At 39.0% G+C, this 72,089-nt stretch overlaps 1 protein-coding gene across 2 annotated transcripts; it reads right to left on the reverse strand.

Moving 5' to 3' along the window:
• Positions 1 to 35,449: 35,449 nt before the first annotated feature.
• Positions 35,450 to 55,193, reverse strand: LOC115520529 (guanylate-binding protein 6-like). Of its 2 annotated transcripts, XM_030324977.1 has the most exons (12): positions 55,056 to 55,193; positions 47,868 to 47,996; positions 46,959 to 47,175; positions 45,603 to 45,730; positions 43,892 to 44,001; positions 43,494 to 43,690; positions 41,390 to 41,635; positions 39,984 to 40,264; positions 39,069 to 39,281; positions 37,233 to 37,335; positions 36,718 to 36,911; positions 35,450 to 35,724 (listed from the first exon to the last, which is right to left on the reverse strand). In XM_030324977.1, exons 2-12 carry the CDS (start codon positions 47,886 to 47,888, stop codon positions 35,497 to 35,499), a joined length of 1,938 nt encoding a protein of 645 aa, XP_030180837.1. In that variant the 5' UTR covers positions 47,889 to 47,996; positions 55,056 to 55,193; the 3' UTR covers positions 35,450 to 35,496. The 2 variants fall into 2 exon arrangements, with proteins under 2 accessions (XP_030180837.1, XP_030180838.1); XM_030324978.1 differs by lacking the exon at positions 47,868 to 47,996.
• Positions 55,194 to 72,089: the final 16,896 nt, after the last annotated feature.

The following is a 72,089-nucleotide window of genomic DNA, read 5'->3' on the forward strand; positions in this document are numbered from 1 at the left end:
TACAGTTTTTTTAGATTCTATATTGTTTATTTCTGCTCTGATCTTTATTATTTCTCTTCTTCTGCTGGGTTTGGGGTGTCCTTGCTGCTCTGCTTCTATTTCCTTTAGGTGTGCTGTTAGATTTTGTATCTGGGATTTTTCTTGTTTCTTGAGATAGGCCTGGATTGCAATGTATTTTCCTCTCAGGACTGCCTTTGCTGCATCCCAAAACATTTGGATTGTTGTATTTTCATTTTCGTTTGTTTCCATATATTTTTAAATTTCTTCTCTAATTGCCTGATTGACCCACTCATTCTTTAGTAGGGTGTTCTTTAACTTCCATTCTTTTGGAGGTTTTCTAGACGTTTTCCTGTGGTTGATTTCAAGCTTCATAGCATTGTGGTCTGAAAGTATGCATGGTATGATTTCAATTCTTGTATACTTATGAAGGGCTGTTTTGTGACCCAGTATGTGATCTATCTTGGAGAATGTTCCATGTGCACTCGAGAAGAAAGTATATTCTGTTGCTTTGGGGTGCAGACTTCTAAATATATCTGTCAAGTCCATCTGATCCAATGTCTCATTCAGGGCCCTTGTTTCTTGATTGACTGTGTGTCTAGATGATCTGTCCATTTCTGTAAGTGGAGTGTTAAAGTCCCCTGCAATTACCACATTCTTATCAATAAGGTTGCTTATGTTTGTGAGTAATTGTTTTATATATCTGGGGGCTCTTGTATTCGGCACATAGACATTTATAATTGTTAGCGCTTCCTGATGGATAGACCCTGTGATTATTATATAATACCCTTCTTCATCTCTTGTTACAGCCTTTAATTTAAAGTCTAGTTTGTCTGATATAAGTATGGCTACTCCAGCTTTCTTTCGACTTCCAGTCATGATAAATAGTTCTCCATCCCCTCACTCTCAATCTGAAGGTGTCCTCAGGTCTAAAATGAGTCTCTTGTAGACCGCAAATAGATGGGTCTTGTTTTTTTATCCATTCTGATACCCTATGTCTTTTGGTTGGCACATTTAGTCCATTTACATTCAGTGTTATTATAAAACTTTTTTTTTTCAACGTTTATTTATTTTTGGGACAGAGAGAGACAGAGCATGAACGGGCGAGGGGCAGAGAGAGAGGGAGACACAGAATCAGAAACGGGCTCCAGGCTCTGAGCCATCAGCCCAGAGCCTGACGTGGGGCTCGAACTCACGGACCGCGAGATCGTGACCTGGCTGAAGTCGGACGCTTAACCGACTGCGCCACCCAGGCGCCCCTCAGTGTTATTATAGAAAGATATGGGTTTAGAGTCATTGTGATGTCTGTATGTTTTATGCTTGTAGTGATGTCTCTGGTACTTTGTCTCACAGGATCCCCCTTAGGATCTCGTGTAGGGCTGGTTTAGTGGTGACGAATTCCTTCAGTTTTTGTTTGTTTGGGAAGACCTTTATCTCTCCTTCTGTTCTAAATGACAGACTTACTGGATAAAGGATTCTCGGCTGCATATTTTTTCTGTTCATCACATTGAAGATCTCCTGCCATTCCTTTCTGGCCTGCCAAGTTTCAGTAGAGAGATCAGTCACGAGTCTTATAGGTCTCCCTCTATATGTTAGAGCACATTTATCCCTCGCTCCTTTCAGAATTTTCTCTTTATCCTTGTATTTTGCCAGTTTCACTATGATATGTCGTGCAGAAGATTGATTCAAGTTACGTCTGAAGGGAGTTCTCTGTGCCTCTTGGATTTCAATGCCTTTTTCCTTCCCCAGATCAGGGAAGTTCTCAGCTATTATTTCTTCAAGTACCCCTTCAGCACCTTTCCCTCTCTCTTCCTCCTCTGGAATATGAATTATGGATAGATTATTTCTCTTTAGTGAATCACTTAGTTGTCTAATTTTCCCCTCATACTCCTGGATTTTTTTCTCTTTTTCTCAGCTTCTTCTTTTTCCATAATTTTATCTTGTAGTTCACCTATTCTCTCCTCTGCCTCTTCAATCCGAGCCATGGTCATCTCCATTTTATTTTGCAGCTCATTAATGGTATTTTCTAGCTCCTCCTGGCTGTTCCTTAGTCCCTTGATCTTTGTAGCAACAGATTCTCTACTGTCCTTTATACTGTTTTCAAGCCCAGCGATTAATTTTATGACTATTATTCTAAATTCACTTTCTGTTATATTGTTTAAATCATTTTTGATCAGTTCGTTAGCTGTCGTTATTTCCTGGACTTTTTTTTTTGAGGGGAATTCTTCCGTTTTGTCATTTTGGATAGTCCCTGGAGTGGTGCAGAACTGCGGGGCACTTCCCCTGTGCTGTCTTGAATAACTTGCGTTGGTGGGCAGGGCCACAGTCAGACCTGATGCCTGCCCCCAGCCCACCGCTGGGGCCACAGACAGACTGGTGTGCACCTTCTCTTCCCCTCTCCTATGGTCGGGATTCACTGTGGGGTGGCGTGGCCCATCTGGGCTACTTGCACACTGCCAGACTTGTGGTGCTGGGGATCTGGCGTATTATCTGGGGTGGATTGGCAAGGTACACGGGGGCGGGAGGGGCAGGCTTAGCTCGCTTTTCCTTCGGAGATCCGCTTCAGGAGGGGCCCTGTGGCACCGGGAGGGAGTCAGACCCGCCGGAGGTTTGGCTCCGCAGAAGCACAGTGTTGGGTGTTTGCACGGTGCAAGCAAGTTCCCTGGCAGGAACTGGTTCCCTTTGGGATTTTGGCTGGGGGATGGGCGAGCACCTTTGTTCCCCACCAAGCTGCGCCCTGTCATCCGGGGCTCAACAACTCTCCCTCCCGTTGTCCTCCAGCCTTCCCGTTCTCCGAGCAGAGCTGTTAGCTTATAACCTTCCAGATGTCAAGTCCCGCTTGCTGTCAGAACACACTCTGTCCAGCCCCTCTGCTTTTGCAAGCCAGACTCGGGGGCTCTGCTTAGCTGGCGGGCCACCCCTCCGCCCCGGCTCCCTCCTGCCAGTACTGTGGAGTGCACACCGCCTTGCCGCCCTTCCTACCCTCTTCCCTGGGCCTCTCGTCTGCGCTTGGCTCCGGAGACTCCATTCTGCTAGTCTTCTGGCGTTTTTCTGGGTTATTTAGGCAGGTGTAGGTGGAATCTAAGTGATCAGTAGGACGCGGTGAGCCCAGCATCCTCCTGTGCCACCATCTTCCTAATCATCTCAAGAATCTGAATTTTAGATGAGCCATTAAGTCATTCATATTTACCACAAAAGTGTTCAAATTATATTTGTTAACTGTGACATAAAGGAGGCAACAGTTTTTCCTTTCTTTTCCTTTCCTTTCCTTTCCTTTCCCCTTTACCTTTCCATATGTGTATGTGTGTGTGTATACACACACACACTATCCTTGAAAAGTTTTAAACACATGTATTAAGGGGCATTTCCAGCAGTGTAGATTAACAACAATCTACTAACATATATATTTACCACCACCAATGAGATTATACATACTGGAAGGAAAGTAAACTAGCAAACTATTAAAAAAATTTTTTTAACATTTATTCATTTTTGAAGACAGAGAAAGACAGAGCTTGAGTCAGGGAGGTGCAGAGAGAGAGGGAGACACAGAATCTGAAGCAGGCTCCAGGCTCTGAGCCGTCAGCACAGAGGCCGACACGGGGCTCGAACTCATGAACTGCAAGATCATGCCCTGAGCTGAAGTCAGACACTCAACTGACTGAGCCACCCAGGTGCCCCACTAGCAAACTATTTTGATTTCACAGACTGGATCTTGGGATCAAGAGTGAAGATGCTCATTCCAATTGGTCTCACTTGCAAGGCACGAAATCTGTTCTTTGGGGAATGGGGTTCGGGCAAGGTGAGAACAAGAGTCTGAGCTATACCTTAGATACCTATGATCACCATCAATGATGTGGTTCTTTGGGGAATGGAGTTAGGGTAAGGTGAGGGCAAGAGTCTGGGCTATATCTTAGATACCTATGATCACCATCAATGATGTGGCCTAAAACAAATATGTTTACTTAGGGGTAGAAGGAGGTATAAGGCACATAAACTTTATGAGCGCCACAACACTCCACCCCAGTAGGCCATCTAGGGGAAAACAGAGCCGTTACACTGAGTCCCACCCAACTGGGCCAACTCGCTCTTCAAGAACACAAGTCTCACCTCCTACTTAGTTTATGGACTATAAAGCGCTACATAGTCTGACTTCTAGGGGAAAACAAAGTAATTTCAGTCCTACTTAAATCTGTTAGCAGGTCCACCTATTGAATTTTCTTTCTTTTTTTTTCTCTTTTACAGTTCTTTTCTTTTTCTTGAATAAAGAGAAAAAATTCATTTTTACTTTCAATTTTTATTAAAAATATTTTTAATTTTTTTACTAGATTTTTTGCTTTTGTGTAAATTTTTTCAAATTCTATTTTACTTCCATCATTTTATTTTAGTCTACTTCAGTGTATTCACCTTTTCAAATTTTCAAACGATTTCCTTTCTTTTTCTTTTTTCTCTTTTTCGTTTCTTTTCTTTCTCTTGAATGCAGAAAGAAAAACTTCATTTTCACTTCCAATTTCTATTAGAAATATTTTTCTTTAATTTTTTTACTATATTTTTTGCTTTCGTGTAAATTTTTTCAAATTCTATTTTACTTCCATCATTTTATTGTAGTCTACTACAGTGTATTCACTTTTTCAAATTTTCAAACGATTTTCTTTTTCTCTCTCTCTCTCTTTTTCATTCCTTTTCTTTTTCATGAATACAGAAAGAGGAAAAATTCATTTTTATTTTTACTTTTTATTAAAAATATTTTTCCTTAATTTTTTTCTACTATATTCTTTACTTTTGTGTATATTTTCTCAAATTGTATTTTATTCCCATCATCTTATTTTAGTCTACTTCAATGTATTCTTTTTCAAATTCTCAAACGATTTCCTTTTTTTTCCTTCCTCCCCCCCTTTTTTTCCCTAATCTGTCAAACCACTTTCAACACCCAGACCAAGACACACCTAGGATCTAGCACCATTTATTCGATTTGTGTGTGTGTGTAATTTTTTAATTTTAATATTTTTTTCATTTTAATTTTTTTTAATTTTAATTTTTCTACTTCATTAATTCCTGTTCTCTCTTCAAAATGACAAAATGAGAATAGAAACCCCAGAACTAGACCCACAAACGTATGGCCAACTAATCTTTGACAAAGCAGGAAAGAACATCCAATGGAAAAAAAACAGTCTCTTTAACAAATGGTGCTGGGAGAACTGGACAGCAACATGCAGAAGGTTGAAACTAGACCACTTTCTCACACCATTCACAAAAATAAACTCAAAATGGATAAAGGACCTGAATGTGAGACAGGAAACCATCAAAACCCTAGAGGAGAAAGCAGGAAAAGACCTCTCTGACCTCAGCCGTAGCAATTTCTTACTTGACACATCCCCAAAGGCAAGGGAATTAAAAGCAAAAATGAACTACTGGGACCTTATCAAGATAAAAAGCTTCTGCACAGCAAAGGAAACAACCAACAAAACTAAAAGGCAACCAACAGAATGGGAAAAGATATTTGCAAATGACATATCGGACAAAGGACTAGTATCCAAAATCTATAAAGAGCTCACCAAACTCCACACCCAAAAAACAAATAACCCAGTGAAGAAATGGGCAGAAAACATGAATAGACACTTCTCTAAAGAAGACATCTGGATGGCCAACAGGCACATGAAAAGATGCTCAACGTCGCTCCTCATCAGGGAAATACAAATCAAAACCACACTCAGATATCACCTCACGCCAGTCAGAGTGGCCAAAATGAACAAATCAGGAGACTATAGATGCTGGAGAGGATGTGGAGAAATGGGAACCCTCTTGCACTGTTGGTGGGAATGCAAATTGGTGCAGCCACTCTGGAAAACAGTGTGGAGGTTCCTCAGAAAATTAAAAATAGACCTACCCTATGACCCAGCAGTAACACTGCTAGGAATTGACCCAAGGGATACAGGAGTACTGATGCATAGGGGCACTTGTACCCCAATGTTTATAGCAGCACTCTCAACAATAGTCAAATTATGGAAAGAGCCTAAATGTCCATCAACTGATGAATGGATAAAGAAATTGTGGTTTATATACACAATGGAGTACTACGTGGCAATGAGAAAGAATGAAATATGACCCTTTGTAGCAACGTGGATGGAACTGGAGAGTGTGATGCTAAGTGAAATAAGCCATACAGAGAGGGACAGATACCATATGTTTTCACTCTTATGTGGATCCTGAGAAACTTGGCGGAAACCCATGGGGGAGGGGAAGGAAAAAAAAAAGAGGTTAGAGTGGGAGAGAGCCAAAGCAATAAGAGACTCTTAAAAACTGAGAACAAACTGAGGGTTGATGGGGGGTGGGAGGGAGGGGAGGGTTGGTGATGGGTATTGAGGAGGGCACCTTTTGGGATGAGCACTGGGTGTTGTATGGAAACCAATTTGACAATAAATTTCATATATTGAAAAAAAAAATGCAGATTCTTATCCAAAGTGTCAGGAATACGGGCTAAGAAAATGACCAGCCTGTCAATAGAGTTTGAGGCTCAATGGAACTTTCAGAGAAACTGTGGGAGAACTCACCAATTCCCCCTGTCTCCTGACTTCCTGTTGGCCCGATTCATATTTAGTAAGTGATAAGGTCTAAAGTTTATCCTTCCCTTCTTCATGGATGTAAAATTCTGGTTCTGGTGTCAATTTCAGGACAAAATCTAATAGTTTATTTTCTATTAATATAAGTGACCTAAAAGGCAGTGTAGGGCAGGGTTACTTTGAAATCAGACTAATGCAGAGAAATGAGCTGCTTTTTCTGGTGACCAATAAAGTCTATGTTGTCCCGAAACCAAGAGTTCTAGGAACAACTGAATGTTTTTGTGAACTTTGCAAACTGAATTTCTTGCCCATCCTGTAAACCCCATTCCAGATAAATTAAAATTATTCATTGCATGCAGATGAACTTGGAAAAGTTGGTTAGAATAATTTAATTTGTAGTATGTACTTTTTGATTCTATTTTTTAAATATACTTAAAAAGCAATAAAGATAGATAAAACCCTAGAAGAATATGTATGCTAAAATTAACATGATTTCTAGGACATTGAAGAGATTGAAGTTTATTTTCATAGTTTTGTGTGCTTTATAAATTTATCTTCAATGAATGTCCATTATTTTTATCACAGAAGTACCTACGTATAATAATAAAATATCTTCCATTTTGAAAAATTATGTCGTTGCAAGTATTATTTTCTGAGTAATTTCCATGTATCATGTATTACAAATCAATCAGTCATATATTTTTTAGAGAAGTATGTAATAAACACTGACTACATCCCAAATCTCACACATTAGCGCTCAACTGGGCACATTGAAGTTATTTATATTAAACTGGGTCAGACAGGAAAAGTCACCTGGAGCAAGGGATTGTAGTGGCCTCCATGGTTTAGATAGAACCTGGGTATTTGATACACTTGCAAAGACAAAAGAAAAGATGTTTTATCCTAGCAAGCCAAGAAGGAGGCAAAACTTCATAACAATAGCAGTTCCAGACTGGAACAAGTTATTCTTTTATCCATGTGATAATTGAAATCGCACAGTTTCTGTATTATTCTTTTTTTAACTTTATGATAAATCTTGGATATTATCTCATAATCATTAAATAGTGTTTCTCTTTTTATTTTAGCGACTGAGGAGTGTTCTGTTCTACCCATGTCCCATAATTTACATTACCAGTACCTGATAGACGGACTTCAGAGTTCTTTTCATCTTCTGCCATTACAATAGTGCTGCCACAAACATCCTAGTACCTCTGTCATTTTCCACTAGGGCAGATTTTCTATGAGATAGAGTCCTTAAAAATGAATGGGTAAGGGGCACTAAGGAATCTACTCCTGAAATCAGTGTTGCACTATATGCTAACTAATTTGAATGTAAATTAAAATAAATAAAAACACTGAATTACACATTTTAAAAAAATGAACTTGCTGGGTCAGAGGTTTTGTGCATTTAAAATTTTGATACATACTTGTACCAGTTTATGCCATTGCTAACAAATATGAGAGATCGCCTGTTTCCCCAAACCCTTGACAACCTGATGTCCCAATGAATGTGTTATTTATTGCTGCTTTTAGAAGTAAAACAGATAACTTATAGTTTTAATTTGCACATCTCCTCATGACCCTTACATCTTTATTTTCTTCTACTATTTTTGCCCAGTTTTTCATGGAGTTGTTCTTTTTCTCACTGTTATCTGAGGGGCTCCCTTTTAGCATGAAGAAATTATCTCCTTGTCTGATATAAATTGCGATTTTTTTTCCATCTTGCCGTTTGTCTTTTTGTTTGGCTTATATATTTTAATGAATAATTTCATTATTTTTATGTAGGTGGATTTATTAATTTTTTATTTTATGTCTTTCATGTGACATCTTAAAAGGGACTCCTGATTATAGTACTGTTTTTTTAAGTTCAGATATATTATCTAAGTTTTTAGTTGAATTTTCATGTTTCACTTTGATCCTTCTGAAATATATTTTGTAAAAGGAATATGGGAAGCTCTAACTTTATATTTTTTTCATAGTCCAAATACCATTTACTGAAAAATCCATATTCTTTCACTAATGTAAAACACCAAATTCATCATATACTGTATTTCAGTATGAATTTGAGTCTATTTTTAAGCTTTCAAGTCTGTTCTATTGATGCTTAATGTTTATTTATTTTTGAGAGAGAGAGAGAGAGACAGAGTGTGAGCAGGGGAGGGACACAGAATCTGAAGCAGGCTCCAGGCTCCAAGCTGTCAGCACAGAGCCCAACACAGGGCTCAGTATCACTCAGAGATCATGAACCTGAGCTTAACTGACTGAGCCACTCAGGCGCCCCTATTGATGTTTAAAATTAAGTACCAATGTGGTAATTGTTGGGATGTTTTACTGTATGATTATAGTGAGTGCTCCCCACCCCCATTTTTTCCCCAGAATTTCATTGGATATTCTTGCTTTAAGTTTTTTTTTCTTTGTGTGTGTGTGTGTGTGTGTGTGTGTGTGTGTGTGTGTGTGTTTAAGTAGGCTTCACACTCAGCACTAAGCCCAATGTGGGGCTTGAACTCACGACCATGAGATCAAGACCTGAGCTGAGATCAAGAGTCAGACACTTAACCCACTGAGCCGCTCAGGCACACAGCTTGCTTTTAGTTTTTATATGTCTGCCTTAAAACAAGTTTTTCTGCTTCCCAAAGTATCTTTCTGCCAGATTTATCTGAATCATATTAAATATATACATTGACTGTAAGGATTGACATTTTAATTTCTAACCCTCTTTTACAAATTTTTGTCTCTTTCAGTAACATTTTAATACTTCTTTATATGAACGCCTTATACTTGTTGATTTTATTCTACAGCACTTTGTTTTGATGATATTGCAAAGTTGGCCTTTCTTTCATTACATTTTATGACTTGTTTCCCATTTATGTAAGTTAATTATTTCAAAAAACATGCAATTTGTTTTCTGTATTACAGGTTCTGATATTCTTTAGAAATTACTTTTTATTTTTAAAACTTGTGTTGAATGAAAGAGGCATAATATATGGTGTCAAAAGTGAGCCATAGCATTATGCTGGGAAAGCAAAAAGAAGACTCATTGTATAATTTCCTTAACAGGAATTCCAAGTTTATGGCCTGAGAATTCCCTTCCCTATTCCAAATAGCCTCCTGCTCCCACAGTGCCAGCTGCACCACGAACTGTGTAACTCTGGGCTTCCATTGTCTTGAATTGTTTCAGTGTCTTCTCTTTTAGTTGATTTATTTCTTTATTTACTCCTCAGATTTCATTTTAAATCCTACATTAAGCAGTTCTTCTTGGACTTATCAAAGAAGAAAAAGAATTCACTTCTGAAAACCCCTAATTATCAGGAGCATGGGTTTTGTATTTACCAGAGTCAACAACTAAGCGTGTACGTCTATTTCTTTACCACCTCAGAGTATTCTTTGATGAGTTTGTCTAATGTTTCCATACGTTTGGACCTAGATACTTAGAGTATCTGTGGTGTGACCCTTCCGAAGTTACCCTCAGCACCATCTCACGGCAGGTAGGGAGAGGTTGACCCAAGGCCAGTCCTGAGAACTAGCCTTATAATGTGTTCCAGTCCAATGATACCCTTTGAGAGGTAATGTAGATTCAGTGCTAATTAATTCTCAGTTCCGACTGAGGTACATCTCACATCTGAAAAATAATGGAATGCTGACCCTGTATGAAAAACTGGTTATCAAGCTTCCTGTTGAGCCAAAAAAGGATTTTTCCCTCCGTGCTATAATAGGATGACCCAGGCACAAATCTAGAAACAAATGCAGTAAATTTTCGAGCTGTCAGCATCTCAAATTTCATATCAGGTGAAATTTGATTCTTTCAATATTGGATGGATCTATTTTAGATCTCTTTGATGATTGTTAGCAAGAATGATATTCATGGTTTTCTAAAGATTATAGATAGAGAAGGCTAAGGCTCTATTTAACTGGGACAAAATGAGACCATCTTATAATACACCCCTACTCATTCTTCCTTTTTCCAAACCATGCTTTTTCTATGTTTCAGTGAGTCAGGATCATTCTAGAAAATCCCAGTTTGAAGATCAACTGGGCACAGGAGTCCCCAGTGCCATTCCTTAAGTTCAAACATTCACTAGAAGGGCAGGGAACTCAGAAAAGTTACATGCTCAAAGTGACAGTTTATTACAGCAAAAGGCTATGAATTGAAACCAGCAAAAGCAAAGAGTGCATAGACTAGAGTCCAAGACAGAAACAGGCACAGATTTCTAATTGTCGTCTCACAGTAGCATTGTATAGACAGTATGCAATTCTCCCAGAAACATGCGAAAACCCAAGCCTTGGTGTTTAGTATTTTTATTGTTGTGAGGGACAGTCATGTGTAGACCTGGGGAGCTCATGTAGCTGCTCTCAGTTACTCAGACTGAAGCCCCTTCAGAAGTCAAACTGATTCAGTGTAGCCTAGGACCCTTATCATAAATCACATTGTCAGCATAAGTTATCTGGTGGTTTATATGGGAGCCCAACATACATACAAAACATTTTAATCAGGCAGAATATTCCAAGGGCTTTCATTTATTTTCTTCCAGGAGCCAGATAATGGCTACACCTTTCTTTGGAATGTGAGGGTCTCCCAGACCTACTGAGTTAACCTTCACTAGACAGGCTATAAGAATGAAGGCAATGTCGGGGCACCTGGGTAGCTCAGTCGGTTAGGTGTCCAACTTCGGCTTAGGTCATGATCTCACAGTTAGTGGGTTTGAGCCCTGCGTTGGGCTCTGTGCAGACATCTCAGAGCCTGGAGCCTGCTTCAGATTCTGTGTCTCCCTCTGTCTCTACCCTATCCCACTCATTCTCTCTTTCTCTCTCTCAAAAATAAAGAAACATTAAAAAAAAATTTTTTTTTAATGAAAGCAATGTCATGGGAAAGGTAAAATGAAGAATTTGATCATCTTATTGGAAGGATATGTCAATGTTTTATTATTGGCTTTTTGAAGTATAAATATTATTCTTTCTCTGAAATATCTGACTATCCAGGTATTAGTAAAATATGTAGTATATGTTTTTAAAATTAGGTCATTTGGGGTGTCTAGGTGGCTCAGTCAGTTAGGCCACCGACTTCAGCCCAGGTCATGATCTCACAGTTCATGAGTTCCAGCCCCGCATCGGCCTCTGTGCTGACAGCTTGGACCCTGGAGCCTGCTTCCGGTTCTGTGTCTCCCTCTCTCTACACCTCCCCTGCTCATGCTCTGTCTCTCAAAAAATAAATAAATGTTAAAAAAATTTTTTTAAATAAAATAAAATTAGGTCATTTTAGGGGCACCTGGGGTGCTCACTCACTTGAGCATCCAACTCTTGATTTCAGCTCAGGTCATGATCCCAAGGTTGTGGGATCAAGCCCTGTATCACATCCGTGCTGAGCATGGAGCCTGCTTAAGCTTCTTTCTCTCCTTCTGCCTCTCCCCTGCTTGTGTGTTCTCTCTCTCTCTCTCTCAAATTAACAAAATTAAAATTAAATTAGGTAATTTTATTTCATTGTGATGTTGTAGTTAATAACTTCTAATCTGATTAGCTATTTTTCTTGACATATAACAGGGGGAACATTTGATAGGGAAAAGAAATAGTAAACCTTGGGAAGTTATAGCACTGATTATAATCTGGACTTTTTTTTCATGGCATAAATTGGTCCAAAATCATTTGGTCCAATGTTGGGTGTACTGAGATCATTATTAAAAATGTTTAAACTTTTGGATGTAATGGAAGCCAAAAATATACTTTTGCTAATTTCAGTTTATTTAGAATAATGTAAAATAAGGAGAAATGACTCATCTCACCTAATACTATAAAAACAAAAGACCAAAAATGACCTCATTTACAGTGTTTTCCATGAGTCAATTTCATGCTTCATAGAAGTCAGTGACAGGTTAATCTCAAAAGTCCGAGATTAGGACTAAAATTTTTGTGAATGTTCCTGGCATAACTGAAGTTTTTCTGTAGGTTATTTAAATAGGTTACTTCACTGAGACCCTATACTTAGGATTCCTACTTCCAACCCTAGCACTCTTGTATGCTCCAACAGGCAGTTCTCATTGATCCCAAGGTTACAGTCTAGATGCCTTTTCCTCTAGGATGCTCGTTCTAGCCTGGACCCTAGTGGGACAGGAGTTGGGGAGAAGTGAATAGGTTTTTTTAAATTATAGTTTTTGTTGGTTGGCTTTATTTTAGAGAGAGAGAGAGAGCACACATATGCATGAGCAGGGAAGGGGCAGAAGGAGAGAGAGAGAGAGAGATTGAGATCTCAGGCAGGCTCCAAGCTCAGCATGGATCCTTACACAAGGCTCGATCCCACAACCCTGGGATCATGACCCGAGCCCAAAATCAAGAGCTGGACACTCAACTGACTGAATCACCCAGGCGCTCCTAAATGATAGTTTTATAAGCCTCATAAAAAGGCCGTGGGTCTTGCACCTGACTTCTTATTCCTTCTGAAGATGCTTAAATCACAACTAATTCAAGTAATTTCAACAGCAGTTAAATATGTTCTAAGAGGAACATTAACGTTACAATTTGTCAATCTCGTCTATATTGAGGTAAAACCGTTTGAGAACCCTGCCTTAGGATCAACATAGGAAGAGTGTTCTTAGGTGTTGATGCCACTTCTATATTCACATTTTCTTCCCATCAGACCCAGTAAACTGTTTCTATTTTTCTTAATTTTTTAAAAAGTTTATTTATTTATTTTGAGAGAGAGAGAGAGAGTTGGGGAGGGGCAGAGAGAGAGAATCCCAAGCAGTCTCCACACTGTCAGTGTGAAACCTGATGCAGGGCTCAAACCCATGAACCATGAGATCATGACCTGAGCCAAAATCAAGAGTTGGACACTGAACCAACTGAGCCACCCAACACACTCCTCTTAATATGTTTTTTTTAACATTTATTTATTTTTAAGAGAGAGAAACAGAGTACAAGTGGAGGAGGGGCAGAGAGAGAGGGAGACACAGAATCCGAAACAGGCTCCAGGCTCTGAGCTGTCAGCACAGAGCCCAAAGCGAGGTTCAAACTCATGAACCGTGAGATCGTGACCTGAGCCAAAGTTGGAAGTTTAACCTACTGAGCCACCCAGGTGCCCCTCTCAATATGTTTTGTATGCATGGTGGCATCCTTTTTATCCCAAATTTTACTCATGGGCTTGGTAATATTCAGATATGCCAACCTGCAACACAAGCAGCAACACCAAGGCACAGTGCCCTAATCAGAATTTTCATGAAGGTTAGCTAACACCACATTTTGATAACAGTGGGCCGAGATATAAGCATCATGGTTATTTTTTTTCTGTTAATGAAGTTGAGAAGAGTTTATTGAGTGCCTACTATGTTTCACATCTGTTCTTGTTGGTGGAAATCTAGCAGATGAAAAGCCAGATAAGCATTCTTATCCTACAGGTTTATATCTTAATATAAGAAGACAATAAATAAGTAAAGATATAGATGAACAAAATATTTAATATTGTGTTCAGGAATGAAAAAAAAGGTGGTATAAAAAGAGGAGGAGCAAGATAAAAAAAAGTGAGATAAAAAGAGGAATACAGTATTTAATATTGCATTCAGGAATGAAACAAAAAAGGTGAGATTAAAAAGAGATAGGATAGTCAAGGAAGACCTCTTGGAGAACTACATTTGTGGAGAGCCTTGAAGAGAAGAAGCAGCAGGAAGCATTGCAGGCATAGGAGCAGGGTTTATCAGTTCTTTTATTGAGAACCTGATAACTTTCAAAAGAAAAATTCAGGTGTTGTATGATTTATGAGCCTGAATTTCAGAAGAGTATTAAGGCAGGAAATATCAATGTGAGAGGTATCACAATAAAACTGGCATTAAAAGTCCTAGGATTAGGAGCGTCTGGGTGGCTCAGTCAGTTAAGCATCTGACTTTTGATCTGAGCTCAGGTCATGATCTCTAGGTTTATGAGTTCAAGCCCCACATCGAGCTCTGTGCTGATGGTGTGGAGCCTGCTTGGGATTCTGTCTCTCCTCCTCTCTAACCCTCCCTAACTTGTGTGTGCATTCCCTCTGTCTCTCAAACTAAATAAATAAACTAAAAAAATGTTTTTTAAAAAGTCCTAGGATTAGATGAGATCACTTCAAAGAGGATATAAACAGAGGAGAATAAAGATCCTGGGGTCAAGTCCCAGAAGAGTTTATAATTTAGATGCCTAGAAGAAAATTTAGAGCCTGGTAAAGAGACTGAAAAGAAAATGGGAAGAAACCCTGAAGAATGTGGTACCACAGAAGCCAAGAAAGGAAAAGTAGTTGAGAGTAGCAGGGGTAAGTCACCTATGAAATATGATGCCAAGCAGAGGACCAGGATGGATGCAAAGAAACATCCATTTAGGGGCGCCTGGGTGGCGCAGTCGGTTAAGCGTCCGACTTCAGCCAGGTCACGATCTCGCGGTCTGTGAGTTCGAGCCCCGCGTCGGGCTCTGGGCTGATGGCTCAGAGCCTGGAGCCTGTTTCCGATTCTGTGTCTCCCTCTCTCTCTGCCCCTCCCCCGTTCATGCTCTGTCTCTCTCTGTCCCAAAAATAAATAAACGTTGAAAAAAAAAGAATTTAAAAAAAAAAAAAAAAAGAAACATCCATTTAATCAAAATGGAGGTCATTGGTAAATATAACAAGAGCAGTATCATAGAGTGTTGGGGTTTAAAACCAGAGACCAGCCAACTGAAATAACTAGTGGGGGAAAAAAGTGAAAAGAGGAAATTGAGACAATATACTTTTGCCTCAAAGAGGGGTAAAAAGAAAAAAAGGGGGATGGTAGTCATTCTATCTGGGGACAGAAGCAGCTAAGGTTGCAATTTTGCTGGTGAGAATTAGAATGAAAAGATTTGTTAAATAAGCAATTTAGAGTCTCTTACCTTAGGATTTCACCATCAAGGATTTTCCAAGGAGTTCATCGAGCAGGATTATCCAACATGACACAGTCCTACAATAAACACAGCCACCACAGGCTGAGAAATCTTGTAAAGAATCTTTTCGGCTCTCTAGTTCACGGCAAACAGGTACTCAGTCTTCTTTTCCATCAGACACAGGGGAGTCCAAATAGTGGATTTAGATATCACGGTAACCTGCACACTCAGAACAACCTCTCAGGAGAAATAAAATCACACATCCATTTTATGTCTCAAGGTTATGTACACCAAAGCATATTTTATGTATTCAAAGCAGATGTACACCAGCTGAGGTCTGGTGGGACTTCTCTACTTTTCTATGGCACAAAACATAGGCTAGTTGGTAAACAGCAGACCACTTCCTCCATCTTTCGCCAATTCTCTGATGATGTCAGTGTTGAAATGCAGGGTATTATCAGTCTCCATTGATTGTTTTCCATAATAAAAATAAAATTGAAGCCATACTTATTATGTATTGAGTATCTACTCTGTGCTAAGGTCTACGATGTATTCCTTCCATACCTGACCTCACTGATATTTACAAGAACTTTGCAACTTAGGACATATTATACTCACTTTGCAAATGTAGATGAAGTTCAGGAAAGGCTGAGTGCCTTCCCCAAAGGTAGAGTGAATAAGTGGTAAACCCAGAATTTGAAAACTGGATGATCTGTTTCACTATGTCATTCTTTGCAGCCAATTCACTGGCAGAATAATCCTTTAAAACATTAATTACCCCATGTACTCTTTGATCCGTAAACTACAGGGACTTTCTGTTGATTCTTCTATACCAACAGCACGCTCTCTAGTCAATAGTGTGACTATAAGGGCTCTATTTATTTCTGCATAGTCAGCTCTCGTCCCACAAATTCAGTAGTTCCAGATTGGGTTCTTGCCTTGCATGGCTAGTCCCTCATCAGGAGCCCCAGTTCACTTCATATTTTGTAAAAGTATTGTTTTCATTGTTTTATATCTGATACTAGACTTTAAACTTGGTAAGTGTATTCACTTTTGCCTTCCTAAATTTTATTCTAGGTGTAATGATATTCTATTTAAAAAAATTAATTTAGAAATTACACATATAAAGAACAGTAACTGAATTATATTCTTACAGTAGATAGTTTACAAAAAGTAGGCATGCCCTTCTACCATAACCAAAGTCAAGCACTGGGTTATTACCAAAAACTCCAAAAAGCCTAGTCGTGGCACCTCCCAAATTTCAACTCCTTCCCTTCTCCCACAAGGAAACTGGTAGGCAGAGTTTGATAATGATCTCTGCCTTTTAGTATTCAGACGCTTGCATAATCCTTTCCTGAGTGTGGGCTTAACTTAGTTACCTTTAATTCTATCCTAACAAACAGAATATAACAAAAGTGACGGAGTGTCACTTCCATGATTAGGTTACAAAGAACTGATTCTCGTATCACTAGTACTCTGTGTCTCGTCTTTTTGACTTGCTCATTTTGATGAAGCAAATTGCCCAGGTGGAGAGGCCCAAATGTCAAGGAATTGAGACTAGTCTCCAAGCATCAGCCAGTGTGGATCTGAGGCCTTCAGTCCAACAACACACGGTGAGATGAATTTTACCAACAACCACATGAAATGAGCTTGGGGTGGTAATCCTTCCCCAGTTGAGACTTGAAATGACTACAGTTCCAGTCACACCCTGACTGTAGCTTGTTCTCACCTTGAAGCAGAGGACCAGACTAAGCCATGCCTAGATTCCTGGCCTATAGAAACTCTGAAATGACAAATGATGTTTTGGGAGTGTGTAGTGTGTAGTCATAGATAACTAATACAGAAACTGATCTGACTTCTATCACCATAGATTACTATTGTCCGTTTTTATTTTTACATCAATGGAATTTTACAGGATGATTTGTTTTATGTTGGCTTCTTCACCATTATGATTTATAATTTGTTCAAGTTGTTAGTTTTTTGTCATAATTTATTCATGTGTTTTACTGTATAGTATTCCATTTGATGAGTATACTGCAGTTGTGTATCCATTCTATTGATGATGAGAACTTGGGGTGGTGTTTATGGCACTCAGCACATGCATGAGGATTTTAGTTGGGCATACGTCTAAGACTGAAATTAGTTGATCCTGTGGTGTTCATTTCGTGGTAGATAAAATCCAACAGTTTTTCAATATGAATGTCCCAATTTATACTCTCACCAGCAATGTATATAATTTCCGGTACTCCATATTCTCACCATTATGTAGAAATGCCAGGGTTTAGGGGCACCTGCCTGGCCCAGTCTGTTAAGCATCCAACTCTCAATTCGGCTCAGGTCATAATCTCATGGTTCATGACATTGAGCACCATGTTCAGCTCCGTGCTGGCAGTGCAGAGCCTGCTTGGGATTCTTTCTCTCCCTCTCTTTCTGCCCCTCCTCCACGTGTGTGCTTTCTGTCTCTCAAAGTAAGTAAATGAACTTAAAAAAAAATTTAATTGAATCATAAACTATGTACTTTCTAGTACATAGTGCTGTCTCTCAAAGTAAGTAAATGAACTTAAAAAATTTTAATTGAATCATAAACTATGTACTTTCTAGTATCTAGTGTATTTTTTCAGTACTATGTGAGGTTAGTCTATCTTTTGTGTGTAACTGCAGATCATTTGTTCTCATTGCCATATAGTATTACATTCTATAACCACCATATGTATTGATACAAGTGTTCATGGACATTTGAGCATCGTCTAGTTTTTTGACTAGTATAAACAAAACTTTGTGAACATTCTTTACATATCTTCTCATTCATTTATGTGCACATCCTCTTGGGTATATACAAAAAGGATTGCTGTAAAGACATACCTACCACATTAGCAGATACTGTCAAACATTTTCATAGTTGTGTTAATTCCTGTTTGCACTGGCAGTGAAGAGCATTGTGTGTGCTCTGTAGCCTTATCGATCCTTCTCTTTCATTTGGCAGATGTGTATTGGTAACACATTGTGATTTTAATGCCTCTTATAATTTGAGCATCTTTTCGTATGTTTATTGGCTGTCTGATATCCTTGTTATTTCATTATAAAAATGATGTCATTTAATGTGTACCTGTTTTTAATATTTCTTTTTTCACACAATAATTGTTTTGAGACCTGGTGTGTTAGTAAATGTATTCTTGAACAGTTGCTTAAATAGATATGCATATACTTTTGGATTTGATTGAAATCCACTTGAAGACTTTTAGGTTGTTTTCATTTTTTTAACACTTCTTTTTTACTTTATTTTTTAAATGTTTATTTGTGAGAGAGAGAGCATAGGGGAGGGGCAGAGAGAGAGAGGGATACAGACGATCCAAAGCAGGCTCTGCACAAGAGCCCAGTGCAGGGCTCAAACCCACCAACCATGAGATCATGACCTGAGCCTAAGTCCCATGCTTAAACCAACTGACCCCCCCCACCAGGCGCCCCATTTTTTTTTAACATTTCTTAGAACATCCCTACTTTGGGGCAGCACTCAATCTGTAGCTTATCCTCCAGTGCTAAGAGCCCATCTCATGCATGGTAGCCAGTCTCTAGGTCATTCTGTCTTGACATATGAGACATAGTAAAGAACTTAGAAGAGTCCAATAGTATGTGGCATAGGCTTCCATTCCCTTCCCTAGGAATTCACTTTCAGAGCTGTTTTTTTGTTTGCTAGTTCATGGTGGACTTCTTCACTCTACTAAGATCATTTATTGGAAGAAATACCCATTTATGTAATTCAAACATTCTGTCTTTAATTACACAGACTCTCAAAAGGGAAGGCATATCAAAGAGTCATTCCCTTTATTTTCCTGTAATGTTCATGTGGTTTCAAGGGCTAGCTAGCTAAGACCGTGCTGGGTCATTGTCTGATTCTTTGCAGTGTATTTTTTTGCTATACTGGGGGGAGCCGACTTCTTACCTTTTAGATGGTAATTCAGTCAGAGATTAGAGCTGTTTATAGCACATCCTATAACCCCGCTGCTAAATGCAAGACTATCCATAAAGCTCATGTGAATGTAGTAGATGCTACTGAAGATGAGGAAGGACATCTTTTTTCCTTAAGATTGTTTGCTCATCACATCTTTGAAGGGAACTGTGCCATGTGCATTTCACTCACTGAAGCCCAGCCCCTTTCTATCTTGCTGGCTCTGTTTTCCTCTGCCTATTCTATTCTTTTGTTTACTCTCTATCTTGCTTTTAGGAACAATTAAAATTTAACACCATTTTTTATTCCTTAGATTTCACATCCTTGTATTCGCCCCCTTTGCTCCAGTAGGCGTGTCTATGAATTTTTACAAATACGCACATTTGCCTATCAAGGGGGTCAGGTGTTAAAATAATAACTCTTTGTGTTGTCTTTTTATGTTACCCCAGGATCTACTCTGCTATAAGAAAGAAGGAGGCTGTGTGTGGAAAACTCAGAGTTCAAACAGTGCCCAGATACCATTGCTTTGGAAACTCTATAGCAAAATATATCACAGAAACAGCCGTGCAGCTTCAATTGAATATGCATTTTGAATTGCAGCACTCTGGGGTTTTAGTGGAGTTCTGGGCCAAGCAGCAGTTGCATAGTCCATGATTTTTTTCTGGCCAGTGAAATGCAGGTGGTGCCTAGTGGAAGAATGTGGTGTCTTAAGAGTGTTCAAAAACATATTAGGGACGGTGGTTTAACTGAACATTTCTAATACGTTTTACTGTGGATTTAGATTATCACAAATAGGCTCTTGTTTTGCTCATACAGGAAGGCACCTGATTTCCTGGAAATAAGTCTATTATAAAAGTAGCTCTTCATTACTTTCGGTTGCAATCTAAACTCTGTTCATAGGAAATGCCATTGTACAATGAGAAAGAATCAAACCTAGCCATTTGCAGCAACGTGGATGGAACTGGAGGGTATTATGCTAAGTGAAATAAGTCAGGCAGAGAAAGACAGATACCATATGTTTTCACTCATGTGTGGATCCTGAGAAACTTAACAGAAGACCAGGGGGGAGGGGAAGGGGGAAAAAAAGTTACAGAGAGGGAAGGAGACAAACCATAAGAGACTCTTAAATACTGAGAACAAACTGAGGGTTGATGGTGGGTGAGGGGAGGGGAAAGTGGGTGATGGGCATTGAGGAGGGCACCTGCTGGGATGAGCACTGGCTGTTGTATGGAAACCAATTTGACAATAAATTATATATATGTATGTGTGTGTATATATACACACACACATATATACATTTATTTATTTATTTATTTATTTATTTATTTATTTATTTATTTGAATTCCATTGCAAAGGGCCTTGGATGACCAAAGAGATTATTTTTGTGGGTAGAAAACCTTTATATTAGATCATTTAAAAACCCAATTACTGCACCTTAAATGTACACAATGTTTTATGTCCATTATATCTTACTAAGGCTGAGAAACAAAGTAACGATTGGAATTGTGCCCAGTTTGGAGGGATCAAGGGGGAAAATGTTACATTTTAAGAGTTCCAACACCTCTTGTTGCTTTTAAAGCAAGCGTATGCCACTTAGCATTTTAAATCTTTTATAAACAGGATAGTAATTTTACAAAGCCTATTTTTAGGGGTGGTAGCATGGCCAGGAATCATCATTTTGGGCAGTCTCCAGTTCACTCTCACCCAGTCATGGCAGTGAGTTTTGTAAAAGAGATAAGTCATGTCACTTTTCTGCACGATCATAAAAGCTTGCGGTCGCCATACTGGGACTATAAGATCCTATAATCTGGCTGCTGCTGGCTCTTCTTCCCATTACATATTATCTGAGCTTCAGCGCATGGACCTCATTTAGGTACTGAATACACAACGCTTCTGCAATTAGGAATTTTGCACACAAACCTTCCTTCTGCCCGGAAATAACTCCCCTCATTTCTTCCCTAATTGCACTCTTATTAAAAATTCATCTTAACTCTCATTTCATCAGGGTAAGATGGCTGACTGACTAATCTAAATTAGCTCTCCTTTCCACACTTACTTGTGGCGCCCCGTATTATTCCTTTACAGTGCTTCTCAGAAATCCAATTATGTTTGTTTGCATAACTTGTTTTAATGTCTTATTTCTGAACTAAAACATGCATGAGCACAGGAACCACCACTATTATGCTAACCACAGAATCCTCAGTGCCTTCCACAGCGCCCAGCACAAGGTCAGCGGTCAGTGCATTTTTGTCAGTGGGGACTATGCAATGAGCTTTGCTGTCTGAATTGTAACCTTGTAAAAAAATACGAGAAATCCACGGGCAATACACAAAACATGAATTGATGAAGGTGAGCTCTCGTTAGTATTGGATGTGTTGTTCTCATCATCATGATCACTATAATCAGGCTTGCGTTTGATGGTCCCCTGACTCAAAAAACAAACAAACGAAACAAAAAACAAAAAAAACCCACTCTCTCCCAAAGACAAATGTACAAAACTCAGGCAGTTTAGGGTTTTTGCTTAGCTTTCTTTTGCATCAATACTGTGAGTTCGGCATTTTATTCCGAGTTCAATGATTTGCTTAACATCGTTCTGAATAAAAATAAAAGGACAAAAAACTGAAAAATGTTAATAAAGTAGGGCACACTTCCTTACCCACCGATAAAGCAACAAAAACAAAGACCTGAGGAAGTACAGCAGGAGTCCGGTTGGATCATGTCACTTTTATTTTCTCCATAGTCAGGCAATTTAAACATTTTAAGGCAAAGAAGACCTTTCCTCAGACATTGTCAAGTGGCCCCTCCCTCCATGTTTTTCTCCAGCCCTATGGCTGCTTAGACCTTTGAACACCTGTTACTAGATGGGACTGTGATTGAATAGAAATGGTTGTAATTATTCCAGTTCAGTAGCTCCCAACAGTGGTGATTTTGCCCCCAGGTGACATTTGGCAATGTCTGGAGAAACATTTCATTGTCACACTGGGTTGAGTTAGCCTCCTTCTCAGGAGAATTTTGCTTGACTAAATGGGAGCTACTCTGCCCACAGTAGATGGCTCACAGATGTCTGACCCTTTGCTTCAGGGAGGGACCAACTCTGGTGCTATTTGTCTGAGATCCTACCGGGCCAGCCTGAAGGGACACTGCACCCTCTTTTAGTTTTTATTTTCTTGTCCTCTCCTTCCCTGAGGCCACTTCTGAAAGCATTCCTCTCAATAAGTCACCTGTACAAGAATCTGTTGCTGAGGCTCTGCTTCTAGGGAATCTGACCTAAGGCATTACAAATCCTACTTTGTGGTTTATTATATGCAAACTTCCTGTGGAGGTTCCTGGTGTTCCTCAAAAGAATGAGTATTCTGTTGTTGGATGCAGGTTTCTAAGTTAATTTATTAGGCCAAATTTGTTCACCGTGTTTTAAAAACATTCTCTAACTTTACTGATGTTTTTGGTCTGTTATTTTTTTTCCCCTGAATTACTCAGATGCATTAACATTGTTTTTGCATTTCCTAGTATGGAAATTTAAAACTTTCTCTGTTCTTTGATTGATTACATTATAAATGACATATTCATACTTAAATTAACGAACTCAAAATTTTCTCCTTTACTTCCCTCCAAAACAATTCAGAGATTTTAGAACACTTGATTTATATCCCCGCACTTCCTGAGTTATTTTGTTAATTCCGTCTTCTCTTTTGTAATCCCAGAGTACGTTATTACAGATGCTTCATGCAGTCAGTGTTAATTCATTGCTTCATGTATCTACTTCTGTCTTGGATCTGTCATGTATCTACTTCTGTCTTTGTTGTTGCATTTCAGACTTTCTGTTTGGGATCTCTTCACTTCTGCCTAAAGTAAAATATTTAGAACTTCCTTCAGAATCCATCTGCTAATAGTAAACTCTCCTCCAAATATGAATTTTGCACACAGTTTTGAAAATTATTTTTTCCTCATACATTTATGTTAACAATTATTTTTTTCTCTACCTTGCACATTCTGTCTTGCACTGTTGTTTGGATTCCACTCATGCTACTGAGAAGTAAGCTTTCATTCTGTCTTGCTTTGAAGTAAGTATGCATTTCCTCTGTAGATATTTTAAAGACATTCTTATTTGGATACTATAATTTTCCTCTGATTGCCCAGGTCTAGATTTACTACTTTTTTCTATTTTGATTCAATCTTTCATTTCCACATGGATGATTTTTAAAGTTCTGGAAAATTCTCTAACATTGTATCTTCAAATATTTCCTCTGTGCCATTTCTCTTTCCTGAGATGCAACTTCCGACTACATGTTGGTTGGACCCCCTTGCTCTATCCTATTACCAGCCGGTCTTTCACCCTAAATTGCTTTCTCTGATATATATTTCAGGTCAATCAATTTCTCTTCATTTGGGTCTAATCTACTTCTAAGCCCATGTTTTGAGTTTTTCAGAAAGAATTATCCTAATTTTTGTTTTGGAATTTCTATAAGCTCATTTTCAAATATATTATGTAATCTTGTAGTTCATCATTTCCTGCAGATATTTTAAAGTTTGTCTTCTATTTCTTTAAGCATAGAGAACTTAAAGGTTTTTTTTAATACACTTTTGATGATTCTGTGTCTAAAGGCTGTGAGGGTCTCTATTTGCTCTCTTTTGTTTTTGCTTCTTCTTATTCATGGTGCATCTTTGTATTGTGTACTTAGTTATGTTAACTCTGAGCTGCTTTCTTTTTTCCCCATATCAATATTTTATGGGATTCTTTGAGTCTTAATGAGGATTTTACCAGGTTCTTCCAGGAACATATTGGTTCTCTTGTCCAGTCCTACTTTAAAACAAGTTATTTCGTCATAATTTTTATATGAATGTATGTTTTTATTTCTCTTGAGTAAATATCTATGAATTGAATTGCTGGGTGATAGGGTAAGTATATGTTTAGTTTAATAAAAACTGTCATAAAGTTTTCCAAGTAGTGTAACATATTATACTCCCACCAACAATATATGATAGTCCTATAACTGTCACCAAATACTCACTAACATTTGGTAGTCTTTTCGTTTTAGCCATTTTGATGGGTACATAGTGCTGGCTCATTGCCATTTAACTTACATAAATATGTTAAACATTTTTTCATGTTCTTATTGGCGATTCATTTATCTTCTTTTGTGGAGTATCTGTTCAAGAATTTTGCCCATGATTTTTAATTTTTAAAAAAATTTAGTTGCCCATGATTTTATTTTTTAGAGAAATTTTAGGTTCACAGAAAAGTTGAGTGGAAAGTACATATACTTTGTACCCAAGGACAAAGACTTCTTCCTTCACCAATCTTTAGTGAGGGTCCCTCTGAGCTCTTCTCTCTCCTCAATGAGGCCTTGACCTTGGTCCCTGTCTTTGGCTTGCCTAGCCCAACTTTAATAAGAATCCTTCCAGGTTAGTTTATTAAGATTCCCCCCTTCCTTGCTATCTGATCAGATTATTCATCACCTGTTCTCCTTGGCATAGATTGAATACTTGTGTTCTCCTAAGAAAGAACTGGGTATCAAGAAAGGAGGTGCTGCTTTAAAAAATACCTAAGGGGCGCCTGGGTGGCTCAGCCAGTTAAGCAGCCGACTTCAGCTCAGGTCATGATCTCGCCGTCCGTGAGTTCGAGCCCCGCGTCGGGCTCTGTGCTGACAGCTCGGAGCCTGGAGCCCGTTTCAGATTCTGTGTCTCGCTCTCTCTCTGACCCTCCCCTGCTCATGCTCTGTCTCTCTCTGTCTCAAAAATAAATAAACGTTAAAAAAAATTAAAAAAAAAATACCTAAAAATTTGGCAACAGGTTTGGAACTGGTTAATGGATAGAGGCTGGAAGAATTTTGAAGTATATGCTAGAAGATGCCAATATTGCCATGAAGAGAACTGGAAAGGTGATTCTGGTGAGAACCCAGATAGAAATGAGGAGCATGCTATCGGAAGCTGGAGGAAGGATGATCTTTTCCGTAAAGTGATAACCTCACTGAGTTAAGTTCATGTTCTGCCATTTTGTAGAAGCTAATTGGATGTTTAACTGAAGAGATTTCTAAGAAAAATATTGAAGGATTGCCTTGGTTCCTTCTGACTGCCTATAGTAAAATGTAGAAGAGAAAAAGTAGTTGCAGACATAATTGTTAAGCAAAACGAACCAGAACTTAAAGATTTGGAAAATTGTCAGGCTTTTCATATTACAAAAAATAAGAAAGTGTGCTCAGAAGAGAACAGAAAGGGTGTGGTGGCAGATGGACCATTTGATAAGGAGATCACTGTGGGTATGAACCACAGATTTAATCAGCCATCTCAACAAAAGGTGAGAATGGAAATGGGATTATACCAGCAGAAACACTGCTAGCTGGAACTAAAGGAAACAGAAAACAGTATGAAATTAAGAAGACCGTCAGACCTCTTAGACCCAACAGAATGACCACAGAGCTCTTTTGCTAATGTGTGCTATTCTTTCAGGTAAGAGAAGAACGACCCTGAATGCAATTCAGAGATTAGCAGAATTGCCACTCTCACGACAGCCCCAGAGCACATGACCCTGGGGGGGATGGGGAGCAGAGCTGCCTCCACCTCGATTTCAAAGGGTGGTAGCAATACCTAGTGGAGGATCTGTAGAGGTATGACCCTCTCTCCATAGAAATACAGGCACATGACCCCTGCCAGGCTGAGACGCAGCCATGCAATCCCCACCATGCCGAGTTGTGGAGGCAGGACCACCATCCCAATGGATCCAGAAGCAGAGTATCAAGAAAGAGCATTATTCTTGAGTCTTAAGATGTCATAGAGTTTCCCATAGACTTGCTTGGGCTCCTCACACCTTTCTACTTTCCTAATTTTCCCTTTTGGAACAGAATGTGTATTTTGACCCTGTCCCACCATTGTATTTTGGAAGCTTGTAACTTGTCTGGTCCCACAGGTTCATAGCTGGAGAGTTTTTGCCTCAGAATGAATCTCAACTTCAAATTTCACTCATATCTGGTTTAGATGATATTTAGACAAGACTTTGGACTTTAGAGTTTACGCTAGAATGAGTTAAGACTTTTGAGACTATTGGGATGAAATGAATGTATTTTGCACATGAGAAGGACATAAGTTTGGGGTAGCCAGGGGTAAAACGCTATGGGCTGGGGGCACCTGGGTGGCTCAGTTGATTGAGTGGCCAACTCTGGATTTCCGCTCAGGTTATGATCCCAGGGTTGTGAAATCAAGGCCCAAGCTGGGATCTGTCACTGAGCATGGAGCCTGCTTGGGATTCTCTATCACCCTCTCCTTCTGCCCCTCCCCACTCCAAAAACCCCCCAAACATAAAATAATGCTATGGACTGAATGTGTTTCCCCAAAATTCATATGTTGAAGCCTAAATCTCCAATGTGATAGTATTTGGAGGCAGGGCCTTTTGGAGGTAATTAGGTCATGAAGGTAGAGCCTTCATGAATGGAATTAATGCACTTACAAAAACTAGATGAAACATAATCTCTCTCTGCTCTCTGCCATGTGAAGATAGAATGAAAAAACAGCTATCTGCAAACTAGGCACTGGGCTCTCACCAGACACAGGATCTGATGGCACCTTGATTGAACTTCCCAGCCTTCACAACTATGAGAAATAAATTTCTGTTGTTTAAGCTTCATCTATGGTATTTTTGTTATAGCAGCCTGAAGTGGCTAAGACTCTTAACATCTAAGTCTTTGCTGTCTTTAGCAAGAATCCTATTAAGCCAGTTTAGCAAGAATCTCCCCATCCTCATCACTTAGTACTTTTTCATTCACAGGACCTGTCACTCTGTCAGCTATATATTCCTAGCTGGCTTTACTATATTTGGAATTGGGCTCAGTATTTCTCCTCTGATGCAACAGCCTTGACCCCTATTGCAATAGTCTTGAATAAAGCCCTCCTTACCATTATAACAAGTGTCAGAATAATGTTTCTTTTACATTCTGGTGCTGCAACTCAGATAAAATCAACTTCATTATAGCCCCAAAACTCTCACCTGAGACTCCAAGTACACACCTGTTAGACCTTTGTCTTCATTCCTGACTGATTGACCAGGGATCCTTTGGTGAGTCTGACTCCTGATCCAGTGCTCTAGATGATAGTCCATTAAAGCACAGTGAGGAGAGATTTTGATTCTTAAAAGTCTGAGTGTACTCTTGAATCTGGGTTAGAATCCCAGCCTTCTTTTTTACCACGGATTTTGAAAATGTTAGCTTTGCAGTTGACTGAAAATCCCCCGTCTTTAATCTCTGCTGATTACTGGCATCATAGAGGAGCCCTGGAACAAAAAGTTCCAAGATCACTGCTTTGGACCTTGAGACCCCCCTTGGTCCTCCCCAAATACAGTCCCCTAGATCCCATCCTCCAATGTGTCCATATTCCTCACTCCCCCTTTTCCTTACCTTCTCAGAATGCTCTCCTGCCCTTCAGTTTCCCTTGACAATTTAATTTGTTGGATCTCCACCTTCTGTACATGATGCTCAAACCACTCCCACAACCTATTCCCAACAAAGACCAAACTGAAGAAATAACATTTAAACCTTGGTCTTGGTTAAAGATCTTCCTAGTTCCCAAAAAGAAAGAGAAATCTATTGAACAATTGAGGGGCTCTTGGGTGCTTACTCTCTGAGATTCTCCAACTTTTATCAACTTACCCACTTTTTTATGGGACCTAGAGATGCCACTCCTTGGTTTAAGAAAGCTAAGTGAAAGACCTTCAAAGATCTTAAGGGATCTCAAACTACTACTGAGTCCAGAGAGAGAGTAAAAAATCAAGGAAAAAGTATTTGAAGCCCATTCTGAGTTTTATCTTATTAAAAATGATTTGTCATGTATTAAAAATTATAAACAACTAAAGAATGAAATTGTGGCAAATTACCACCACCAATTAGAAACTACTTGGAAAAAGCACTCAGGGCTTGAACTTAATTACCAAACAGGCTTTGCTCTACCACGGGCTTTTGGAATGACCTAAGATGTGTGCTTCATAACACTACCAAAAAAAAAAAAAAAAAAAAAATTCTCCTGATATAATGCTGAGATATCTGAATTTCAGACATTAGCCCAGCACTGTGAGAATACCATTTTTAAGAAAATATAAAATACACAATCCAAGCTCATGGCTTTACATTGAAAACAACTAGAAAAAAAGACAGGACCCAAAAATATAGGCCTCTGTTGACCAGGATATTTGCTGGTATTGTAAAGAAAAAGGCCATTGGGTTTGGAAAGGAGGGAAAAGACCCAAATTCTTTTTTTCACAAGAGGAATACTAACTCAGCTCTGAGAAAGCAGACATTCCATGCTCTTAATTGCCCCTAAATCCACAAGATTATGTTTCCATCATGAGTTGAAGGGCACCTATCACACTTCTCATTATTACTGGGGTAATGCTTTCCCCCCTTAGCACTGCCTCATTTCCCTCCCTCTTCCTCAAAGTCACCAAACATTGCCATCTTTGAAAATTTGCCTCACAATTTGCCCCTTAGTCCCTCACTATCTCTATAGGATCTCTTAAGGCTCAACACAACATTTTTCTTAGCCTAACTATCCCAATAGCTTCATGAAATGGGATATTGAATTCATTGTGACCTTGAAAGACCCCCTATTCGTCTCCCTCACACCTGTGTCCCCTGATCGCTTTGTCTGACTCCTCTTTATCCATCTTATTGAAGATTTAAATCAATTAGTGGGCAGGGTTTCTCCTTTTTGTAGGCAAGGAATTCGGATATCAGGCATTCATGGGGTATGGAACCCCACAATAGAACACTATAATAGATCCATTTGTGCTGCTCCCCAGGATTCCCCTATATAATTTATAACAGAGGGGCTTGAGGGACTTAGCCAATAATTCAGGGATTACTAAATAACAGACTTCGCGTTCCTACTTCTAGACCGTGCAACACTTCCATTTTGGTTGTTAAAAGATCTGGACTCTATTTTTTTTTAAACATTTTATTTTATTTTTTGAGAGACAGAGCACGAGCACAGTAAGGGCAGAGAAGGAGACACAGCATCTAAAGCAGGCTCCAGGCTCTGAGCTGTCAGCACAGAGCCCGATGTAGGGGCTTGAACCCATGAATGTGAGATCATGACCTGAGCTGAAGTCAGACACTCAACCAACTGAGTCACCCAGGTGCCCCTGAACTCTATTAATATGTCACTCCAAAACTGCTACATACTCCCTCCTTCAATCCACCCTTGTTAGACTTTTCCCTTCACACTCCAGCCCCTCCGCTCTCTACAGTCACTCAAGATTTAGGCACCCTCTTTCCACTGAGGGCTCTTGAAGGACCCCAAAAACAACTATCTGAGGCTGAGAAAACTAACAGCAAACAATGGATATTTTACCAATTAGATGAATTCTAGATACACCCAGCTGCTTAGTGTCTCCTTAGTCCCTCTCCTAAAATTTAGTTCACAGTCTCTGTAAGATTACATATCAAGGTAAAGCTTGCAATTCTCATTCACCAACTTGCACCACATTTCATAAATTTTGATGTTGTATTTTTATTTTCTTTTTTTAACTTTTTATTTTAATCACTCGGTGCTCATCACCACAACTGCACTCCTTAATCCCATCACCTATTTCACCCAAGCCCCACACACTTCGCCTCTGGTAACCATCAGTTCTCTATAGTTAAGAGACTTTTTTCTTGGTTTGTCTCTTTTCCTTTTTCCCTTGGCTCATTTTTTTTTCTTGAATTCCACATATGAGTGAAATCATATGGTATTTGTCCTTCTCTGACTGACATATTTCACTTAGTATAATACTCTCTAGCTTCATCCATGTTATTGCAAATGGCAAGATTTCATTCTTTTTTATGGCTGAATAATATTTGTGTGTGTGTGTGTGTGTGTGTGTGTGTGTGTGTGACATCTTTTTTTATCCATTCATCAACTGATGTACACATGAGCTGCTTTCATATCTTGGCTATTGTAAATAATGCTCCTGTAAACATAGAAGTGCATGTATCCTTTTGAATTAGTGTTTTTTTTTTGGGGGGGGAGAGGTGGTAAACAACCAGTAGTGTGATTGCTGGATCATAGGCTGGTTCCATTTTTAACTTTTTCAGGAGCCTCCATACTGTTTTCCACAGTGGCTGCACTAGTTTTCATTCCCACCAACAGTGCATAAGTTTGCTTTTTCTCCATATCCTTGCCAACACCTGTTGTTTCTCGTATTGTTGATTTTAGTCATTCTGACTAGGTAGGTATAAGGTGATATCTCCTTATAGTTTTGATTTGCATTTCCTTGATGATAAGTGATGATGAGCATCTTTTCATGTGTCTGTTGGCTATCTGTATGTCTTCTCTGGAGAAATGTCTGTTCATGTCTTCTGCCCATTTTTTAACTGGATTATTTATTTTTTGGGTGTTGAGTTTAATAAGTTCTTTATATATTTTGGAGACTAACCCTTTATCAGATATGTCATTTGCAAATATCTGCTCCCATTCCATAGGTTGTCTCTCAGTTATATTGATCATTTCCTTTGCTGTGCAGAGGCTTTTTATTTTGATGTTGTGCCAATAGTGTGTGGTTTTGTTTCCTGTGCCTCAGGGCACCCCTTTAGAAAAAAAGTTGGTATGGCCAATATCAGAGAAATTGTTTTATTTGTTGGTTGACCCATTCATTGTTTAGTAGCATGTTATTTAACATTCACGTATTTGTGTTATTTTCAGATTTTTTCTTGTGGTTGACTTCTAGTTTCACAATGTTGTGGCCAGAAAAGATACATAACATGACTTTGATCTTCTTGAATTTGTTGAGGCTTGTGTTGTTGTTTAATATGTGATCCTATTCTGGAGAATGTTCCATGTGCTCTTGCAAGAATGTGTATGCTGCTATTTTAGGATGGGATGTCTTGAATTTATCTGTTAAATACATCTGGACCCGTGTGTCATTCAAAGCCATTGTTTCCTTGTTGATTTTCTGTGTAGATGATCTGTCCATTGACAAGTGGGGTGTTAAAGTCCCCTACTGTTATGGTATTGTTATCAATTTCTTTATGTTTATTAGTTGGTTTGTTGGGTGCATAAATATTTATAATTGTTATATCCCCTTGTTGGATTGTCCCCTTTACGATTATTTAGCATCCTTCTTTGTCTCTTATTACAACCTTTGTTTTAAAGTCTGTTTTGTCTGATACAAGTATTACTACCCTGGCTTTCTTTTCACATTCATTTGTATGGTAAATGTTTCTCCATCTCTTCACTTTCAATCTGCAGGTGTTTTTAGACCTAAAAGGAGTCTCTTGTAGGTAGCATATAGATGAGTCTTGTTTTTTATCCATTCTTTCACCCTATGTCTTTTTATTGGGGCATTTAGTGCATTTATATTCGAAGTAATTATTGATATATATTTATTGCTATTTTATTACTTGCTTTGTACTTGTTTTCTGAAGATTTTCTCTAATCCTTTTTCATCTTTCCCTCTTCCATGGTTTACTGGTGTTCTTTAGTGATATATTTGGATTTATGTCTCTTTATTCTTTGCATTTTTGTTAGAATTGTGGTTACCATTAGGTTTGTGTATAACATCTTCTACATACAGCAGTATATATTAAGTTGATGGTTGTTTAAGTTTCAACCCATTCTTTACTCCTCTCCTCCCCATGTTTTAGGTATATTGTGTCATATTTTATATTCTTTTATTTTTAGTTTTTTTATTTTTTATAGAAATATTCGTTTTTACTGCTTTTGTGTTTCCTACTTTCATACTATCACTTTTGGTCTTTCCTTTCCACTCAAATAGTCCCCTTTAATATTTCTTGCAGGGTTGATTTAGTAGTCATATACTCCTTTAGCTTTTGTTTGGGGAATGCTTTATCTCTCCTTCTGTTCCGAATGATAGCCTTGCTGGATAGAATATTCTTGGCTGCAGGTTTTTCCCATTCAGCACTTTGTATGTATCATGCCACTCCTTTCTGACTTGGAAAGTTTCTGCTGAAAAATCCACTGATAGCCTTATGGGGGAGGGGTAGGGCGTTCCTTTTTATGTAATTGTCTTCTTTTGTCTTGCTGATTTTAATATTTTTTCTTTATCCCCCGTATTTTGCCATTTTAATTACGATATGTTTTGCTATGTATTTGCTTTTGTTGGTTTTATTGGGGGTTATCTTTGTCTCGTGTGTGGATATGTTCCCTTCTCCAGATTAGGGAAGTTTTCAGCTATTATTTATTCAAATAAATTCTCTGCCCCCTTTTCTCTCTCTTCTTCTGGGAGTTGTATAATACGAACATTAATACATTGGATGGAATCACTGAGTTTCTTAAGTCTGTACTCATTTTGCATAATTCTCTTTTCTCTCCTTTGTTCAGCTTGGTTACTTTGCATTACTGTCCTCTAGGTCATCAATTCATCCTTTGCTTCTTCCAGGCTGCTGTTCATCCTATGAAGCGTGTTTCTCATTTTGTTTATTAAACCCGTTCTCTCTGCTGTATTTTTCCTTATCTCTGTGTTAATAGTCTCACTGGTGTCCTCTTTTCTCAAGTCCAATGAGTGTCCTTATGACCATTGCTTTAAATTCTCCATCAGGCATGTTACTTGTATCTATTTTGCTTAGATCTCTGGTTGTGGCCTTGTCCTGTTCTTTCATCTGGGACAAATTCCTCTGCCTAAATCTCTGTATATGTTTCTGTGTAGTAAACTCAGCTACATCCCCTATTCTTGAGGGTGATAGCTCTATAAAGAAGAGGTTCTGTAGTGCCCCACAGTGTGCACTGGGGCACTGGGCCTGGCATATTCTGGGCCTGGCAGTCTGGGAGTGTCTCTAATGTGTGCTACGTGCACTCTACTGTTGTGTTCTGGCTGATTTATCCTTCAGGTCAGTCATCTGTAGAGGTTCTCTTTGCCTATTATGGGTAGTGTTTAGTCCCTGGCCTGAATGTGATGCATTTTAACTAGGTGTGCTCTGGTCTGCTTGTGAAACAAGACTTACCATGGCCACTGAGACCAAACGGTGTTGACATGGGTTTCAGCCAGTCTTCTGGGGAAGGGGGCCTGCCTCACTGGGACTGAAGCAAGCATGGCTGGGAAGGGCAGCTCTTTTGGAGCATGGGGGGTCGGGACTTGGTGTAAGCAAGTTAGGTAAGAGTGTTGGTGCTATGCTGGTTCCCTCAGGTGGCTCTGTGTCTGTGCTGAGGGGCAGGGGAGGGAAATGGCACCTGCCAGTTCTTTGGTTCCCTGAGGGGTATCTTTGTGAATACTGCCTCTCTGGGATATGCTCTGAGATGAGTAACTAACCTCCCCACCATATGTCCCAGGCTCTCTTCAGATCACTGTTTTCACAATATATGTTTATGGGATGTTTGCCCTGCTTTTTCTGCAAGAGCAGCCCCAGTGTCCTCCAAGGTCTCCCAGAGTCAAGCACGCCAACGTTTAAAACTCCAGGCTTTGAGCCCCTACTCATTGCAATAATTCATAAAATTTGGGCCCTCTTACTTTCCAAGCCAATTGCCTTGGGAATTTTTTTTCTTGTTTACTCCCCTGTGTGCTAGTCTGTCTCTTACCTGTCTCCAAGATCGCAGCTCCCTCCTTACCACAGTGGCCATGAGCCAGTTCTCTCCCAGGCTCCATCTCCATACTTACTACCTTCTTCAATGTGACCTCTTCTCTACCTTTAGTGTGAGACTTTCTTCTGCCAGTCTTCAGGTCTACTTCAGGTTATTTAGGATGATGTGATAGTTATCTAGAATTCATGGAACAAGGTGAGCCCCAGGTCCTCCTACTCTACCACCATCTCCCCCACACTCTCTTTGTTTTCATTTTGTTTAGAACATTTTTAAATTTCTTTTGAGACTTGTTTGACGTATGTATGATATGGAAATGTGTTGTTTAACATCCAGGTATTTTAGGATTTTTCAGCTATCTTTATGTTATTGGTTTCTAGTCTAATTCCATTGTGATCTGAGACATATATGGTAATGTTTCTATTCCTTTAAATTTGTTAAGGTGTGCTTTATGGCCCATTATGTGGTCTACTGTGATGAATGTTGCATGTGAGCTTGAGAAAAATGTTTATTCTGCTGTTTTTGATGAAATATTCTATAAATGTAGATTACATCACGTTAGCTCAAAATTTTAAAAATTATCATAATATACCCCTGTGAACAGAACAAAGGAGCAAAATGATTGTCCAAATGATGCACAAAAAGCCTTTTACAAGATTGAATGCCCAAACTATTTTTAAAAAAACATATAAATGGGGAATAGAAGAAAAAAGGGGTGCCTGGGTGGCTTAGTTGGTTAGCCGTCTGACTTCAGCTCAGGTCATGATCTCACAGCTAATGAATCTGAGCCCCATATCGGGCTCTGTGCTGACAGGTGGGAGGCTGGAGCCTGCTTCAGATTCTGTGTCTCCCTCTCTCTCTCTCTCTGCCCCTCCCCTGCTCATGCTCCGTCTCTCTCTGTCTCTCAAAAATGAATAAACCTTAAAAAAAATTTATAAAATGGCGATTCAAGATTTCTTTATAAAAGTCAAAAGATAGAGTATATAATGAAAAGCCTCTGTCTCTTCCACCCTGATGCCACTCAGTTCTCCTTAGAAGGAACGAATGACACGGGTTTCTAAAAAATTTCCCAGAGCTATTCTATGTGTACATAGGTATGACTACACATAATACATTTTTTATGGTGAACACATTATATGCACTCTCTCATACCTTACTTCTTTACAATATATTTTCAAGATTTTTCTATGTTTTTACAAATAGAGCTCCACTATCAATTTATTTATTGACTACATAGTATCTAGTATCCCAGGGTATACACATGTTAAGTTTATACTACCACTTTGTATAGATAGATATTTAATCTAATTTAGCAATCTTTTGCCATTTAAGATGATGCCTCAGTGGATTTTGCACATGTAGATTTCCTAAATCTATAAATCCTAAATCTGGTGTCCTCCATTCTTTTCTTAAGTCCAGTGAGTATCCTTATTATCATTGCTTTAAATTCTCCATCAACAATGACCATTGCTTTAAATTCTCAATGATATAGCTATATCAAAATGTACATGCATTTATTCTATCTAATGCAGGCCAGTCATCACCATCCTCTCGTGGGTACTTTTTATATTTGAAACTTTGCTGAATAAAAGTGAAAAGCATACACACTAAAAATAAGCCAGAGTATATAGCCACATTCTTTAATTTCTTTAAAAGGAGAGCTAATTCTTTTTAAAAATTGAGCTCACTGTTCTCACAACAGTATCAAGAACTCTAACAGGAGAAGCAAATATTGAAATAATCTCACTGCCAAATCTGTCTAAGGCTTGTGTAAACCAGGAGGCTTCATTATTTTTAGTCATGTCAATCGTATGTTTCAACTGCCTTATCTCCTCATCCATCTCTTCAGATTTCTTTCTAAATCCTTCTTTGAGCAGATCTTCTTGGACCTAAATAAAAGGCGAGAAGGAAAACTTTTAAAATTATCATTTTTTTAAAGATTTGCACTTGGTATTTGAAAATTTGGTCAAACTATGTTTTACTCATAAAATTCTTTCTTACTCAAGCATGAAAGGAGAATTTTGCAATGAGGAATATCTCCCTGGCTTGGACCTGAACATTGAGAGGAAGCATAGTTTAAAGCCTTTCTAAAATTCACATACCACTAAGGTTTTGCTAGGATGCTAAACCTGACACAAAGACAAATGTAACATTTTTCAGCCAAAAAATGCCAATTGATAGGTAGCCTTGGTCTGATTGCACTAGTTCTCAGTCCCACTTGGGTTGGTATGGTCACCCAAATAGTAGAAATGAAGGGAACTTACAAGCTGTTCTAGAAATCTGTTATAAATATGTTCTGATGGACAATAAGTGATTTCCTCCCTATGCCATTTGATAAATTGGGTAGACTATCCACCCTTGGAGACAATAGAGTAATTTTAGAAGCTGTCACTTCCCTGCATTTTTAAGTCTTTACATTTCTGATAGTTTTATGTCAGCATATATCTACCTCAGGGTCTTTGGGTAGCAGTAGGGTTTCTGATAATTGTCAGTGATCTTGGTAAAGCAGTTGCTACTCATATTAAATCATATGGTTGAATATATGTTTAATCAAGCCTCATGAGATCATTTTAAAACCCCCAAATGCTATTTGTAGAGCTTGGAGGGGCCATACTCATCCTGAACTCTCTAGAGTCTACATATAGAGTGGAATTCAAAGGCTTTTATAGAAAAGGAGGGGGAAGAGGAGGGGAGGAGATGGAAGAAGGGAAGGAGAGGGAGAGGGAGAAGAAGAAGAATTCAAAGGTTTCAGGATTTTAATAAGTCACAAGCAATTAATGGCAATGATGCTTCCTTCCATGAGCTCACTGTAACCTTCACCCATCCTTTCCTGAGGTACCAGGAGGACCATCAAGCAGCACCAAGGCCATGGGCAGACGTACCTTCAGCTTATGCTCCAACATCATGTTCTGTTCTTTTATTATGTTTTCTGTCTCTCTCTTCATCTTCTCTTTCAGTTGAGCTATGTTCTCCTGGAGACTCCTCTGTTGTGCTTCAATCTGCTGTTCCTGCTCCAGTAGTTTCTGTCTTAGCACCTCCTGTTCCTTCTCAGCTGCTTCCTTGCTGGCCCTCTCCGCTGCCCCAGGAAAGTTCCAAGAGGGAAGAAAATTAAGTGAAGACTGATCTCTACCCTCTTGAACTCAGAGACAAAACAAAGTTGGAAGGGAAGACAGAAAATCTCTGTGTTCCTCGTGTCCACACCATCGGGAGCACATTTCAGAATATTAGGGTAAAGGCCCTACTGGCTGACATACAAACACAACTCTCCTTGTTGTTTATAGATTTAGCAGAGCTGTTCCACAGAAGAAGAGGAAGCTCCTTGTTTCAGGAAGGCTTTGCACTCACACCTGACAGAGGGACCTACCCAAGCCATTGTGAGCCAAGCCCGGCCCCGTACCTGCTATGGCCTTCTCCCCATCGGTAAGGGCTTTATCTGCCTGCCAGATGGATTTCTCTATTGAAGCCTGTGATTGTAGAAAATTCTGGAGGACCTCATTTGCCTGAGGAACCAAGGAGACAAGAACTTAGATTTCCACTACAGAGATAAGTGCTACAAAAACAAGTACGTATGTCCATGTCATTTTTGCTTCATGCTTAAAATTCTATGGTGGCTCCCTACAGTGTTCAAGCTCCGTAGTGTGACCAGAGACTCTCCATACCTCCTGCTTCCTGTCTCCTTCCAGTGTCTACCCACCCCCCCATGCTGCTCCCTTCTACCCACTCTAGGTTCCAGCCAGTCAGAACTATGTTCAGTTCTGTAAATCCATAATCTCTGCTGCTTTTTTAGGTTTGCCTTCTCACTGGGAAATGTTGCCTCTAATTTGTACTGTTGATCTCCTGTTGTTTGCTGGCTTTAACTTTAGGCAAGTTATTTTAACCTGCCTGTGCCTCTCAGTTCAGATCTGTAGAATATTGACAATAAATGTAGATGTTTCTTTAGATTGTTTGAAGGATTGAGCTAGAGTCTAGGAAAACAGCTTTACATGATTGCTATAAGAAATAATAGTCTAGGAGCACCTGGGTGGCCCAGTCAGTTAAGCATCTGACTTTGGCTCAAGTCATGATTTAATGGTTTGTGGGTTTGAGCCCAACATTGGGTTCTGTGCTGATGGTACAGAGCCTGCTTGGGATTCTCTCTGTCTCCTTCTCTCTCTCTGCCCCTTCCTTTTTCTCTGTCTGTCTGTCTCTCTCTCAAAATAAATACATAAGCTTTAAAAAAAAGAAATAACAGTCTAATATATATTAGTTGCATTATTATCATTATTTTAAAATTATTATTGTTTGTTACCACAACCTATGTAGCCCATTTGCATTTATTTATTTGTTTGTTTGTTTATTACTCTTTTTTAATTTGAGTGTGGTTGACACACAATGTTACCTTAGTTCCCAGTGTAGAGCATAGTGATTTGACAGGTTTATCCTTATGCTATGTTCACCAAAAGTGTAGCTACCTTCAGCCTTGTACATCGTTGTTACAATATCTACAACATCATTGACTGTACTCCTTATACTGTGCCTTTCATCCTCATGACTGATTCACTCCATAACTGGAAGCCTGGATCTCCCACTCCCCTTTGCCCATTTTGCTTATCCCTTTATCCCCCTCCCATCTGGCAACCATCAGTTTGTTGTCTGTATTTACAGGTGTGATTCTGCTTTTTGTTTGCTTATTCATTTGTGGGCTTTTTTTAAAGATTCCACTTATGAGCAAAATCATATGGTATTTGTCTTTCTCAGTCTGACTTATTTCACTTAGCATAATATCCCTTAGGTCCATCTATGTTGTCTCAAATGGCATGATCTCATACTTTTTATGGTTGTATAAGATTAAGTCGCATGTAGCCCATTTCCATAGGTTCATATGGGTTATAACTTTGTATGCAATTATCTGTGTATTTGACTTTCTCTCTTACTTTTGATCATACTTAAGTACAAAGACTCTGACTTTACCTTGTAAGTTGTCAGCACTTAGCATATTCAATGTCATGTGGTTAAATGAAGAAATGAGTAATTTCTATCTCGTGTGGATTCCAGAAATCCATACTCATTTCTTGGGAATGGGCATTTCCACTCTCTTCAGGAGTATATAACACATAGTGGACCTTAAAAGCTAAATCTGTCATGATATCCCAATGCTGTCTTATCACCCACAACTGGTGCTGTCCTCTCAGATTTTCAGGAGACCCCTGTGACTCTATTCTGTAGGCTCCCCCATGCTCCCCTTATTCCTCACCTTCACTCCTTTCCTGGGAACTTGTGAATAATTCCATTCAATACTTTCCTTTGCTTGCCTGTAGAGCTTGTACCCTCCAGGAACAGAAAAAGTTCCTATGGAAATATTTTCCATTAGGGCCTTTGAAAGCTGATCAAGCATAGACTGGCAGTATTTAACTGATGCTTCTTCATTCTGCTGCAAGAAATGTTGCTTCTTATCCTTTATGATTTCCTACAAGGGAAATGTAGAGAGATGTCACCAGAAGAAAGGAATGGAAAAGATAAGATTCCAAAGAATCTGGTAGAAGGATTGATCTAACTGTGGTCCGTGAGAAAAGCATTCTGTTGGCAAAGGACATGGAATAAAACAGGAATCACAAGACTTGATTTACTGACAACCTTGAATACTCCCTGCAAGACTATGAGAAAATTTCTTAACCTCCATGGTTCTTCTGAAATGTTGGAGTTGTGTTACCTAATCTCTATGGTTCCTTGCAGCTGTAGCATTCAGTGATTTTATCTTCAATGATACAGTGATACAACAAGGAGCAATGTAAGTTGAAAATGGCCTGGAATGAGGATCTGATAAGAGAAAGTTTGCTTCCTGACAAGGGGATTGTGTTCACAGAAAGCATCCATGCCCAGGAATGACTTTTGGGTCTTCTGGGCAGGCTTGGAAGCCATAGAAGTATTCAGATCAGGAGGATATCTGTACTGATAATTGCTTCAGAAATCAGAGAGATTTCTAGATAAAGTACCTCAGGTTTCAGAGAAAAAAAGAAAGAAGAAAATGTAGTCCTTTGAAACTCTCTCATGAGAATCCAGATTTTTTTTATCCTTGAGTAAGAGATGAGCCATGGGGTCAGTAAAGGTATTTCTAGACTTCATCCTTCAAAGGGAAAGGGCCCACAGAGTAAAAACTAAGACAAATTACCACAAGAGTCTTCTGGAACTCCTGATTTTCATCCTTGAAGGAACGCTCCATGAACACCCTAATGGCTTCCCTCTCACAGTCTGCATGCACATCCAGCAGCTCCTGGAGCGTGTCTGTGGGGAACCTCACTCGCTGGGCCATCTGCTCGCTGTAGTGGTCGGCTGCCTTCTGCACGGCCACTGAGTTCTCAAGCTGGGCTAGAGTTGTCACTGCATTCTCCAAACAAGGCACCGCCCCAGTATTGATGGTATCCACATAGGTCACCACCAGAGTTCTCAACCCTGAATGAGCCAGGATATTGAAGGGAAAAATATCAAATTATCACTCCACAGGATCCCAGATTCTGAGACTGCATTTCTGAAGTCATGCACATGCACACACATCCCCCCCACCTTCCCCCACAGGAGCCCTGCCTCCTTCTATCTTCACCTTTGTTTTCCTATTGACTCTTAATTTTTATGGTTTTCCAGGCCACACAGCCAAAAAAATTTAAAAATATACCTTCATCTAACATACTAAAAGGGTATCTGGAAAACATACTTCACCATTAAAAATTAAAAACAGGGGCGCCTGGGTGGCTCAGTCGGTTAGGCGGCCGACTTCGGCTCAGGTCATGATCTCACGGTCTGTGAGTTCGAGCCCCCCGTCGGGCTCTGGGCTGACAGCTCAGAGCCTGGAGCCTGCTCCGGATTCTGTGTCCCCCTCTCTCTCTGACCCTCCCCTGCTCATGCTCTGTCTCTCTCTGTCTCAAAAATAAATAAACGTTAAAAAAAATTAAAAACAAAATTAAAAACAAAATAAATTATATAGGTAGATAGATGAGGCAAGGTAAGTCAGATTATATTTATTCCTAATTATGAAGCTTCCAATGGATTTTCACTGATTTGTGGGGATGCTCTAAGTAACAAATAACACTTATCAGATAGGACTTCCCTTGAGGAAAAAAGAGCCCATACAGTATATTCTGTTTGTTTTTTGTTTTTGTTTTGTTTTTAACTAGGCTTCATGACCGCATGGAGCCCAATGTGGGGCTTGAACTCACAACCCTGAGATCAAGACCTGAGCTGGGATCAAGAGTTAGACATTTAGTTGACTGAGGCACCCAGGTGCCCAATACATTCTGTTTTTATACCTAGTTATTGATTTTTTTTAATCAGTGAAGGATTCTTTCAAATAATTGAAAGAAAGATGCCATAGATATCAGTGACAAAGTGTGCAATTTTGGAGAGGGGTTTGTAGAGCCCCAAAAGTGAGATAATGATAAGATACACGCATCTCTTCATAGAGTGTGAATGTATGTATATCCAGAATTCCATAAAGAATCAAACAAAAATGCCGAAAAACACATTATATAATATATTCAACATATATTAAGCCCCATAGAAATGGTGGAAAAAGAGACTCACGATTCCCGGTGACCATGACTCCCTCTCTGAGAGTCTTGGTCCTTGCCTGGGTGAAGATGTAAGAACAAAAATTGTTTGCTTGTTTCTGGAATTTAGGATCCAGTTGATTCTCAGGTATATTCTCAATATTGGCTAGGAGTTTTGTGTCATTTGTTGGCCGGTCAAAGACAAAACATTTCCGTTTTGGAAAGAAATGCCTGATGCACTCTCTGGGTAGATTGGATGCTTGGATTCTGGGATTCTTGCCTGAGGGATAAGAACAACAGAGATTACTGTGGGAACAGTCTTGATGCAAGGGAGCTAAAGGGGTTTTTTTTGTTGTTTTTTTGGGTTGAGAGAGAGAGAGAGAGAGAGAATGCACGTGCATGCAAGTGGGGGAGGGGAAGAGAGAGAGAGAATAATAAGCAAGCCCCAGTTCAGCAAGGAGCCTGATGCAGGGCTCAATCCTACAACCCTGGGATCATGATCTGAGCTGAAATCAAGAGTTGGATGCTCAACCAACTGAGCCACCCAGGTGCCTCAAGGGAGCTGAAGGTTTTTATGACAGGGATTTCAATTCTTTGCTTACAACAAAGAATTGTTTATGTCTTCTATGCTTACAACACCTTTAACATAGACATTCAATAGTTCCTTGTACAGCAAACTCACACTAATGATATAATGCTGGAGAGAAATTTGGGGAGACATCTGATCCAGGTGAAAGAAGCCCATCGCTGGTAACTCCAGACCTGAAAATGGTAGTGCAGTTGTTTATTAGGTGTTTACTGAATGAATGGTTAAAAGAATGAAAGGTCAAGTGGAACTTTTTGGTCTAATGTAGAAATTGAGCTGTGGGACCAAGAGCCACGTACAAGGGATAATGGAGCAATGTTAGGAACAAAAGTACTGGGCATATTAGGACACTCTGGTTATTTAAGGAAAACTCATTTGATGCTAAAAATAATTCATACAATGTTAGCTTTTTTTTTTTTAAGCAAAAACCTCTGAAGAATACATGTAACTAAAATGTAATTTTAGTATGTCAACACTACTCTACAAATTTCTTGAGGTAAAGGACCACACTCGATTTAACAGCCTGGCTCTTCTGCCTAGGCAATCTCTCATTAAATGTTTTGGGAAAGTATAAGTAGAAAAATGAAAGGGGCGCCTGGGTGGCTCAGTCAGTTGGGGGATCCGACTTCGGCTCAGGTCATGATCTCGTGGTTTGTGAGTTCCAGCCCTACATCGGGCTCTGTGCTGACAGCTCAGAGCCTGGATCTTCCTTCAGATTCTGTGTCTCCCTCTCTCTGCCCCTCCCCCACTCATGCTCTGTCTGTGTCTCTCAAAAATGAATAAACATTTAAAAAAATTAAAAAGAAAAGAAAAACAAAAGCAAGAATGGATAAATCAGAATTGATATTTTTCTCAAGATTTAATGAGATATATACATCATTATAAATGTAACCTATTCAAGTAATTTATCATTTCAAAATTAGATCATGGATAAATATGTGGGAATTAAGAGAAAACTATGACATAGAAAATAAGATGAATGTTCTGATAATTATCAGAAATATTGAAAAGGCATAGACTGAAAAGACAAACTTCTTCAGGTTTATTTAGAACACATAGTCATTTTTATATGTGATATATTCATACAGACATTAGAAAATTATATCCTTCTTTGAGAAGATTAATATCTGTGTGAAGTGTATTTTTTATGGAAATATGTTGTGTATATGGTGACACATTGATTTTCCTTGTAATTTCACACATAACAAGCATCTAGTCAGTTGTTTTCTTCAACACAGAAAAACAGAAGCCAAAATAAGGTACATGTATCTGGTCTTTGGAATGTTTAAGCACCTGTTGTAATCTGGTAGCTAAATTAGCAATTGATTAAAGAACAAATCAGTGTTGAATAATCTCACCGTAGCCTAGGCTCTGCTTTTCTTAAGTGAACTTGAACTCCAGTCCCTGGAGCTTTTCAACCCATCTTCAAGTCACCATTTCTATAGACTTCATTCTGGTCTTGAACACAAGTGCAACCCCAAAGATAATGGTCTGTGTTTAAGAGCTCCCACCCTCTGTTGGACTACCCACTACCCAGGCCATGCTCTGATACCTGGAATCAGCTTCAAGGCATTCTCCAGGTACTCATCTTCTGTGATAGGATCATCATTTAACTTCAGCTCCAGGGTGAAATCCCGCACAGTCCAGATGAAGTCTGGAAAGAAACTCACAAACTCTGTGGAATCTTCTGTTCCATCCTCTTTTGGAGAGGACTTTGTCCTGATTAGTTCTGTGAGCTCTGTCACATAACTAGGGCTCAGTTAAGGAAGAAGAAGTTCGTACCCCAAATTCCCACATTTCTCTAACAAAAAGTTATTATGAACACTTCCTTTTGCCCTGGGTCCCCTCGGGTCCACCAGAGGCAACGAAGTGGCATGGAAGGAGAAACTAACTTGATCTCTGTTCCCATAAACCTAATGAAACATGGTGCTTTGTTTCATTAAAGGATACTGCAGCTGCTCCAAGGCCTGGTGGTTGATGGTGCCCAAGCTGTTGTAGACAAAAGTGCTGCACAGAAGCACAGCCAGGGCAAAGATCCAGGAATCATTCTTAGGGTCACCCTGCAAAGCACATTCGAGCAAGAGTTTTAGGACTTTGCTCGTTAGAAATTCATTCAGACACTTATTTTGTCAGTCTCTCATTTATTATATCAGCTAACATACTTGTCATGCAAAGAAATAACTTTGAAAACAGACATAAATACAGATACCAACTTTGACAATTATAGAGACATTCCTTGTGATTGTGACTTTTTTCATATATACAAAGATTCTAATCTTCACAGAGCTTTCTTTTCCCTCAATTGGAGAAAATAAAGGAACATATATAGAAAAACTAGCACATTACCTGGTATGCAATTAAGTATTCAATTCATTTATTCATTTTATATATAGCTATATAAAATACACCATAATTGCCATAAGTGGGGATTCAAATTATATTCGGTTAAATTCAACAAATGTTTATCGGGAACTACTGAATGTTTCCCATTGTTCTTATATTTAAAAGCAAACTTGAAAATGGCAACTGTTACTTTCAAGATGACTATTTCAAAGTGGTGACAAACATCCGTAACAATGAATGTAACAAAGATGACAATATAAAAAGTTTTAGTAACCTTACATCTTAGATGTATTAGAGCATTCTAGAATGCTCTTTGGGCAGTTCACAACAAGAAATGTAAACCTGACTCTTAACTCCAGACCTCAAATACACATTTCATCTGGCAGATACATCAGAAATATTTCCTGGAGCGCCTGGGTGGCTCAGTAGGTTCAGTGTTTGACTTGGGCTCAGGTCATGATCTCACGGTTCATGAGTTCCAACACTAGGTCAGGTTCTGTGCTGACAGCTCAGAGCCTGGAGCCTGCTTCAGGTTCTGTGTCTCCCTCTCTCTATGTTATCTCTCTCAAAAATAAATAAACATTAAAAAAAAGAAAGAAAGAAATATTTCATCTCTTGGGAGGGAAATGATGTTTCTTCCTCTTTCCTGCCAAGGCACCCTTATGCTTAATAGTCTGTGGTGCAAACTATGGTGTGCTGCCTGGATCACCTTATAACATCGAAGGACTTGTTCTCCCAGCTAGTGGGAGTGCTGATGGAAGACAGCTCCCAAATGCCACTCCTTTTAATTAGAAAGGCTTCTAGAACCCTCTTTTAGTGATTTATCCGCACCCTTGTCCTAACTCAAGATAACTCAAAAGAGCCATCGCAGCCACATAACTCCCATGGAACTGACAGAGGTTAGTAATTGCGTTGCTGTGCAACTTTTTCCTGTCTCCAACTTGCTTCTTTCTCAATCATATTTTATTAAATCTGACGGCATATTTGGGGTCTTCTCAACTGGACTGAAGATGTTTTGAGAGCAGGACCTTTACTGTGGTGACAAATATCTATAGTTCTAAGCCAAGAGGCTGCCATTCAGCTATTCAATAATTATTCCTTAAACGTAATCAAATAATTCACCCAGTGCCAAGAAATAAAATATTTTATCTAATATCTTATCTAGAAGTGAGATTCTAACAAACCAGCATGCCTCATTTACTATACTTGGATTTCTAGATTTTGCAAACAGATCACAGCAGTTAAATTATAAAATATCGTGAAGGGGTCAAGAGCAAATCCAGAATAAAAAGGATTTATGTGTGACACTCTGCCTTACCTTTTCCACATCACCCAGGCCCTCAGTATCCAGAAGGACCAGGGTGTGGTTTGGCTTGGAGGGGTGAGGCACACACCACATCCAGATGCCCTTGGTTTTAGACTGCACTGTAGAGCCCAGAGGGAAACCTGCAAGGGGAGGGCAGAAGGCAACATACAGTGACAGGAGACAATCTGAACAGCCAAAGGGTCACAAAGTCAGACTTTCTGTAATGTAAGTGCCCCAGCATATAAGATGGCTCTTTCTCGAGTTCCTCAAGAATGTCCTACTTTGTGTGGCATTCTGTTTCAAGGAGGAGGGGACGTTAACTATGAGAATGATGCCAGTCAAGTGCTCACGATGGAGACAGAGGCATTCGTGCATCAGCAAAGAGTGGAGATCATTGATAACCGTAACAGGAGCATTTTGAAAGAATGGTGAGATGCAAAGCCAGAGAGCAGTGGATTAAAGAGAAACATGGGAGAATAAAAAGTGGAAAAAGGAAATTGAGATCATATTTTTTGCCAAAGTGATTAAAAAAGAGGTGGGGGGAGGAGGTTTGGTAGCTACAATGGGGTGTGAAATCTAGGAAAGATTTTTAAGATGATGGATGTTGCAGGATCATTGAGCACAACAGTCAAGAAAGAATTCTTGAGAAGTTTTATGGTGCATCTTAGTAAGTTCATTCACGTAGCATGGGGACAGGACCCAGGGACAGAAAGAGCCACATTTTTGCGGTGTGAACTTGGTGGTTATATGCTCAGTGTTCACGAGGGAGGGGACACGCAGGGAGTATTAGATCATAAATGTTTCTTTGAATTTCTACTCATAAAACTTTCACAAGATTTTCTGGGGCTTGTCATTCAGTTCAATATTAAGTATGCGTGAGATGAACAGGCAGTCATGAAACCCTTTAAGAATGTAGCAGCCAGTACATATTTGATACTTATTGAAACTAGGTAGGCTGTAGGTCAGCCTTCTGAGCTAACCATGAACATTTTTCTGATTCCACCCCTCCTCAATAGATATTCAAACATGTTTATATGTTGATGGGAATATCCCATAAAAAAAAAAGAAAATATGTTTCAAGAGAGAAAGGAGATACAATTATAAGAGCCCAGTATTTGGTCAGGTAAAAGAAGGTAGGATCCTGAGCATTACCAGGAGAGATTTTCCTTAACAGCAGTAAAACAGTATGATAACAGATTATTATAAGAGTAATTATAATAAGAGTAATTTAGTGGTGAGAATTAGAATTGGAAGTTTGGTTTATTGAGAGGAGTTTGGTTCTCCTTTCTTGTGACTGGGGAAGAAAAATAAGGATCTGAGATATAGCTAGAGTTAATCAATTTGCCCCAGACTCAATACAACACTCACCTCTGTTCTGTCCTGCAAGACGATTCATCAAGTAGGATTTGCCTGTACGATACAGTCCTACAATGGCCACCACCACTACTGGTTGAGAAATCTGTTCAAGAATCTGTATAGCTCTCTGGTTCACTGACAGCTGCATATTGTTGTTTTCCACCAGACAAATGGGGGCCATCATATTGGGTCCAGATGCCATGGCAACCTGCCAACCTGGAAAAGTCTCCTAGTAGAAATAAGATTTCAGAGTCATTTTCTGACTTCGAGTTACCAAAAGCATCCATCAATATAGGAGTAGGTGAAACTTCTGTACTTTCTATGGGACAAAATGTAACCTACAGTTAACATTAGTGATGAAACATAGGGTACACTCCAAAGTTTTGCTTCAATAGTAATAATAGAATTCAAGCCATTGTTACTATGCACTGAGGGCCTACAATATACCAACCCCTGTGACACATACCCAGCCTCATTGATACTTCCGAGAACCTACAAGTTAGCAATTATTGTGCCCACTTTGCAAATAAGATAAATATGCCTCACAAAAGCTGAGTAAGTCATACAGCCAGGATCAAGCCTAGACAAATGAGCAAAATGGCAAGCTAGGAAGCTCTAAGTTCTTATTTCCCTAAGGAGATATCAAAAATAATCAAAATATTGGCTAGAATAACTTTATAGTAGTTCTGTGAAAACAGTGAAAGACCTAAAGCAACCCAGCAAACACCCAATCAAGAAAATGCCACATTAAAAATGGTAGGAAATTCTGTGGTGTTTTTGCTTGCCCTTGGCCCACACTGTCCCCGGTGTGGTATAGTCTTGGTCTGGAAGGGGTGGTAACCCAGTTCCCAATGTTCTCCCTAGACCCAGAGACAACAGAGCAGACTTTGTTCACAGTGTTCTAATCTGTCTGGGGCCTACCTCCTCAGGTCTCTGGTTCATCTCACATGGATCTCAGGCAGGGGCAGAGGATGGGGATGTAGTGGTATAACTTGGATGTCAGATGGAAAGAAGCATTGGCATTGATTTCATGGGCATTGCTCACGAAAGCTGCAGAGAGATGGATCTGCAGTTGCCTGGGGCAAGAGATCACCCGTGAAGACATAAGACAGACCATCTTAGGCAATAGTTCAGTTCATATCTCCCTCCTTTAGACTGGATGGAACAGAACACACTGAGTTTATAATGTTCTAATCTGTTCCAAGCTGCCTGAAGGACTACTGGTCTTTGTTTCACCTAATGGGGATCTCTGGCAAGGAGAAGCAATGGGCATTGCTAGGGAAAGCTGCTGGAGATTCACCTGCGGACCCCTCTGGCAACATATTATGAGTGTGTGATATTGCGATGTATAATAAGAAGTATATATTTGGTCTTTGTCCCTGCTCTTGACACACAGCTTCCAAAACACTTTTAATTTCCCAAGTGATGAAGTATCTTTTGTTATAATATTTGCTCTTTTGTCTTTGGTTCCTAAAATAGTCCCAGAGTAAAGAAGGTGAAAGAAGTTGTCTTTTGTCATACATAACAAGCACCTTTCAACCACACCCAAGGTTACGTTAATGAGGTAACTTTGGAGATACCCTGGAAAACCCCAAAGGCTGGTTGCTCGGGTAACAAAGCATGTGACTACAAAGTTAGAAAGTTCAGCCTCATCTCCCAGGGGAGGGGAAAGGAGGCCTGAAGGTTGAGCTAATCACCGGAGGCTGATGATTTAATCAATTGTGGCTATTTAGTGAAGACTCCATTAAAAAACCCTAGCTGAAGGGGTTTAAAGGGCTTCTAGGTTGGTGAACATGTGCAGGTGCTCAGAATGTGGTGTTCCCAGAGAGAGCATGGATGTTTCACACCCTTGATACCTTGCCCTATGCAGCTTTTTTGTCTTGTTCTTCCTGGGTTGTATCCTTTTTCTTTTTCCTTCTTTCCTTCCTTTCGTCTTTTTTTTCTTTTCTCTTGTTCTTTCTTTCTTTCTTTCTTTCTTTCTTTCTTTCTTTCTTTCTTTCTTTCTTTCTCTCTCTCTCTCTCTCTCTCTCTCTCTCTCTCTCTCTCTCTAAACCAGTAAACTATTGAGTAAACTCTTTTTCCTGGGCTCTATAAGCTATTTTACCAAATCATTGAGCCTGGGGTAGGGATGGCAAACATAGCCAGTCAGAGCACACGTTACACCCTGGACTTGCGATTGTCATCTGAAGTAGGGCCAGTCTTGAGACCTTAACCTGTAGGGCATGCACTGACCTCAGACCGTTTGTATCACAGTTGCTTGGTGTGGAAAATTGCCCATACATGTGGTGACCAGAAGTGAAGTAGTGAGAATAGAGTGTTGAGAGGAGAAGTAGAATTGTTTCCTTTTCAGGGTGGAGACAAACAATAGACCATAAAAGGCCCCAAGGGGAGATTCTGAGGGAAATTGAGACATTTAAAAGCAGCATGTATCTGAGAAAACTGAAAAAAGCCACACTAACGCTCAGGGAAGATGCACGCTCAGAAAAGACCTAAAAAGACTTTAAGATTTCTCTCTAGGTTATTCCTAAGGCTCAAGACCAAGACCCCGCTAATTAGCAAAAGATTTCCTTGGCACAAAACCAATATGCAAAAAATGGAGAAGGTAGCTTCTTCTATAAATGACCAGTTTTCAACAGCAACAACAAAAATCACAAGGCGTATAGAGAAACAGGAATATATGGCCCATTCAAAGAAAGTGATTTAAATAAATGTGGCAGAAAACATCCCTGAAGAAACACAAGCATTGCATGTGTTCTAGGCAAAGACTAAAGTAATTTTCTTAAATATGCTCAAAAGGCTAAAGGAAACCACAAAGAACTAAGGTAAATCAGGAAAATGAGATGTAAACAAAATTGGTCCAGTCACAGTGGCATAAAGATAGACACACAGACCAATAGAATAGAAGAAAGAGGCCAGAAGTAAACTCTCCCATATATGGTCAAATGATTTTTGACAAGCATGCTGAGATCATCCAGTGGGGAAAGCGCAGTCTTTTCAACAAATGGTGCTGGGTAAATGTGATATTCACACACAAAAGAATGAAGTTGGATCATTTCTTTAACACCAAATATAAAATTTAACTCAAAATATATCAAAGACTTAAACATAAGAGCTAAGACTATAAAAACTCTTAGAAGAAAACACAGGAGAAAACCTTCATGACACTGGATTTGACAATGATTTTTTGGATATGACACCAAAGGCATGATCAAAATATGAAAACATGGTAAATAGGACTTTATCAAAATTAATAACTTTTGTGCATCAAAGGACACCATCAACAGAGTAACAAAGCAACCACAGAGTAAGAGAGAATAAGCGCATGTCACATATCTGGTAAGGGATTAATATCCAGAATCTGTAGGAACTCTTACAACTCAATAATAACAACAAAAATAATGCAGTTCAAAAATGGGCAAAGGACTCAGACATTTCTGCAGAGAAGATATACAAATAGCCAATAAATACATGAAAAGATCTCAACATCACTAATCATGGGAATGCAAATCATACCACAATAAAGGACAATTTCACACCCATTAAGGTGGCTGCTATTTAACAAAACGAGAACAAAAACAAACAAACAACCAAAAACCCATCAAACAACAAGTGCTGGCCAGGATACAGAGAAATTGGAACACTTGTGCATTCCTGGTAGGAATGTAAAATGGTTACAACCACTGTGGAAAACCCTTTGGTGGTTCCCCTAAAAGTTGAACATAGAATTACCATCTGAACTGGCAATTCCACTTCAGAGTGTATGGACAAAAGTATTAAAAGCAGGGACTTAAGCAGATATTTGTACACCAATGTTCATAGCAGCAGGATTCACAATAACCAAAAGGTGAAAATGTCCATCAAGGGATGGATGGATGAACAAAATGTGGCATATACATACAATGGAATATTTTTCAGCTGTAAAAAGAATGAAATTCTGATACATGTAGCAACACTGATGAACCTTGAAGACGTTATTCTAGGTGAAATAAGCCAGACACAAAGGACAAGTACTATATGATCCCACTAATAAGAGGTACCTAAAATAGTCAAATGCATAAAGACAGAAAGTAGAATAGTGTTTACCATGAGCCTAAGGGAGAGGGTATGAGGAGTTACTGCTTAAAGGGTACTGAGTTTCCATTTGAGGTGATAAAAATATCTGAAAATGGGTAGTGGTAATAGTTGCACAACAATGAGAATGTATTTATTGTCACTGAACAATACTCTTAAAATGGTAAAATTGGGAAATTTTATGTTAAATATGTTTGTATCACAATTTTAAAGTTTTTAAAAAGCAACACTGGACAGTCTATTTTTCTGTCCATGCTACTGCAGCCACTTACTGGACAGAATATTTTTCCTCAAAGACATTGATTATCCTGTAAAGTCCTTTATCTGTAACCTATGGTAGCTTTCTCATCATCATCACATAACAAAATGTGCTCTCCAATGCTTTCGTGTGACCCATGTGCTCATCTTTTATCTACAGATTGACAAGTGTTGGGAGTGGAATGAGGTCAGTCTAGAGAGTGTAGCCTCCCTTTCAATAAGGGAAGGCAGGAGAATGTCCTGAATCTTAAGAGATACAGGCCGAAGTCCTTAGCTGAGAGGGTCAGGTTTTCTGCAAATTACTCCTATGAATAAGCATAAAAATAAAAATGTAAATGTAATTTTATATTATATAGGGAGACATATATGTATATGAGAGATAAAGCAAATCTAGCAAAATGTCACCAGTGGATAAATCTAGGTGAAAGATATATGGGATTCTCTTGTAATTGTTTTTCAAGGTAAATTTTAATATAAAAAATTAAATATTAAAAGTACAATTTAATCTCCTGGCATATTTTTGATTGCATTATAGTCAATTTTTTTTAATGATATTGTAGAATTGTATAAAATGTCTGGACATAAGAGGCTCCATTTTGAAGCTCCATTTTCTTTTCCAAATAATGAACTCTCTAATTGGGCCAGAGTGGCAATAGTTTTCAAGCAATTGCTCATAAAATTTCAATAGAGCAACTGGCATTTAGATCATGTGAGGATAGTAAAGTTAATACATACCAGGGACAGTTTCATGTGATAGCACCAATAACCTTATGAACAAGATAGTAATCAGAAGCAGCTTAACCAGTCAGCACCAAATTAGGGTTTTTTTTTTTCCCTCTTCTCTTCTTTATCTAAATCGTATAATTACCCCTTCCTTCTTTCCTGTAAAAACCCCTTGCTTTTCCCACATGAGCAGGACACCTTTCTGGTCAGTTTAGAATCTGTGCTCCCCAAAAATGAACTATTGGGACCTCATCAAGATAAAAAGCTTCTGTGCTACAAAGGAAACAATCAACAAAACTAAAAGGCAACCAACGGAAGGGGAGAAGATAGTTGCAAATGACATGTTGGATAAAGGGTTAGTATCCAAAATCTATAAAGAATTTACCAAACTCAACACTGGAAAAACAAATAATCCAGTGAAGAAATGGGCAGAAGACATGAACAGACACTTTTCCAAAGACATCCAGATGGCTAACAGACACATGAAAACATGCTCAACATCACTCATCATCAGAGAAATACAAATCAAAAGCACATTGAGATACCACCTCACACCTGTCAGAATGGCTAAAATTAACAACTCAGGAAACAACAGATGCTGGTGAGGATGTGGAGAAATGGGAACCCTCTTGCACTGTTGTTGGGAATGCAAACTGGTACAGCTGCTCTGGAAAACAGTGCGGAGGTTCCTCAAAAAATTAAAAATAGAACTACCTTATGACCCAGCAATAGCACTACTAGGAATTTATCCAAAGGATATAGGAGTATTGATTCATAGGTGCACATGTACCCCAATGTTTATAGCAGTGCTTTCAACAATAGCCAAATCATGGAAAGAGTCTAAATGTCCATCAACTGATGAATGGATAAAGAAGATGTGGTTTATATATATAAGGGAATACTACTTGGCAATGAGAAAGAATGAAATCCTGCCATTTGCAGCAATATGGATGGAACTGGAGGGTATTATGCTAAGTGAAATAAGTCAGTCAGAGAAAGACAGATATCATATATTTTCACTCATATGTGGAACTTGAGAAACTTAACAGAAGACCATGGGGGAGGGGAACGGGAGAAATAGTTACAGAGAGGGAAGCAAACCGTAAGAGACTCTTAAATACAGAGAACAAACTGAGGACTGATTGGGGGGGGGGGTGGGTAGGGCAGGAGAGAGGGGAGAGTGGGTGATATGTATTAAGGAGGACACCTGTTGGGGTGAGTACTGGGTGTTGTACGTAAGCAATGAATCACGGGAATCTACTTCCAAAACCAAGAGCACAATCTACTCCCAAAACCAAGTACACACTCAATGTTAGCTAACTTGACAATAAATTATATTTAAAAAAAAAAGAAAAGAAACTGTGCTCCCCAAATTGCAATTCTGAGACTGCAAATAAAGGCCTTTGTTCTTTTTCAATTTTACTTCCTTTTCTCAGTTGATAATATCTAGATATTTTTCATAATCAGAATGTGTAAGCATGCTATGATGAATATTCAAATGTCTCAAATATTCAGTTTTATATTAATATGTCACATATTCAAAATGCATCTAACACCAACTCTGTCATATACTACTTATGGGCCCTTAAACAAGGAGCCTCACCTAGCTATACCTAAGTTTTCAAAGACAATTATAGGGGTAATGGGAATACAATTATAGGTCCAACCTAGAGGATGTTTTGATAATTAAACTAGATGCCATAAGCTTTTATCTTAGCATAGCATGCAGCACAACATAGGACTTCAGTGTACGTTTGCTGAATAAATGGAGATTATAACAATTGCATTGAGCAATTTGGTCCATTGGGCTATGCATTTCGACATGCTCTGTAAACTATAGATTACTAAGAAACAAGGCCACCATATAAATTTTTTGTCGGATCAAAACAGTAGGCAAGTTCAAACAGGCTGCCCTGTACCACTTCCTTTTGTCTGCTTCTTCAGTGTGGGGAGCAGAGAATGTGGAAGTAAAATGCCCGCCTCAAATAGCTCCATTCTAACGACTGAAACTTACAGTCCCCTCTTTCGAGTGAAGATTAGAGGAAGCTGAGGAAGATGTGATGGGAACTATTGAACAACGTTATGAAAACAGGTGTGTGGGTTCTTAGCTGTGAATGAGCCACACAACTTGTAATTTCAAATGAACAGCCATTGGATCCTGTTCAGGACTGGTTTTCAAAATTCGATGTACATGAAGAATCATCTGAAGAAATTGTTAAACCCAGATTCTAGGGGAACCTGAGTGGCTCAATTGGTTAAGCATCGGACTCTTGATTTCGGCTCAGGTCATGCTCTCACAATTCATGGATTGGAGCCCCAAATCGGGCTCTGCGCTGACAGCACGGAGCCTGCTTGAGATTCTCAGTCTCCCTTTCTCTCTACCCTTCTCCCCCCACCCCACCTGCCCCTCAAAATAAAGCATTAAAAAAATACCATTACACCCAGATTCTACACATTTACCAAACGGTACAGGTGACTCTGATGTTCCTGTGAAAAATAAGCCAACAAATATCAGAGGGCAACAGAGACAGACAGACTTGACAAGATAGTTATTTTTAACTAATAAAGACCAGTGATGTGGGAACTGAATTTATTTCTACATGGAGACTAAACAGAACTCTCAATCTCAAGCTTTCTTACGTATGACTAATAGAAAGATTAGAGAGAAACTATCTCTTTTAGATTATCATTGCCTAGAAGCTCCTTGATGGGCACTGTCTTGTCCTATGGATTCTAATGCCTGTTACAGAGCCTGATAAAAATAAACTAGGGAGGCTCCCATGGGGGCTTGGCCCACTCTACTTGCAGCTGCCCTGGCTGACATTGTTCTGGAAGCAGCACATCCAGGGAGACACGGTGTGCCTGGCTGTCACTTTGCAGCTGCTACTGTTTCAAACGGAGAAGCTAAGCTACTCCAACACTAAAGCCAGCCACAGACGCCTATGGGCCAGACAAAAGGCAACCTGCCCTTCCTGCTCATTCCTCCCTTGTCACTTTGAACCAGAAATCTGGTCCTGAGTTCAAGACAACGTTGCATGTGAAAGAAGATGTGCATACCTGCTCTTCAGCACTGCGGTCCAAGAAGAGTTCTCAGCTGCTCGTTGCTTGCTCACTTGATCCTTCACCTTTCTGTCCCTCCTTTATAAAAGCTTGAAAAAACTGAGGAAGTTAGACATTGCTACTCTTTTAATCATGTGTTAAAACTGAAATTGAAAGTAAAAGCGATTCAGGCACCCTGAATCAGTAGCCTCGGGCGTGAATATGGTTGTTTGGTGCATGATGAGATGGGGTTAGGGAAACCCCACAGTTACTCAACAGTCAGGCTTTTTAGTAAACACACTCCATCAACTTCCTTTTGTCTTCCCCATGTTGGAGTGTTTTCCTGGCCTCTGTTCTCCATATGTCTCTCTCGTTTGGCTTAAGTTCCCTTAGCACACAGGAAAAACAGAAAATTCATGACACAAATGTCAGCAAAGCTGTATAAAACAAGAATATTTCAACTGTTTTTCTCTTAGTGGGAATTCCTGGGTTCTTTTGTTAGTGGAGAGCTTTTAACATTTTAAATATGTTCCCCAAGATACAGTGTCCATGCAAAATGAACAAACCTTTTAGAATTTCTTTTTTTTTTCTTGACTAATATATTTTTAATTTTACTTATTTTTTTTAAATTTTAGTGCCAGTGTAGTAAACATACAGTGTTATGTTAGTTTTGATGTAGTGATTCATCAGTTCCATATGTTATTCAGTGGTCGTCCCAATAAGTGTATTCTTTATCCCCATCGCCTATTTTACACAATCCCCACCCACCTCCCCTCTGGTAACCATCAGTTCGGTCTCTATAGTTAAGAGTCTGTTTTTTGGTTTGTCTCTTTTTTTCTTTTTTTGTTCCTTTTCTTTCTTAAATTCCACATATGAGTGAAATCATGTGGTATTTGTCATTTTCTGGCTTATTTCACTTGGCATTATAACCTCTAGATGTGTACATGTTGTTGAAAATGGCAAGGTTTCATTTTTAATGGCCAAATAATATTCCATTTTATATATATATATATATATATATATATATCACATCTTCTTTATCCATTCATCTATCCATGGACACTTGGAATGCTTCCATAGTATGGCTACTGCAAATAATACTGCAATAAACATAGGGGTGCATATATCCTTTTGAATTAGTATTCTCATATTCTTTGGGTAAATACCCACTAGTGTAATTATTGGATCATATGGTAATTCCAGTTTTAACCTTTTAAAAAAAATTTTTAAGTTTTTGTAGTGTTTATTTTTGAGAGAGAGACAGAGTGCAAATGGGGAAGGGGCAGAGAGAGAGAGGGAGACACATCTGAAGCAGGCTCCGGGCTCTGAGCTGTCAGCACAGAGCTGGACATAGAGCTCGAACTCACAAACCATGAGATCATGACCTGAGCTGAAGTTGGACACTCAAACAAGTGAACCACCCAGGCACCCCTTTTTCAAATTTTTTTTAATGTTTATTTTTGAGAGAGAAGACAGAGCATGAGTGAGGGAGGAGCAGAGAGAGAGGGAGACACAGAATCCAAAGCAGGCTCCAGACTCCAAGCTGTCAGCGCAGAGCCCGAGGTGGGGTTCAAACTCACAAACTGTGAGATCATGACCTGAGGCAAAGTTGGACATTTAACCAACTGAGCCACCCAGGCACCCCTCTAGTTTTAACTTTTTAAGGAATGTCCATACTTTTTCCCAGAGTGGACGCACCAGTTTGCATTCCCACCAACAGTGCATGAGGGTTCCTTTTTCTCCATGTTCTTGCTGATAGTTGCTTCTTGGTTTTTTTTTTGTTTTTTTGTTTTGTTTTGGTTTGGTTTTAGCTATTCTGACAGGTGTGAGGTGATAACTCATGTGGTTTGATTTGCATTTCCCTGATGATGAGTGATGTTGAGCATCTTTCCATGTGTCTATTGGCCATCTGTATATCTTCTTTGGAGAAATGTCTGGCCATGTCATCTGCCTATTTTTTAATTGGATTATGTTTTTGGGGTGTTGAGTTGTATAAGTTCTTTATATATTTTGGATACTCTTTAGAGGATATATCATTTGCAAATATTTTCTCCCATTCAGTAGTTGTCTTTTAGTTATGTTTTTTGTTTCTTTTGTTGTGCAGAAGCTTTTTATTTTGATATACTCCCAATACTGTCTTTTTGCTTGTTTCCCTTGCATTAGGAGAGACATATAGAAACTGATACAGCCAATGTCAGAGATATTACTGGCTGTGCTCTCTTCTAGTATTTTTATGCTTTCAGGTCTCACATTTAGGTGCTTAAATCCATTTTGAGTTTATTTTTGTGTATGGCATAAGAAAGTAGTCCAGTTTCATTCTTTTGCATGTTGCTGTCCAGTTTTCCCAGCACCATTTGTTGAAGGGACTGCCTTTTTCCCATTGCATTTCCTTGCCTCTGTTGAAGATCAATTGACCATATAATAGTGGGTTTATTTCTGGACTCTCTATTCTGTTCTATTGATGTAAGTGTCTTCCTTTTTTGTGCCAGTACCATACTGTTTTGATTACTACAGTTTTGAAATATAACTTGAAATCTACAATTGTGATACCTCCAGCTTTTTTTTTTTTTTTTTTTTTTCAAGATTGCCTTGGCTATTCAGGGTCTTTTGTGGTTCCATAAAAATTTTAGGATTATTTGTTCTAGGACTGTGAAAAATGCTGTTGGTATTTTGATAGAGATTGCATTAAATATGTAGATTGCTTTGGGTGGTATGACATTTTAACAACAATTTGTTTTCCAATCCATAAGCATGGAATTTTTTCCCATTTTTTTGTCTTCAATTTCTTTCATCTATGTTTTATAGTTTTCAGAGCACAGATCTTTCCCTCCTTCGTTAAGTGTATTCCTAGGTATTCTATTCTTTTTGGTGCAATTGTAAGTGGGATTGTTGTTGTTTTTTTTTAATTTTTCTTTTTGCTGCTTCATTATAAGTCTATAGAAATGCAATGGATTACAGATTTATTTCATATCCTGTGATATTACTGAATTTATTTATCAGTTGTGGTAGTTTTTGGGTGAAGTCTTTTGGGTTTTCTATATATAATATCATATCATCTGTAAAAACTTAAAGCTTTACTTCTTCCTTAGCAGTCTGGATACCTTTTATTTCTTTTTCTTGTCTGATTGCTGTGGCTAGGACTTCCAATACTGTGTTAAATAAGAAGTCAACATCCTTGTCTTGTTCCTGACTTTGGGAAGGAGTCTCTCAAGTTTTACCATGGAGTATGATGGTAGCTGTGGATTTTTCATACAAGGCCCTTATTATATTGAGGTATGCTCCCTCTAAACCTACTTTGTTGAGAGTTTTATCATGAACAGATGTACTCTATCAAACGCTTTTTCTGCATCTACTGAAATGATTATATGATTCTTATCCTTTCTCTTATTGATATGATGTATCACATTGATTGATTTGCAAATATTCAACCATCCTTGGAACCCAGGAACAAATCCCACTTGATCGTGGTGAATGATTTTTTTTAAGGTATTATAGGCTGTGGTTTGATAATATTTTATTTGGGATTTTTGCATCTATCTTCATCAGAGATATTGGCCTGTAGTTCTCTTTTTTTGTGGTGTCTTTATCTGGATTTGGTATCAGGGTAATGCTGGCCACATGGAATGAATGTGGAAGTTTTCCTTCCTCTTCTATTTTTTGGAATAGTTTGGGAAGAATTGCTATTAACTCTTCTTTCAATGTTTGGTAGATTTCACCTGTGAAGCCGTTTGGTCCTGGACTTTTGTTTATTGGGAGTTTTTTGATTGTTGATTCAATTTCATTGCTGACAGTCTGTTCATATCTTCTATTTCTTCCTAATGTGGTTGTGGGACATTATGTATTGCTAGGAATTTATCCATTTCTTCTAGATTGTCCAATTTTTAGCATATAATTTTTCATAATATTCTGTTGCAATTGTTTGTATTTCTGTGGTTTCAGTTGTTGTTTGTCCTTTTATTTCAGATTTTGCTAATTTGAGTCAAAAATTGATGAGTCTGGCTATTTATCAATCTTGTTGATCTTTTCAAAGAAAAAGCTCCTGTTTTCATTGATATATTCTCTTTTTTTTTTTTGTCTCAATTTCATTTATTTCTGCTCTAATCTTTATCATTTCCTTCCTTCTACTGGTTTTGGATTTCATTTGTTGTTCTTTTTCCATCTCCTTTAGGTGTAAGATTAGATTGTTTATTTGAGATTTTTCTTCCTTCTTGAGGTAGGCCTCTATTGCTATAAATTTCCCTCTTAGAACAACTTTTGCTGCATCCTAAAGATTTTGGACTGTTGTGTTTTTGTTTTCATTTCTCTCCATGCATCCTTTGTCTCCTCTTTGATTTCTTGGTATAGTAGCATGTTAGTTAACCTCCATGTATTTGTGCTGTCTCCAGACTTTTTCTTGTCATTGATTTGTAATTTCATATTTTTGTGGTCAGAAAAGATGCATGGTCTGACTTTGATCTTTTTGAGTGTTGAGATTTGCTTTATAGCCTATTATGTGTCCTATTCTGGAGAGTATTCTGTATGCACTGGAAAAGAGTGTGTATTATTGCTGTTTTAAGATGCAATGTTCTGAATATATCTGTTAAATCCATCTGGTCCAATGTGTTATTAAACTATTTCCTTGTTGATTTTGTTTGGATGATCTGTCCATTGATGTAAGTGGTGTATTAAAGTCCCCTACTATTATTATATAACTATTAATTAGTTCCTTTATGTTTGTTATTAACTGCTTTATGTACTTGGGTGCTCCCATTTAGGGTGCATAAATACTTATAATTGCTATATCTTCTTATCGGAGTGTCCCCTTTATGATTATATAGTGTCTTTCTCTGTCTCTTGTTACAGTCTTCATTTTAAAGTCTATTTTGTCTGCTATCAGTATTGCTATTCTGACTTTCTTCTTACATTTATTTGCATGAAAAATGTTTCTCCATCCCCTCCCTTTCAATCTGCATGTGTTTTAGGTCTGAAATGAATCTCTTGTTGGCAGCATTTAGATGGGTCTTGTTTTTTTATCCATTCTGTCATCCTGTATCTTTTGATTGGAGAGTCGAGTCCATTTATATTTGAAATAACTATTGATAGGTATGTAATTATTGCCATTTTGTTATTTATCTTATGGTTGTTTTTGTAGTTCCTCTCTGTTTCTTTCTTCCCTTGCCCTCTTTTCTCATGATAAGTTAGCGTTCTTTAATGAGATACTTTATCTTTATTTTTTTCATATCTAGTTTTTCATTTTCAGTTACCATTAGGTTTGCATATAACAACTTCAGCACATAGAGTCTATCTATATTAAGTTGATAATTGCTTAAGCTTGGACCCATTCACTACTCCTCTCCCCTCCTCACCCATGTTTTAGGTGTATGGTATCATACTTTATATCCTTTTATTTTCTGAGTCCCTTGACTGATTTTTGCAGATATACTTATTTTTGCTGCTTTTGTGCTTCCTACTTTTCTTACTCTTACTTATGATCTTTCATCTCCACTCAAAGAGTCCTTTTGACATTCTTGTAGGGCTGGTTTAGTGGTCATGAATTCCTTTAACTTTTGTTTGTCTGGAAAACTCTTTGTTTCTCCTTCTATTCTGAATGATACCTTTCTAGATAGAGTATTCTTGGTTGTAGATTTTTCCTTTTCAGCACACTGAATATATCATACCACTTCCTTCTGGCCTGCAAAGTTTCTACTGAAAAATCTGCTGGTAGCCTTATGAGATTTCTTGTTTGTAACTGTTTTCTTCTTTTCTTGCTGCTCTTAAAATTCTTTCTTTATCACTACTTTGTGCCATCTTAATTACTGTGCGTCTTGGTGTGGACCTCCTTTGGTTGATTTTGTTGGGGGATCTCTGTGGATCCTGGATCTGGATTTCCGTTTTCTTCCACAGATTTGGGAAGTTTTCCGCTATTATCTTTTTAAATAAAGTTTCTGCCCCCTGTTTTGTCTCTTCTGCTTCTGGGATCCCTATAATGTAAATATTATTACATTTGATGGAATTTCTGAGTTCCCTAAGTCTATTCTTATTTTGCATATTTTTTTCCCACTCAGCTGCTCAGGGATTCAATTACTTTCCATTGCTCTGTCTTCCAGGTCACTGATTGGTCCTTCTGCTTCCTCTAGTCCACTATTTATTCCATCTAGTATATTTTTAATTTCATTTATTGTATTCTTCATCTCTGATTTGTTCTTTTTTATCTCTATGTTAAAGGTCTCACTCATTCTTTTCTTAAGTTCAGTGAGTTTCTTTATGATCATTACTTTAAATTCTCTATCAGGCATATTACTTATCTGTTTCATTTAGGTATCTTGCTGTGATTCTGTCCTGTTCTTTTGTTTGGGACATATTCCTCTGTCTCCCCATCCTGTATAACTCTCTGCGTCTGTTTCTGTGTGTTAGGAAAGTCAGCTATATCTCCTATTCTTGCAAGTAGTGGTCTTACGAAGAAAGGGCCACTACTTCAGGGCAACATCCCCTGTTTATCAGAACCTGGCACTTCAGGGGTGTCTCTTATGTGTATTGCGTGTGTCATGCTGTTGTGGCTGAGCCACTTTGTTTTTCAGTCCAGTCATCCGCACTGGGTCTCTTTGCCTGTTGTGGGCACTGTTGGTCCCTGTGGTGTTAGTGGGCCAGTCTGAGGAAACTCTGGGCTTGAGTTGAGTCAGACCAGGTGTCTGCCAGAGATGCAGTAGCACCAAACTGCAAGGTGCTTTCCTTATGTTATACCCTGAGAAATTTTCATTGCTGGGTGGGGCCTGCAATCAGATCACCTGTTTACCCACAGCCCACTGCTGAGGCCTCAGTCTGACTGCTGTGTGTGATTATCTTTCCCTCTCTCCAGGGCAGGAGTCACTTTGGAGTGGTGCTGGCTCCTGTTGAGGCAACATGCACACTGCCAGGCTATGGCTCTTGTTTGGATGGGCTTTGGCCAAGAGTATATTAGAGGGGGCGAGTTCACAAAGTGCGGGGGCTGGGAATACAGTTTTAACAAGATTTGCGTGCTTGTTCTCCACTAGAGGGGATCTGCCACCACTAGGATCAAGACCTAGCGCAGCACTTGGGTGGGTAGATGCAGTGTTGTCAAGATTTGTGCAGTCTTCTGGGGAAGGGGACCTGCGTCTCTGGGACTGAGGCTGGCCTGTCAGGAAGGGGCAGATCCACCAAAATTCAGGGTGGGGGAAAGGAGGGGAGGACACCTGGGTGCACTGTTACCAAGTTAGGTGGGAGTATGAGCTCTGGCCTGGTTCCCACAGGTGGCCATGTTTTATGCTGAGTGGCAGGGGAGGGAAATTGTGCCTGCCTGCTCTTTTGTTTCTGGAGGAGTCTGCCAGCGATCTCTGTCCCTCTAGGACATGCTCTGAGATTAGTAAACACCCCTCCCTCCTGTATACCTCAAGCACTTTCAAGCTGCTGTTTCTATGCTGTACCTCAGTGGGATTGTTTAGTGTGCTGTCTCTTCAAGGGCCAGGACTTAGTTCCCTCTGGCCCTCTCGGCTCTCCCAGAGCGAGTCTGCTGATTTTTAAAAGTCCTACTGGTTGTTAAGAACTCAGGAAATTCAGCCCCTCTGGTTTTCAAAGCCAAACAGTATGGGGATTTGTCTTCCCCATGCAGGCTTCCCAGTGTGATAATCTGTTTCTCTCTCCTACCCCTTGCCTGCCAGCCTTCAGGTCATTTTCAGGGTTATTTACCCATGTAGTGGCTGTTATCTAACTGTATCCATTGGACAAGGTGAGCTTAGGGTCCTCCTACCTGGCTATCTTCCCAGAAATCCCTAGAATTGCTATAAAGAAGGAGGAAAGTTTACTCAACCCCAATTAGGACAGTTGCCTGGGATACACAATCTTTTTTTTTCTTTGATTTGTTTAATGTTTATTTATTTTTTTAAAGAGGGCATGAGCCATGGGGGAGGGGCAGAGAGATAGAGAGAGGGAGACAGAGAATCCGAAGCAGGCTTTGTGCTCTCAGTGCAAAGCCCGATGTGGGGCTTGAACTCAGGAACCGGTGAGATCATGACCTGAGCCAAAGTCAGATGCTCGGCCGACTAAGCCACCCAGGCGCCCCTGGGATACACAGTCTCTATAAAGAACAAGGTATGCTTGTAGAGGAACATTTGGTGCAGGGTTATATATACATTTATACATATATATAAATATTTATACATTTTTTACATAAGATGTTACAAATGTTACAAACTAGTAGACATTTCAGAAAGTTGCAGACCTTGAGTTTCTGGTGTATGCAGGACTGTATGACTTAATCTAATGGGAACTAGGGAAGTGTTTCTCATCTTTTGTGTTCAGAATGCTCCTTTCTGGTTATTTTCTTTTTTTTTTTTTAATTTTTTTTTTTCAACGTTTATTTATTTTTGGGACAGAGAGAGACAGAGCATGAACGGGGGAGGGGCAGAGAGAGAAGGAGACACAGAATCGGAAACAGGCTCCAGGCTCTGAGCCATCAGCCCAGAGCCTGACGCGGGGCTCGAACTCACGGACCGCGAGATCGTGACCTGGCTGAAGTCGGACGCTTAACCGACTGCGCCACCCAGGCGCCCCTCTGGTTATTTTCTTTAAAGAAGCAAATGTATAATGTGTGCGTGGAGCAGAAATAGAGCCCATGTTTTGAGGTTTTGCTGAGTCATTTGGGCCTTGGTAGATGTTAAAGTATAGCTTCCCTAGGAAGCCAAGGAGCAGGGCCTGTGAACATTGAAAGTTGAAAATTACTTTTTCAGTAGAGAAGGAAAGAAATGGAACAAGTGCATAGCAGGAAAGAGAGAGGTGCAGGGGGAAGTTCCTGCAGAAGCCAGGCTGTGTAAGGATAGGGGAGTCTTGTCCTTCTCCTCCACTTAACTCACCATCCTCCTCATCTATGAAACTTTTCCGTAAGAGACCGGACAGTAAATATTTTAGGATTTGCCAGACATTGGGTCTTTGTCACAAAGATTCAGTGAGAGCATCCATACACAGTAGGTAAACAAATGGGTGTGGCTATATTCCACTCAGACTTTATTTACAAAGGTAGGCAATGGGACAGATTTGGCCTGTGGGCCATGGTTTGCTCACCCTTGGTTTAGACAAATGTGGTGTACTACATGCTAGAGGTTGTCATGGAGTGATCACTCCACATATCATTGTCTTGTAAACAAGTTCCAGTTCCAGAATCTCAACCTAAGTGTCTCATCCTATGGATAGTTGGGTCAAGTGGTATATAATAATTCTTATTGTTTTGGAGCAGAGATCTAGAAAAGGAGTGTATTAACTCCATCTGTGTGAGCACCATCCAAGTGAGTGCCTGCCTGGGTCCTAGGCCGTGCGTTCACATGTCTACACAACTAATTGCCTAACTCCCAAAAAATAGCATTGCCAGTAGCTCCTAGATAGGCCGAAGAGAAAAAAGTGGTGCTGGAACATAGTCAGTGGTAATAAGGAAGAGGCTGGTTTGGTTGGGGAGGTAGGGACAACCACCCAGGTCTATAGGCCTCTGTGAGTGAGTGAGGAAGCCTAACACTTGGGTATATATCAAGGTGACTTCAGCCATCCCGAGGGGGCTGGGCATTGGTGAAGGTTATGCAGACATTTCAGGGGTTTTTCTGCCCACATTTGCTAGGCATGCCCTTTTCCCAAGCACCGATTAAAAGACAGATTTTCATGGATACAGTACAAGGTCATACTTAAGGTAGAAAGGCTTGTAGGCACTGCCATCATGTGGTTACTCAAAATCATAATTTATCCAGTAACGCATGAATGAGTGAACTTTCCTGTCAAAAGTGCTTTATGGATATCAATATAGAATTTATAGAAATTTGATTATAACAAAGTAGAAATCCACATATACAAACACATCCTACATATGCAGTGATAATATTGCCTGTAACTTCCTAACATAAATATTGGCTATAATGTAGGTTCTTTTAATGTTAATTGAAATGAGCAAAGTAGTAAGGTCTTAAGTGCCTGTGGAAAGAATGTGTTTCTACTTGGGTTCTCCCTTCTGGAAATGCATGTAGTTTATTTGGGAAGTGGTGACACGAAGCCAGAGGAAGGGAGAAGGAGAAAAGGGAGAGTAAGACTGGATTTGGGAAAGTCAGAAAGATAAATTATTGAGCTGATTACCGTTGTGGGAAACTAGAGATCAGTCCCAATGTGGATATTCTGAAGAACCACATAGAGGGGCGCCTGGGTGGCGCAGTCGGTTAAGCGTCCGACTTCAGCCAGGTCACGATCTCGCGGTCCGTGAGTTCGAGCCCCGCGTCAGGCTCTGGGCTGATGGCTCAGAGCCTGGAGCCTGTTTCCGATGCTGTGGCTCCCTCTCTCTCTGCCCCTCCCCCGTTCATGCTCTGTCTCTCTCTCTGTCCCAAAAATAAATAAACGTTGAAGAACCACATAGAATGCATCTCAGGATTGTCCCCTTGAAGGGCACTGTGGGGATTTATCCAACAGCCTATGTATCCCATTTGACTGAGAGCTGCCATAGGGGTCTTAAACACCTGCTAAACTTACAGGCCATGATTATGCAAAATGGGCTGCCTTTCACAGCTTGAAGAAAAAGCCTGAAGAAGAGGAGAAATATGCTTGAGTTGGGACAGAGCAGTGTGCTGACAGGAACCATGACTGCACTGCTCCCTGGAGTCTGAGAATAGAGGCAAGAGACAGGATGAACAGACAATAAACATTAGAAATAACTGAAGCCCAGGAATTGGGAAATATGGTGATCTAGCCTGTATAATGTTTCAGACAAAGCCTAGTGCCAAACGCAATTTAAAATTCTAGACTAAGAGAAAGTTTAATCCTTTTTAAAAGCAATAAAACATTTGGCAAACTGGCAGTGAATGACGTTACTAGGCCAAATTTCCAGGGAAAGTGGGAACTCAAAGAGTTAGGCAGAGCTTTGAAGCTGCTTTTTCCTAGTGTACTTGGCAAAGGAGGAAATGTACCATCAGTCTTGAAAGCATTATGAGATGAGGGGCCAGAGTTCAAAAGCCAGTGCTTGCTTGAAGCAGAGTCTATGAGGAAGTAATATAAGCATGATGACTATAATTAACAATACTGTTTTGTATATTTGTATATTTGAAAGTTGCTAAGATAATAGATCTTAAAGGTTCTCACTACAAGAAATAACAATTATAACTGTGTAGTGATAAATATTAACTAAGCTTATTGGAATGATCATTTTGCAATATATATGCATACCAAATCATTACGTTGTACACACACATACATATATATGTTACATTACATATATGTTGTTATATGTTTTATATATATATATATATATATACACATATATATATATATATATATAATTCCTCAATAAAAAAGTAGTTGAAAAGTAGTTTGATAATTTTACTTTATTTCTCAAACAATCCTCACAGGAAAGTTTTTAAGAAATTAAATAGAAATGAAGAGAAAAATAACCAAGTTTAAAGAATGCAATGAGCAAGCGTGCACACACACATGCACACACACAAATGGAGACTAACAAAGTTGAAACATCGATATATTGAATACAGATTACAGTGGTTACCATAGGCTTTCCCTGTTTAAATAAATAAAAGACAAACTTTAAAATACTTGCAATAGCAAACTATATAAAGTGGCATAGCATTTCAAAAGGAATGGAAATTTCTTTAAATGAAAACGGAATAGCTGGAATTAAAACTGAAAGATGACTGGGTGGCTCAGTCGGTTAAGCTTCTGACTCTTGGTTTTGGCTCAGGTCATGTTCTCACAGTTTGTGAGTTTGAACCCACATCAGATTATGTGCTGCCATCATACAGCCTGCTTGGGATTCTCTTTCTCCCTCTCTCTCTCTACCCCTCCCCCACTTGTGCTTTCTCTCTCTCTCTCAAGATAAATAAATAAACTTTAAAAAACACCAACATTATTATTAAAAGCAGAATAAAGACATCTGAGGAAAGAATTGAAGAATTGGTATACTGAAAAGATATTGGTATCTGAAAGATAGTTCAGAATAAAATATCATGAGTGTGCAGCACAAAACAAAATAAATAAATAAAAAGGAAGAAGAAGATATGGATGAGAAATGAAGAGTAGTCAGGGAAGATAAAGCAAGAAAACCTAAACTATGTTGAATGGGTATTCCAGAACAAAAGAGAAACGAATGCAGGCTGAAAGAAATATTGGCTGATGTTTTCCAGAGATGTTGAAAGATTCAAGACCAATTATTCAAACAGAATAATTTCCAAATATCCCCACATAGACACACCCCCGTAAAGATGCAGAACCACAAGGACAAAGGGAAATCTCAAAATTAGGTGGTAAGATAGAACAACTAAAAGTAAAATCAACAGGGATATAGAGGACTTGACATCACTATCAACCCACTAGACCTCATAGGCTTCCGTAGCTCACTGTCCCTGACCACAGTGGAATGAATACACTCTATCCTAAAACATACATAAAACATTCTCCAAAAGGCCATATGCTAGGCCGTAAAACAAACCTCAATAAAAAGGACTTGAATCATGTAAAGTATATTCCCCAACCACAGTGGAATTAAATTCAAAATCAATAATATAAAGAAATTTGGAGATCTACAAATATGTGGAAATTAAACATACTCCTAAATAATGAATTAGTCAAAGAAGTTGCAAGGGAAAATAGAAAATAGTCTGAGAAGAATAAAAACAAACACAATATGACCTCCCAAAATGGATGGATGCAGCAAAAACAGAGTTTAGAGGGAAATTTAGATCACATGTGAGGCCATAAAACAAGTCTTAACAAATTTAGGAAGATTAAAATCATACCACGTATCTTTTCCCACCACAGTGGTATGAAACTAAAAATCAGTAACAGGGAGAAACTGTAAAATTCACAGTTCTGTAGATATTAAACAACGTACTTCTGAACAGCTAATAGGTCAAGGAAAAAGTCAAAAGGGATATCAGAAAGTATTTTGAGACAAAATGAAAATAAAACATCAAAAATTATCAGATGCATCAAGAGCAGTACCAAGTTGGAAGTTTATAACCATAAACACTCAGATTAACAAGAAAGAAAGATCTCAAAAATGATCTAATTTTACACCCCAAGGAACTAGAAAAAGAGCAACCTAAGCCTGAAATTAGCAGAAGAAAGGAAATAATAAATGTTAGAGCAAAAATAAACAAACAAAATAGAGACTAGAACAAGTCAATGTTTGTGTCCCCCTAAAACGCATATATTGAAATCCTAGCCCTCAAAGATGATGGTATTAGGAGGTGGGGTCTTTGGGAGGTTCTTAGGGTTTTTTTTAATGTTTATTTCTTTTTGAGAGAGAGAGAGAGAGAGAGAGAGCATGAACAGAGGAGGGGAGGGGCAGAGAAAGAGGAAGAGAATCCCAAGTAAGTTCGTGCTGTCAATGTGGAACCAGAGGCAGGGCTTGATCTCAAGAACCATGAGATGATGACCTGAGCCGAAATCAAGAGTCAGACACCTAACTAAAAGCCCACAGGTTTTGAAAAAGACCGTAGTCCTACTGATCTAACAATAATTCATTGGGAACTCATGTGTTCTAACGATAAAACTACAACTGTATCAGCAATTCACCTGCTTCATGAATTTCAGGTAACCCCTGCCGACTCTTCCCTGTGTCTACTTCCAACATCTTCCCACCCTCCCTAGTACCCACATTGGAGAGTTCCCCATGGTTTCCTGTGGTGTGCATTTCCCTTGCTGCAATAAGCCAAATAAATCTAACTTTTCCCTTGGTGTATTTTGGCTGCTGAATGTTAAAAATATAAAATAAGTTAAGAAAAACTTTTATAATATAGATTGGAATTAAAAAGTTTTATATATTCATATTTCATATATATAATTTATACTTTATAATTTTATATAATTTTATAATTATATGTGCTATATAATTATATATAATATATATAATTTTATATATATCGTATATATAGTTTAGCCCACTAAAAACTTCTTGTAGCAATAGCACTCTTATAATAATGAGCAATCCAGCACCTGGATTTTTGTTTTCAAGTAATTTTTGTTTACTTAAAAAGAAACAATGCTCCTTGGTGAAATCACAGATCCTAGGTTTAAGGGGAAAACACAAGGTGTGGCTAGGATGTATTTCTGTGCCAGACAGCAAAAGCACACTTAAAGATGAATAGGATCATATAAAAAAGGGTAGAGAAACTAGCTTAATGAGCACCCTGTGAACAAATTTGGGCCAATTTTAACATCAAAAAAAAAAAATCATGAGTATAAGTGATCATTATAATTGTATAACGAAGCAAGTATCTAGATCTAACTTTCAGTGACAGGAAATATGGGGGAAACAAAAACAAGATAAATGACACCATGAGGAAGTGAGCAGGTAGATTCTGTGGAATATTCTATAAGAAAACTAATGTAGTTCCTCCAAAAAGGTCAATGGCATTTCAAAGTGAATAATAAAAATACAGAATGATTCTTCTATATCAAGTATAAACAGATACATAAATTAAAAAATGGTTTAATCCTGGATCAAAAATATAAATGAAAAGGACATCTATAAAAGTATTTTTAAAGGCAATTAAGGAAATTTGATCATAGGCTATCAGGCTATATTCGCAAATTACTAATTATTATTAACTTTACAAGATGTGCTAATACCATTGTGCTTATTTAGGAGAATACTTATTCTTTTTTTTTAATGTTTATTTATTTTTGAAAGAAAGACAGAGTGTGAGCAGGGAAGAGGCAGAGAGAGAGAGACAGACAATCTGAAACAGGCACCAGGCTCCCACCTGTCAGCACAGAGCCCGATGTGGGGCTCAAACTCACAGACTGTGAGATCATGACCTGAGCCGGTCAGATGTTTAACCAACTGAGCCACCCAGACACCCTGAATGTACTTATTTGTTCTTAGGAGATGCATGCTGAAACATTTAGGAGTGAAGTACATTGTAGTCTACAACTTATTTTTAAATGGTATCCAAAAAAAAGTGCAAACAAAGTGGAAAAGTATTAACAAATATGTAATCTTGATGAAAGGTTCATTTCACTATCCTTTCTACTTTTTCTGTATGTTTAAAATGTTTCTTTAAAATTTTTTTTAAATGTTTATTTTTGGAGAGAGAGAGAGAGAGAGAAAGAGAGAGAGAGAGAGCAGGGGCAGGGCAGAGAGAGAGGGAGACACAGAATCTGAAGCAGGCTCCAGGCTCTGAGCTCTCAACACAGAACCTGATGCAGGACTTGAATTCACAAACTGTGAGATCATGAACTAAGCTGTAGTCCAAGGCTCAACCAATGGAGCCACCCAGGTGCCCCGTAAAATATTTCAGTTTAACATTGGGAGGGAGAAAAGAAACATCCAAGTGAACAAAAACATTCTTAGACTGCTGTTAAAATATTAAAACACTGGGTACACTCTACAATAAGAAATTGCTTAAGCATGATAATCAGTCCAGCCATAGAATGAATTCAGTCAATAAATATTGTCCCACCAAATTCTAAGCCCTGAGGATAGAGTCATAAAGAAGATAAAGTCTCAGCTCTCCCGGAGTCTACCTTCTCCTAGGGGAGCAGCTACAACAAGCCAACAAATGAGCAAGATCGTCTCAGGAATGACAGGTGGCACGAAGGGAATGCCAAATGTCAAAAGAGACTCCCTAGATTGAGGGGTTAGGGAAGACCGCATGCTGTGGCAGTATTTGAGCTGAGATTTCAATGACAGTGAGGAGCCCATCAAGGGGACGCCTTCCTAATATTCCTGTCTTCACAAAGGAAAGCCCAGCGCACAGGCACTAATGTGAGTGTGACAAAGTCTTCACAACTTGGAAAGGTTGGTGGAAATTATGTATCAGAGCATAGAAAGGTGCTTGTGGAATGTCATTGTGTGAACAGAGTGATGTAAAACCACTTCTACAGTAGGATATATTGTTTTGGAGATATGTATGCATATAGAATGATGTAGTGCAAACTATCAACAGCATGGCAGTCTGTTGACATTTACAGGTGACTTTTTATTGTTTTTCACTATCTGCTTTTCCTAAAGCATATACAAATAAATGTGTTATTTTATTATAATAATAATAAATAAAATGAAGATTTATGCCTCACCCTGGGGATAAAAGCTAAAAAAACAGCAGCAGAAGTAGCCCCCAGTAACTCTCGGATGCCCAGAATGAAAGTCAGTCGGGACACCAGAGAATGACCATTCTGATCCCACCTGGTGACAGTCCACCAAGTGGCAACTTGCCCTGTTCCAAAGTGAGGCATCTACTCTCCACAAGGAGTGGCTTTATACATTTTTAATGAAGAAATGCTTTTGCTTTCTTCCTGGACTCCAAACCTTGGGACTGAGACAGGAAAAAAGAAACTACTAATATGCTACCAGCAACAGGAAACTAGCTGAGTCTATCAAATTAAATCAAAGAACTAGTGTAGCTGTGACTTCAGGTCGATGTCCCGACTGCTGCCAGAGAGGGAAGCAACTCCCATTGGTGGGAGCCAGGTAATAATCTCACCAAATTTCCTTAACCACTTTGTCAACTAGTTTGACTCATTTTGAGGAGCATGCCTGCTTGTCAGAAGATAGCCACAAGAGGGCAGCAGAAGGTTTTTTGGTTTTAGCCCTGGACGTTTGTTTTTGTTTTTAAGAGCTGGGGTCATTTGTAGATCTTGAGAGAGGAAGACAGAGGGGAGAGGGAGAGGGAGAGATTTTAAAATAAATTTTGTACACACGCAAGTTTGTAAGAAATTTACAAACTTCTTGTAAGATTTGTAAAAGATTGTAACATAAGAGATTCAGGACAAACAAACCAAAGATGCTAGAAGAAAGAGGTAAGGAAATCTGATCCACCAGAACCTGCTATTAAGAAAACAAAAAAGAGATAAAAGGAAGTTGAGAATAAAGAAAGATCAACTTTTTGGTAGATGGCAGGAAATATTAGTCAGCAAACCAAATATTCAAGGATATTGTACTCAGGGGTAGTTTTATATTCATATATAGCAGCGTCTGAGGGACATTGTAAGTCCTATCTGTCTATAGATATCTCTCCTTCAAGTGCCCAAAGTTTTATGCCTTTATGTTCTATGATTATTTGGGATTAAAGCACCTACAAA

Source organism: Lynx canadensis, chromosome C1, assembly GCF_007474595.2.
Source record: "Lynx canadensis isolate LIC74 chromosome C1, mLynCan4.pri.v2, whole genome shotgun sequence".
NCBI classification, from domain to species: domain Eukaryota; kingdom Metazoa; phylum Chordata; class Mammalia; order Carnivora; family Felidae; genus Lynx; species Lynx canadensis.

Excerpts from the sequence above, each read along its gene's own strand:
- LOC115520529 (XM_030324977.1), bottom strand. The coding sequence starts at position 47,888 with ATGAACCAGAGACCTGAGGAG. Across the intron at positions 45,731-46,958 it reads TCTTGCAGGACAGAACAGAG|GTTTCCCTCTGGGCTCTACA; the intron begins GTGAGTGTTGTA and ends CTCCCCTTGCAG. Across the intron at positions 36,912-37,232 it reads TGGGGAGAAGGCCATAGCAG|CGGAGAGGGCCAGCAAGGAA; the intron begins GTACGGGGCCGG and ends TTCCTGGGGCAG.